The sequence below is a fragment of the Lygodium microphyllum genome, chromosome 4 (genome assembly GCF_053477565.2).
Source record: "Lygodium microphyllum isolate KBCC chromosome 4, Lygodium_microphyllum_v1.1.10, whole genome shotgun sequence".
In the NCBI taxonomy this organism is placed as follows: domain Eukaryota; kingdom Viridiplantae; phylum Streptophyta; class Polypodiopsida; order Schizaeales; family Lygodiaceae; genus Lygodium; species Lygodium microphyllum.
The window spans coordinates 10,306,099-10,378,187 of record NC_141138.1 but is presented as its reverse complement, the minus strand read 5'-3'; the positions used below and the strand labels follow the sequence as shown (position 1 = coordinate 10,378,187).

Genomic DNA, 72,089 nt, shown 5'->3' with positions numbered 1-72,089 from the left:
ACTGTCAAGTCGAGATTCAATGACAAGAAAGAGTTGAAAGAGCTAGATAGCAATCTGAAATCATTAGGAGGTATTCTCCTAAGCGTAGTAGTCCAGTGTCCTTAGAAAAGAGAGGTCTTGTTGACCCAATGTATATCCCAGTTAGTCCGTCAAGGAGAGGAGGAAGCTCTAGCATTCCCCTTTCCCCAAAAAGTCAGTCTACTTCGAGTGGGAGTGTAAACCCACCGGTACAAATCCCTAGAGCAAACCCAATCACCATGATGGCACAACCCATTGCAATACCTACGGGAATGTCGGATTTGTCAGTCCTAGTAGGTTTCTCTCTATACATTTTTAATGGATTAGTAGAGGAAGATGCGGAGCTCCACATTAGTAAGTTCTAGAAATTCTCGAATTTAGGACGAATGACATCTCATGATGTTTTTCAATATGGATTTGAAAGAAAGAGCTACAATGTGATATCATGTCTTGGAAGTCAAAACCATAACCATGATCAACTTATTCTTTGCGGCCTTCCATAGAGAGTTTGCCCCTAAGAGAGGTTTTCAGTATTGGCTATATATTCTAAATGTGACACATTAAAAGCCCCATGAGAATGCTTGAGCTTATGCCAAAAATTGAACGAGGTGTTTCACAAATTGCAAACCTCTATTCTTATTCCACCTACTTCCCAATTGTAGTAACTTTTACATGGATTAGACTTCCATATCCAAGTGCAGTTAAGTAGTGTTTCTCTTACTGATATAGGCAGGCATTGCTATTACACTAGCAGAGGAGGTAGAGGTCTCCTAAATTCAAGTCTAGGTCCTAGAAATAATTTGGCAATGACCAATTCCAATAGAAGAGGAAGCATAATGCAAAATGTATTCATGTTGTCGGCTCCTCTTAATGTTGCTATGCCAATGGCAAGCCAAATAGCTCCACTAAATAATGAAAGCCAAATGACAAACCTTAATGTCATGCCAATTAATCAATGGTTGATCCCTAATTAGGTGGTTAGGCCAGTTGAACAGCAAGCAGATGATCACAATTATGAGTCCAATGTGTCAAATGTTATTGGCAATATCGAGGACATGATGAAGCATTATACCGATATGAAAACAAAACAATATAAACAAATAGCTATAGATGTTAATTTCTTAAAGAAGCAACAAAACTTGATAGGAAGTTGACATCTTTAAGAGGGTGGTCCATCAAGATTTAGCTGTAAGTGGTGTAAGTGGTGTGGTGGTCAGCACTTTCTGAGAAATTGCCCTAATGTTAAATGCAACATATGTGGGAAGTCTAGTCTTCTACCTAGTACTTGATGGAGTAATATTAGCTCTCTTCAACAAGGGAGTAAGCAACTAGGTCTAGTTAATCATCAAGCACAAAAGAATAATCTTCAGCAAGATGAGGGACCAAAGCAAATATTACAAAGAGGAAAAGCTATGGTAGAAGAGCTACCTAGTGGTAGTGGTGTCTACCTTATCGATGTTATGTGTACCAACACCGTGGAGCCTTCCAATTTACAAGCCATTACAAGAGGGCAAAAGGTTAAAGAAGGTGATAGAGATAATATAAAACCTCTTGATGCAAACCCTAGATAGGATTAAAAGGGGACACAAGTCCTTAATCTTGATGTGGAAGCCGGTCCTCAAAAGTGGCTAGTGGCAAAGTTGACTCCAATAAGGAGCTGCCAAAGAAGAAGGTAAAAGCCAAGAAAGAGGCACCTAAGCCTATTCAGCGATCAACCAAGAGAAAGAATGGTTTGGTGGGAGAAGAGAACTATTGCTAATTATCTTGAATTTGACTTAGCTAATTCTCTTTGTGAGGTAAAGCATGATGTGAACCTCTTGCAATGGCTGATCAAGTTATCTCTAGGAGTACGTAAAGAGTTAAGAAGATTATTTGCACTAGGTATATTGTCAAACCCTTGGAAATAGCTAGTGTGGGAGATGATTGGTTTGAACATATTGAAAAGTATTGCCCAAGGGTGGAAGCATATGTTGATGGCATATTAGTGGATTATGCCATTGTGGATATGGGATCCTCGGTCAACATTATGAGTTTAGAATTGATAGAAAGGCTAGTCCTAGAAATCCAAAAGGATGCCTCCACAATTCTGCCACATGGCTGTTACTAATGTGAAATGCATTTTCAGCTTTAGGGTTATTAGGTTTGCAAGGCAACAAAGCTATCAAGTATTATTAGGAAGACCATGGATCTTGCAATCTGACTATCAAATTGATATACATGGCTGGTCATCCAATTTTTGGCAGAGGTTCCAGACGTGTAATTGTGGATGTATATCTTGAATCTCCTCAAAGCACCCTTATCTTTGACAAAATTATATGCATTAAAGGATCCTTCTAGCAATGAAACTTCGTCAAGTGATGAATCAAGAGAGGGGTACACTACAGAAGATGTCTACTAGGTGACTCTGATTGAGCCGATAGAAGTTCAAGACAAAATCAGAGATGCAGATGTGATCGAGCTAGATCTCGGTACATTGGATGATCCACAACATATTAAATTAGGATCTATGGTTATTCTGGAAGAGAGGAAGGACTACATGTCCTTGATCCAAGAATTCCATGTTAATTTTTGCATGGAGCTATGATGAGCTGAGGGGTATTTCTCCTTGGTTGTGTATACTAGTTCTCTAAAGGAAGGTAGCCATCTTGTTTGACAAAAAGTTGTAAAATATTACACGGCGCAGCGAATAGAATCTGAGAAAGAGATAGAGAGTACACAATAGATAAGAGGAGAATCAGTAAATTCTTTAACTTCAAACAACTGATACAAAGATGGCTCTGTCCACCCGTGCGCTTCCACTGTGTGAAGCTTAGATGGCGATCTAGACAGAAGATAGGTGAAGAGCTTAAGGCTAGCTGGAACAACAACTCTGACTGGGTGAAAGATGAGTGAGAGATGGCTGCGAAGGGGTTTAGCTTTTATAGCCCGCGAAGGTCGTTAGGTCGACCTGCTGACCGACCTACCATGTGAGCCTCCACTAGTCGGCCAGGGAATATTCCCTTTACCATCGGGCCGGGGGCGCTGCCCCCAGACCCCTGCCAGGGGGGCCGCCGGCCCCCCTGGGACCCCCCAGCTAGGGGCCGCTTCCGCGGCCCCCGGACCCCACAATAGGGGCCCCTTTTAACTCCCTTACACCGCAACTCGATGCAATGCGCCTCGAGTTGCTACCAGCTTAACCACTCTATCTAACCCAAAGATTAGACCCACAATGGTCACCTTTTTGCCATCCGGTCACATAGACCTCATCTGATATACAAGTCAGGACTCCACCAATGTCCGGGCTCACACTTGGCTTCTCCTCATAATGGGGGCCTTACAACTTTGAGTACCATGGATCATTGGTAGCACCTAATGAGGGTGGGGCATTGATCATATCTAACAAAAGTGAGGCACATGCCTTTTGAGCTAAAGGAGGGACTATTTGAGGAGCTACAAAAATTGCATAAGACTGGTCATGTGATTTTTCTTGTATAACACACGAATTGGTGTTCATCAGTAGTTTAACACAAAAAAGAAAAATAATCAAACTCGGCTTTAAGTAGATTTTAGGGAGCTCAATAAACAAACAGTTGAATATTATTGTCTACTACCATTTATTGATCAGATTCTAGATCAATTAGCACGTAGGGATATTTATTTGTTTATGGATTATTTTGCTAGTTATAAACCAAATGGCTATTATAGAGGAAGATAAATTGAAAATGACGTTTATCACTATATTTGGTACCTTTATGTATCATGTTATGGCTTTTGGACTATAAGGGTCTTGGCAACTTACTATTGATAAAACTTTTGGTGATATTTTCCTAGAGGAGCTAGAAGTCTTTATTGATGACCTAGGGGTAGCCACCACAAGAGAGAGATAACTGATTATTCTAATAAAATGATTCGAGCGGTGTAGGCAATTCTGAACTACTCTCAATCTAAGGAAATGTGTCCTTGGAGTGCCCTACGGATTGCAGCTGGGCCATGTGGTTGGCTCAGCTAGTATTGCGAACCGATCTTGAAAAGATAAAGGTTATCATTGCCATGAGTCTGCCACGTACTCCTAAAGAAGTGCATGGTTTGTTGTCATCAATTGAATATTATGGGATGATGTATTAATACACTAACTAAGAGAACATTGCCAAAATGATGAATTTATTATCCTTGAATTGTATGTTTGTTTGGAGTGATCCATGTCAAGTGTCCTTTAAAGATGTGAAGTAGGAATTAGCAACAACACGAGTCTTGAAAGAACCTAAAAGAGGATGAGATCTTTTATATATTTTCAGTAGCTCTACAATATATAGTATTAGCTATTGTTTAGCCCAGATTTGGAAGGAAAAGTGATATCATCCAATTGCGTTTGCTAGTCACAAATTGGGGGTATTCGAGATTAATTATATCTATATGGAGAAATTGTGCCTTGGGATGGTCTTTGCAATGAAGAAATTTAGGTACTACATCTTGTATGAAAAGATAGTATTTTATATAAGGGCAGAGGTGTTGAGGTTATTGTTGAATAAGTTGCAACCACCTGACCACCTAGTGAAGTGGCTAATCACTTTGTAGGAGTTTGACTATGAAATTAAGAGTAAGTTGCCAAATTTGCAAGGCATCATTGAATGTAATGTGGATTTCGAGAAGTCAAAGGAAGTCTTGGTTGAAGGAAGTGACCTCAAGGTCTATTCAAAATTGATGCGACCTCCATTCCATCCTAATATGCTACTATAACACACTACCTATCCACAAGAGAGGTTGGAGCTACTTTATCAAAGGTTGAAAAGAGGAAAATTAGGCAGCAATCCTTGAAATTTGCCTTGATTGTAGGAATACTATATCAACAAGGGATCGATGATGTTTATCACTGATGTGTCATGCCAAATGAGGTTCCATTTATCTTGGAAGAGTTTCATGACTCCGCTTGTGGAGGGCACTTTGTTGGATGGTTGACTACATAGAAAGCTTTAGGAGTCGGATATTGGTGGCTGTCCATTTTCCAAGATGCATTTGTATATGTCAAGAGATGTGATACATGTCAGAGACATGATAAGATGTAGAATAGAAAGTGTCCACTGACTCTCATCATGGCTATACTACCATTTGAGAAGCGGGTTATTGATTTCATTGGACTTATACATCCAACATCAACTACGTAGAAGCAATGTATCATTGTGGTGATGGACTATTTCACGAAGTGATCTATCCATCTACTCCAAACATTGAAGACTCTATGCCAATCCAATCTTACTCTCTCATTTTAATCCACTTGCTGAGCTCCATCCTTTTTATTAGAGAGATTACAATTGCATATGTCCTCTTAGTTGAATCTTTCATTGTATGCATATTACCCACCTCAAATCAATGACCCATTTGTCTTCCAATGCATCATGATTAACTCTCCATCATTTGTTCTTGCTAAAATTAACTCTTATCTGGTCATGTATTGTTGAGATAGCAAGCTCAATGCGTGCGAACCTTGATGATGGACTGCCTGGTTACATGGGTCTGCATGTCTATACTTAGTATGTTAATGGTCATTATGATCCTCACATGGCCCCACTAACTTATCACTTATTATATTTAGTTTGTTTCACCTAACTATAATTGGTATAGTTATAGCACCAGTCGATTAGTATAATTAGTTATGCACTATTTGACTTAGTAGATCACTTTCCTTTATATTGTATCTCATCTATACTTTGTGTACATTGTATTGTGTGTGGAAGGAAAAGAAGAAACAAGTGAAAAAATGTTTTGGTCTCCATCTCTTCTTGTGTTCTTGAATGAGCTTCCTCTTGTGTGTATGGTGTATGTTTGGTGCAGCAGCTCAAGCAAGTCTCTCCACCACGTGATTCTTGACATGGTATTAGAGTGGAAACACTGAGAGAGGCTAGTTTTGAAGACTGAAGTGAAAAAGAAGAAGCATGGATTCAAGCAAGCAAGCAACGGTAAGAAGCTCTCCCATTCTTCCACTCTTTCTCTTAGATAGTCCTTGTGAAGGTAGCAGAAGCAGGGCGGCAGAGTGAAATTTCGAGCCCTATTTTACATAGCAATTTTGAATGTGTCCGTCAAAAGTGGGTGCACATGCTATATATTTCAAATTTGTAATTCCGAGGTGTTCTGTAGATTACATGTACTATTAAGCAATCATCAATGAAAAGGGTTGCTTTGTGTATTACTGTGCACTTGTTGTGAAAGGTTATAGAAGACTTGCTTATTTTTTTGTATCAATTTTGTGATAATGGTAGAGAAAAGTAAAATCCCATCATTGAGAAGCTGGACAAGAATAACTACCCATCATGGAAGTTTCATGTGATGAACCATAGCACTCCTGCTGTAGCCCTGTGACTGCATAAAGGCATCAAACTTATGATACCACTCCCTAGGTGCATGTTTCAAGCCATAAAGACTTTTCTTCAATTTGCACACTAGGTGCTCCCTGCCAGGTTCTGCAAAGCCCTTAGGCTGCTCCATATAAATCTCATCATGCAAGTCCCCATGTAAGAAAGCCGTCTTGACATCCATGTGGTATAAATCCAAGTCAAGCTGAGCAACCAAAGCCAAAACTAAGCGTAGGGTGGTCATCTTAACCACAGAAGAAAAGACCTCATCAAAATCCACACCATGCTCTTGCTTAAAACCCTTTGCTACTAGTCTAGCCTTGTATGCCGGCTTGGGGTATCGAGGGGTACTTTTCAGCTTGTACACCTACTTGCATGGCAAAGCCTTCTTGCCCTCAGGCAAGAAAACTAAATCCCAAGTCTCATTCTTATGCAAGGAGTCTATCTCAGACTACATAGCCCTCTCCCAGGAGTGACTTTCACCCCTACGCATAGCCTCATCATAGGTGAAAGGCTCTCCTACATCTGTAACCAATAAATAATGCATCGAGGGCTGAAATCTATCACTTGGATGTCTGTCTCTAGTAGACCGTCTCATGGCAAGCTCTGCTGCCTGCCTAGCTGCCTGTCCAACACCCTGACCATGAGCATCTGCTGCAGTTGTAGGCTGTCCAACTAGTTGTGCGGGAGCTCTAGGCTCCTCCTGAAATATGACCCTGTGGATCTCAACAACTCTCTCAAGCTGTCGATGCATCTTGTCTTCATGGAAGACTACATCATGACTGCGGATGACTTTTCACACCTGTGGATCCTAGAGACGGTAACCCATCTCGCCTGCATCCCCATAACCAAGAAAAATGCATTTGACACTCGTAGGATCCAGCTTACTTCTCTTGTCCCTAGGCACATGGCAAAATGCCTCACATCTAAAGACACGGAGATGCGCATAAGAGGGAGGTTTTTCAGTCCATACCTCCTCTGCAACCTGAAAATCCAAACCAGTAGAAGGTGATCTGTTTTTATGACATGCACAGCTATACTAACTGCCTCAGCCCAAAAGCTTTGTGGTAGGCCTGTGTGGCTAAGCATACTACGTACACGCTCCTGGATGGTTCTATTCATCTGCTCAGACAAACCATTCTAGGGGGGATGTAGAGGGCGGTCAACTAATGCTTAATACCCCTCTCATCACATAACTGCTCAAAAGCACGTGAGACATACTCACCCCCATTATCTGTCCTTAGGAATTTTAGCCTATACCCAGACTGGTTATCAACCAATGCAAGCCATCTCTAAAACACAGCCAAGACATCGGATTTCAACTTAATGGGATAAGCCCAAATTTTTCGTGAAAAATCATCTATGAACATAACAAAATACTTTGCACCACCCATAGACTGACAAGGCATGGGCCCACAGACATCCAAAGGTACCAATGCCAAGGGCTCACTCATGTGTGGCCTACCAGACTTCTTATGCGTAGACCTAGTCTGCCTGCCATAAAGACAATGCTCACATGAATCAAAACATGCATAATCAAGGGGCAGTAAGTACTGCAAACCAAAAAGCATTTTCATTCCCTTCAAAGACATATGGCCTAAACGGGCATGCCAAAGAGATACATGGGGGATAGAACCCATAGACAAAACATGATCAAGGGAAATAGCGGATACAATCAAGGGATAGAGGCTGCTAGCCTTGGCACCTCTCGCAATCACAAGTCTAACACGAGTGATCTTCCATGCAGAGTCTCCAAAAGATACATGATAACCTGCATCATCAAGCTATCCAGCTGACAGGTGGTTGCATGTCAAAGCAGGTACATGACGTACATCCTGCATAACAAAACTGCTGCCAAAAGGAAACTGCAGCCTAACATCACCAATGCCCACAATATCAAGAGAGATGTCATCACCCAAGCACACAAAACCCGAAACAGTACGATATGAATGAAACCACTCTCGGCAAGGTGTCACATGAAAGGATGCACCTAAGTCCAAGAGCCAACACTGTGCATACATAGAGTGTATCTCTGTCATCTGCGAAGCACTAGAAGAAGCTGCAAGGATATAATCATCATCAACATCCTCAGGCTGCATAACATTGATCTCTTCAATTTTAACATTGGACTTTGCAGACACTATGCTACAATCAGAAGACTTATCATGCACTTTTTCTTTCCCCTTATATTTGCGCCTTTCATTGCGCAGTTCATGGCATTGTGGCCTAATATGGCCCTTTTTCCCACAATGGTGATAAGTAACATCTGCATTCCTGCCACGGGATTTGCTATGTGACTTTCCACGAGACTTGGATCGAGATTTTTGAGAATCCCATCCACGGCCACTACCACTGCCATGCTTTCCATATCCGTCATTCTTGCCTCTAACTATCATAGCATGCGATACACGAGAGACATCCAAATTCTTACGGTTAACCTCTTCTTGCAAAAGAGCACTCTCAACATCAGATAATTTCAAGGTAGTAGTGGAGGGACATAATGCAGTGCGGAATATATCCCATGACTCATTAAGAGTACCAAGTAAGAAAAGAGGAGTGATATCCTCTACAAAAGTGATGTCTTGCGAAGTCAAGTTCTTGAGTATAGCATGGAACTGGCTCAAGTGAGCAAACATAGTCACATTCTCCTTCATGCGGCGCAAATCCATAAGCTGCTTCAGCCAATACATCTGACTCGCTGGACTTTTCTTGTCATAGAGATTCTTGATTTTATCCCACAACTACCATGCACTCTGTTCTTCCTCAAATACATTGTAATGAACGTGTTCTGTGAGAGATAATACAATAGTGAACTTGCATAACTCATCAAGCTCAAGCCATTCCTCATCTAGCATAGTTGCAAGGCGGATGCCCGGCTCTTCCAATAAGAGTAATTCATACCATCAAGCTTAGTGATGTTGAAATAGTATGATCAATGGATGAACTCACCATAGTGCAGGCTGGAAGACTGTAGACAGTTCAAAATTGCTTGTTGTTTACTGCAAAAAATGATCAAAAAATCACCAAAATCGAGAGAAAATGGCGAGAAAAGTGTAACCAAAGCTATTGCCCACCAAGTACTAGTGAAAGTACATCATTTTAGAATATTTTAGCATGAAAAATCCATGTCAGTCTGGAGTTATATGCTTGCTGTAATAAATGATAGCAGGGTACTATGAGAGTCAATTTCTGACCAAATCACTACACCAAGTCAATAAATGACAACCAAGATATGACCATCCATAAATGGGTATCTATCAGCACCAAACATTCATCAAGACCCTAAGAAAACACTCAAACATGTCACCAAAGCATCCATCAATGAGTAGGCATACCCCCTGGACAATAGGGCAAAGTATACGTAACACTGGCAAGACTTGACACCAGTAGATGTATGTTCACAAGAGTGCAAAGTCCAAGCTCAGCTCAAAAGAAACTCTAGGATATAAGTGCATGGACCATGCATCATTTAAGTGTAAGAGATCCCAAAGTCTCAAGTATCTACAAAATGCTTAAAATAGCATAAACCTCTTGCTCAATGTCGGTCAAACATACAAGATGCTCCCACTGGCACAAGAGGCAGATAAATGAGCTCAACAACTCAATCAAACCAAGTCAAAGTACCAAAGATAGGTAACCAAGACAATGCCTCAATAGCATCCCAAGAGCATGACGGCTACAAAGCAACTATAGGTAGCATCCATGAGCAAGACATACATCCCAATAAATATCTCTGACAACCAAAGTGACATCCAATACAAAATTCCGGAATAGCAAATGAGAATCCAAGCCAAGTCTTCAGAGAGCACTGAAGCTCAACAAGTACATGGTACATTGTGCCAAGACAAATGCATCAAGCCGTAGGCGTCGGGTAAGCATGTACCCAAAGAGCATGTAACTATCAAAGCACTGACCATTGTCAAGCATAAACCAATGTCAATAAGTGCGGGCTGAAATAAGCTCAAGCTTCCAAAAGCATCTGGATCCAATGACAAGCTCAAAGTCATCCGTCGATGATCAATACATCATAGCATAACCCAAGATATACATCCGGAACCAATAGGCATATGTCAAAGCATGAAAGATAGCTGAGTATTTCCAGCCCTATAATCAGGCCAAAATCATAGCATTACATGTAGCTTCAATCCCCCAATCAATCGACATCAGTAGAAGCATCACATAAGCCATAGGCATACAAATACATGTTGTCTCAGACCTGAAATCTGTTGCAGAATATTCTATCATCAGAATTTGGCAAATCCGAAATCGCCATCACGTCCGGAGCATGCCAAAACCCCAACTTAGACTCTAACCTTGCCGAATCGGGTTCCGAATGCCCGAGATATGACAAAAAGAGTGATTTTTGGGCCAGATTTTGAAACAGATGCAAAAAAAATGTGAGCTGGCTGGGGGGTCTGCTGTCCCACGTGTCAACAATGGGGCTTAAAGGGGGCACAAATGGGGGCCAAATAATGCCTACACCAAGCCTCAGCAAGCCTTGATAGGCTGGAAGCAAGATCCAGGTGAAGGAAGCTCCAAGAGGTGTGAGCTATGGCTGCCCACAACCTGTGAAAACCCTGTTTACCTAGACCTGTGGACTGAGATAAATCTCTGAAATAATGAAGCAATACCTCAATGTCAATGCCCTGATGGTGCCTCAATAGGCCAGGAAGAAGCTCGAGAAGCCGAGGAGTGACAGGAGCTCAAGAGAATGAGCTATGGCTGTCGGGAAGGAGACCCAATGTGGGTGGGGAGTCAATGGGAATATGAGAATGCCACGAGCCAAGCTCAAGATTCAGGAAGACGTGCTCTGATACTGGTTGAAAGGTGAGAAGGATCGAAGCTTGCACTCAAGAGCTATGGCGGGAGAGCAAGAGCAAGAAAGAGAGAGACAAGAAATGGAAACTCCAACAATCACAATGTGTGACCGGGCCTTCCTTTATTCAAACTGTCACTAAAAGAATAAAGAATAAAGTGACGATGATGGGCGCTCGCCACATGCAGTGTGCAGTGGCGGTGACTGTCAGTGTAGTAATACAATACATGGGCAGCTACGTGGAGGCGCCTTTACTCCCAACAGCATAGAGGTTGTATAGTTATAGGAGCATGCTGCCATTTCTTTGATAGTCACAAGCTCATAGATAACGAGATGGCTATGAATGTGTATGACCAAGAGATGTTGGTTGTACTGCATGCAATCAAGAAGTGGTATCAATACTTGTATGGTAGCCAACAATTCATGGTAAAGAGCAATCACAAGGTCCTTAGATACTTCCTTACTTAGTCAAATCTCACTCTTAAGCAGCATAGGTGAGTGTCTACACTGCAAAACCATGATTTTGGCATCATTCATACATGGGACAAGGATAGCATAGTGGTTGATTCACTTTTTAGAATATGGGTATGTAAAGTTTCAATCATAGCTTCATCTCATGACTGGGTTGAAGGGCTATAGGAAGCTTACCTTTTGGATAAGGAGCTTAGCCGTATATTTTTAAAATTAAAACAAGGATTAATGGAGGAAAACTCACATTTTCAACTTTAAAATGGTCTCATTTGGCTTAATAGTAGGATTATTATTCCCTCTTCTTCTCAATTCAAGCTGAAAATTATAAAGGAGATGCATTCTTTGCCTACAACTATACACTTAGGTGTGTTTAAGACCTATGATAAGTTCTCCAAGAGTTTTCACTGAAATGGATTATGAACAGACGTAAAATATTATGTTATGAAGTGCATTCCATGTCAATAGAATAAGGAAAGCACTCATAAGCCAGGCGGTTTGTTGCAGCCATTGCCCATTCCTAAAGCAAAGTGGACACATATAACCATGGGTTTTACTACTGGCTTTCCTATGACTAAAAAGGGATGGAACAACATCTATGTGGTGGTGGATAGACTCACCAAGGAAATCCATTTTATTCTCACAAGGATGCAGCTTATTGCATCACATGTGGCTAGGCAATTCATGGAGCATACCTTTAAGTTATATGGATTACCATAGGTGATTGTGCATGATAGTGACTCTAAATTCATGACTAACTTTTGGCAAGTGGTATTCAGCTCCATGGGTACTAAGTTGGCTCCATCTACAACCTATCATTCATAGGTTGATAGCCAAATAGAAAGGGTCAACAAGTGACTAAAGACCTATCTTAGATATTTCTATCATGATATGCAACATGTGTAAGACTCTTGGTTATACTTGGATGAGTTTACTTATAATAATTCTACCCATGATATATTGGAGTTTCTCCCTTTGAAGCCTTGTATGTCTATAAAGTTCCCCTTCCCACAATACTTTTTAGTGTGAGAAGATAAACCCTCATGGAAAAGAGGAGTTAGAGAGGATGCAAACCCTTCTTCAGTAGTGTAAAGTGAATCTTAGGAAAGCCTAAGAGAAAATGAGGATGTATACTGATGAGAGGAGGTGTCCTATGGTGTTCCAAGAAAAGGAGAGTTAATTTTGCTATAAGTACCCAAGTCTCAGTGTTCTAATTTGGAAGATGGCTCTAGTAATAAGCTTGGTCTCACAAGCTTTATGGACCATACAATATTCTAAATCATATAGGGGACTTGGCATACAAATTGGAACTACCTTCTTCTACTAAGATTCACAATGTATTCCATGTCAATCAACTCAAGCCATTTTATGGCACCCATGTTGATATAGTAGAAGAGTTGTCTCCCAATGATGAAGAAGGTCTCATACAGTATATCCCTTAGGAGATCATAGGACAGCATGAAAAGAAGCTTCGATTATTGAGTACTTGATTAATTGGAGAGGATTACTACTTGAAAAAGCTTATAGGAGGCTTGATTATATTTTAGATGAGTTTCCTTGTCTTTGGGATGCTTTAGTGGTTTGTAATATTTTCACATAATTAAAGGTTAGTTGAGGTTACTAACTAAAGACTAACTAAGGTAAAAACTAACTAACATTAATAACTAACCATTTTTATTTCATTAAAAATATTTTATTTAAAAAATCAAGAGTCATAAATATGATATTTTTCTCCGATTAACAAGGACGATAGCCACCCTTCATGGAAGTTACAATGTGAACAAGAGTTATGAGCTATATTAATCACTAGTGTTAATATGTATAGTATGGATGGTCCAAAAATATTAGATTTTGGACAAAACTAGCATATTCTAGATATTTTAGATATTATCCTAAAAAGATATGGAGATTTCTAGAATTGGATGTCATTTAAAAGAAAAGACAAAGTGATGTTTTAGTTAAGTTTTAAAGATTTCATAAAAAGAAAAAAATAAAGAGAGTGATTTGCGAAATCGCACATGCCACAATCGCAGTCTATAGGCAGTAGACAGCACTTCAAACAGGGAGAGAAAGAAGGAGTGATCTAAAAGATTTCTAACCAAGTGTCTTGTGGCATCTTGGAGTTTTACCCCCCTTTTGAGTCAATGGAACCATTAGACTTATGATCTAAGCATCAGATCACTAATTCTTCCAAGATCCCTCGACCAAGAACTCTTGTTCTTAGCCACATCCCCTCTTCTCTAATTCATAATAAATATGAGGCATGGGGAGGCACAAGGCAACATAAGGAGACCCCGAGAGGCTGCGAGAGAGAGGTAGAGAGAATGATACCCCTCCAAGAGATTGTGAGAGAAAGCTTGAGAGAGAGAGAGAGAGAGAGAGAGAGAGAGAGAGAAGAGTTTCCCCGAGAGGCTGCAAGGGAGAGAGTTAGCTCAATTCCCTCTATCTCGATCCTCAACTTAGCCCTCTTCTCTTATGCTCTCCCATCTCGAATCTATCCCACCTTCTTAATCTGTCAATCTAGCTGCGGTTCTGATCGTAAGTAATGTATTTCTAAATTGATAGATGCTTACTTTGATTCTCACATGAGATACATTAGGCTCCATACTATGATGTACGAGAATAAGTCATGGGAAGGGATAGGCCTCTTCTCACATATTCGAAAGATGGAGTTTGCAAAATGCATGTATCAAGGGAAGTTAATTGCACTTATTTGTGTATGGCTGATTCGTTGATAGAGAAATCGATCAGGGGTTATGAATAGCATAATCATAAAAAGAATGACATTAAGAATTGTGAGTATTAAGTAAATTTTGCATAGAATTGCTCTTTGATCCCAAGGGGGAGAGCGAATATGCAATGGAATTATTATCGCGTCTATTCTTGTATTGTTTGGAAAAAATACAATTAGTTTTGTTGGGTGATTGAACAACACCCTAAATGTTTTTCTGTCAACCAATTGATTGTTGCATTGTGATTTGGATAAATATTCCAAGTGCTTGTGTTTGATGGTAAATGCATGACATGGGTCTATAATGACAAGTTTCCATGGGAATAAATGAATGTTTTCTTGGAAGATGATATTAGGGTTGATTGCCTTGATTATGCTTGATTCTTAATTGGATTAATTAAGGAAGGATATTTTGCACGGGTGGATCATCTCCAAGATCGCACCGCAGATAACCCCGAGAGGGCACTACTCGATTCACGAGCTGAAGGTCGAGTGGTGAAAAGGCCAACCATGGAAGTTGTGTCTCACTCCTAGGTCGCTTGGGGTCAGTGGAGCTCTGGACACCCCTTACCGGACCGAAACAGAATTGTAGACTGCCGAGCCCAACGTTTAGGGCATTGGAAGATCCTATTCTAGATAAAGGATGGAAATTATGGTGCCATGTGATTTGGACTGGACTTCTATTGAACAGAAGGGATACATAATTTCTCTTGCATGGGGAGGAGACAAAGATTAACTTGAAGATAAGTTAAGGAACTTGTTTGTCAAAAGGATTGCTTGCTCTATTTTCGTGTCAGTGCTATAAGTTACGCAAACAAACCCTATTCTATAAAAGGCTTAATTAAGGAAGCTGATTTTAAATGTCACACATAAATGTGATAGGACCTAATTAGATAACTAAAGAACACCTATTGAGGGAAGCGGGTGGGTGGAACCCCCAACGGGTCTATCCTACGGCAAGGTGGTCCTAGAGAACTGGAAGGCTTCTCACAAGGTTTTATCACCGTTCGACTTTAGGTATTGTTAAGTTAGAACCCGATTCATGCCATTTTAGGGGATCGGAATGGGACTATGCCCTATGGGCAGAGAGGTTGAGAGGTGCATCCCTCTCGTTTCCCATTCTCCTTGAACCAAGTGTGGCATGGATTTGCTTCATCGGATTGGGTATCTTTGCGTAAAGTAGGATATCCATGACCCGACGCTAGAATGCCATCATGAGACCTTGACCACTAGGAACCTAGATTTCAAGTCAATCCTAGTGGGTTCGGTCGTAAACGTTCCGTTGCAAGGTGGACTCGGGAAACCCTAGACAACAAACCCCAGAACATTCCATGGGAGTGCCGAGCGGCAATGTCTAGATTCATTTCTCAATGGACCACTAAAACATGCTTGGACAGGGTGATAGGTGAGCACGTTACATGGTTGGTTGAAGCATAGTTCTAGCTAAGCCAGATTGGTTGCATTGACAACACCTAAACAGTAGTCTATTTTAGAATATATTTTATTTTATCTTATTTTTAGAAAAGTTTCACTTATATACAGCCAAAGTACTCTTTGAGAGCTTTGTATTGATGTGTGGCATGCCCAATTTGGACTACTTCTTGAGGAGCCATGGTAGTTTTCATCCAGTAGGGTTTGTTACAACAAGTTATCTACTAATTCTAGGGACCTTTTATTGAAGATTTAAAGGCTCAAACTCTTTCTTGAAGACATCCCGATGATGTACATTTTAGTGACTTCTATTTGTCTTCATCTCAATCAAAGACTTGATTTTTCTCATTCATTTCCTACCATTTATGTGGCTATAGAACAAAGTAATACTCTATTATGTTCATATTCTCAACCATTATACTAACTTTTCGATTTTGTTTTTGTGGGCAAAAACCTCAAGGCAAGGATGGAATGTAAGAAACTAAAAAGAGACATTATTTTTAAAGAGTCTGATTAATACTACCATGTCACATTAGGTATAGATATATAAAGTATTGAGACTTGTAATTTTTTACAATTACATTAATACAAGATTATAGTCTCTTCATATTACCTTCTTCTTATAGCTTTCATGGCTTCTCTCACCTCTCACCTCTCTCCTATCTTTCTAGTCTTTCTCTCTCCTTGTCACTCTTTGTCTCTCCTCTTTTCTCTCTCTCTTGCACTCTTCTCTCTCATCTCTAGTCCTCTTCTTGGCATTACCAATTTTTTCGATTTATCAATCATTATTCTTAATTTTCTAAGAAAATTTACAACTTTTTTAATACCATAAATATCCTTGAAATATTTTAGATGTAATTTTAACTTTTAGTTCATATAATACTCACTTTTTCAAAAAAAAAATTAAATTCTTTTTACTAAGAAAAAATATGTGTGCATATTATGTTTATATATAAAAGAAAAAAACAAAAGGAAAAAAAGAGATTTAATCAAGCTTAAGGGGAGCTAAGGGATGAGAGGGAACCCCCCTCCTCCCAAAAAAAAAAAGAACTTGGGGGGGCTCTTAAGAAAAAAAAGTTGCATTATCCTTAGAGATGTTTTATTCTTTCTAAACCTTAATATAAAAACAAAAGTTCCCCCTTAAGTAACAAAGAAAAAAACCCATTTTATTAATCAAACAAATAAAAACAACCCCTCCCCCACCCCCTTTTGAAAAGTTATTTTAAGGAGGCTAATCTCTTCACAATTCATCTCATTGTTGAGAGGAGGCTACTATTGAGCAAGTGAGAACAAGAGTGAGAATGAGAGTACAAGAGTGAGAAAAAAAGAGAGGTGAGGTAATTTACATGATAAGGAAACAAAGGTTGTTTGCATGTCAACACCTTACATATGAATTAAAGTAATTTACATTATAAGGAAATAGCAATTGTTCACGCGGTAACACCCTACTTACGAATCTCTTCTTCCCATAACCCTGTGCAAGCAAATTGATGTAGCTGAATCTTCATCCACCCAAACTGCCAAAACTATGATTGTTGATATGGTGCAATTTTACTATTTTATTTTGAAAAATTCTCAAATAATTTATTTTATTTAAAAACAGTCATAAAAATTATTATAAGTTCAAAATGAGACTTACCTTCTCTTACATAATTTTTTATTATCATTATACTTATTAATTTTTTAGATTATAATAAAAATATATTAAAATTATCTTTAATATTATTAATTTAAAATAGAAAATAAAACTTAACTTACATAATAAAAATAAAATTATAATAAATTAATTAAACTTTTAAAAAGAGAAATACATAAGTAGCATGAGTTATACATAAATTTAGATTAGTAATTAAAAACACAATTTTTGTAAGAATGTTGTTGAATTAGTAAAAAATATCTAAAAACATAATAAAATTTTTGGGGTTTAGCCCATAAGTTATTTGAACATTTTATGGAAATTTATTTTTGAAATGATTAGATCCTTAGATAAGTTTTTTTAACCACGATACCATTAAATGGTTTAGGAAAACTAATATTTGTATTACTATAGCCTAGAAAATCATGTTGAAAAAGGTGCTGCCAATGAGACCCATTGGAAATGTCAGTTGAAGAGGCCTACTTCATTTGGTCTTTTACACCGAAATGTTGGGACCCTCAAGTGTGCACATTGTGGAATGTCACTTAAATGTGTGAAGGCTTGTGATGCATATGTATACTATTATATTCTATTTGATAGATTAAATACTACAAGGTGTGCTACTCATATTGGTTTCCATGGTCACTCTATGTGAGATGTTTGATCTCGACAAAAGCAAAGCTGATAGAAGACATGGAGTAGTCTTGTGCCCAAATAAATCCTTTTGTGTCATGTAAAAGCATTAAAGTGTTTGTTGGTCAAGATCTTGTGATGGAGATGTTGTTGTCAAAAGATTATTGCTCAAAAAAATTCAATGAAGCTAGGTTGCACGAGGTACTGGAGAACCTTACTCCATTGTCTCAAAGAAGAGGAATACAAAGGTCAATTAACGTTACTAGAAGAGACATGCAACATGCTAATGGTGGACTTGATGCACTTTTGTTTCCACAATAGCTTGGAGACAATAGCACTCCATACATATTCAAGATGTCTATCATTGGACCTATCTCAAGAGTTGACCTTGTTAATAGACTACGGCCTAGTGGATCTCAAGAGTTGACCTTGTTAATAGACTACGGCCTAGTCCATAGGGTGAAAGGCTCAAATACAATAGAGGCTCATGTTTATGATCCCCATGTTCGAGAAATAATGACAATTGCAACTTGTGAGTTCAAGGTGGAGGATGAGCATACACATGTATCATTTTGGAAAATGCTAAATGATGTTATGATAAAAAATGACCTTTAATCCCAAAAATTTGAGGATTTATGGCAGATGCAACACAAGCCAATTGCCCAACAATTAGAATAGTCTACAATGGTGAATGGAACAGCATCATGGATGGTAGAGAAGGGACTTGCTCATTTCAGTGGTAAATGAGTGTGGTCACGCATGTAAAGAGATGTATCAAAGCCCCTTATTTGAACAACACAAAATCGTTTGTGGAAAATGGAAGGCTACAAGAACAGAGCAGGAAGCTGATCAATGTAAAGATGCACTCTTGAAGTTCTAATCTCTTTAGCATGTGAAGGATGGAGAGCTCCCTAGGCTAATGACTTGGTTCCATTGGTGGGATGTAAAGGTTTCCAAGTGGGGGGGGGAATGTTTATGTAGCAATATGAAAATGTAGGGTTTGTGCCAACAAATTTATCGGAATGTAAGCACTTGAACATGCGAGTAGCTCATGGACACTTTAAGTACACCTCACCATCTCTACAAGACATGTAGTGTAGATTTAGAATTGGATGTGCTATAGAGTGAACATTATAAAGTATTTATGGAAGAAAGGCGCCTTGGTAGTGGACAAACCTTGCAAAGATTAAAAGAAAAGTTTTTATGTGGAGAAGCATGTGGCTCTAGTTGAAACTTTGATTGATCTACACATGCAATGCTCTTAGAGACATGTGTAATCACTAGAGATGTTCAAACCAGAACAAGAGGCAAAAAGTGTTAGATGGAAAAGGAGTAATGTAGATCCAAGAGTGATTTTGCAAATAGATAGCCATATGCCTAAATATTCAATAGTGACTACTAGCAAAACAATGAGGTGTAGAGGAGGTGGAGGAGAGCAAAATTTACAAATAGAATGAGAAACATCCTTGAAGATATGTAAAGAGAGTGGGGCCCATCCAATGCATTGGGCCATCCAAATTACAAAGGTGGGTAGTGTTGTGGCTTGTTTTGGCTTCTTAGAGGCCACAACAGCTAGATGTGAGAAACTTATTAACCCACTTGGTAATAATGCAATTGTAGATGTGATTGCGCATGCTTCAAAGGAAGGAGACGTTATTGTTTTGATGGTATAATAGGATAGTTTATATGGTTTTGTGGAAGTGATATTGTCCACTAAAGCAAGGTGGATAGCTAAATGATGGGAGCACCAAGTGATGCTCCAACAACATGGTAGATTGCTCCTTTTTACATTTCTTGTGATAAATCATTTGTTCCTTCTCTCTTGATGGTGCTACTTTTGATTAGGAGCAACATAGATCCATCAAACATTACCCTTCTTCAATCGAATAATATAGTCCTTCTCGAGAGCACAAGATCTCAAGTTGAAAAGCAAAGGAATGTCTTTCTCTTAGATAGGATGGGGCAAGTATATAGGCTTGGAAAGAGGGGGGAGGTATTTGAAATTGTAAGGATATGATGATGCAATGTTTTAAAGATGGAAATCGCCATCCACTATAAGGATCGTCATCATCATCCCCGCTCTCTCGCAATTCCTTTTTCTAATCCTTACCATCTCATCTCCGATCTAGAGGCGTCCATTGTCGACCAAGGCAAACAAGGGTATGAGGCAAATCCATCACCAAATTCGCGAGGATTGCTGTGACGAGTTTGGCTGACCGATTATCCCTCGCTCAACAGCATCACAAGTCTCTTGAAAGTCCAGAGTCCAGACCCACCCGGGAAATCTCAAGTAAGTGTTTTTACTTGCTTTTTCTATTATAAATTGCACACTCCTTAAATTTTTCAAGTCTATAAATTTTTCACCCCACACTAAAGCCTGTTTTTTTAACTCTACATGATTTCTGATATTTACTGGTTATTGTTTGAATTTTCTAAAAATTTAAATGTGTACAAAAACTATTAAAATTGCAAAATTCACTTTGTAAATCTTTATAAAACAATATAATGTGTGTATTATATAATTTTTTTTACTAAAAAATATACTTTGAGCAATTTGTGCCATGGTTTTTATTTTTTAAAGAAGTCTTACTATATTTAAATATTCAAAAACTACTCATTTTTGTTAAGAATAGCAGTTTTTATTAATGGAAATTATTTCAAACCCTCAAAAAATGTGAAAATATATTCATTATCATGCTAGGTGGAAAACTTTCGAGTAAATATTTAGATAGACATAATTTTATTTATTTATGCAAAAGAAATCTGGAAAGATTTATGTTAGCAAATCAAGATATTTTAAAAAAAATTAATGATCTCTATGTTTACACCAATACAATGTCATCGGGATATGCCCCAACATTGATGGGGTGGATCTTTTAAATTTAATACATGTCTCTTAAGAGCAAAAAAGAAAGCTGGTTTGTCATGTTTTCCATTTAGTGAACTGAAAGGAGAAAGGAAGGATGTCATTCATTGAGTCTTAAACATAAATTAGTTATTTAACAACTTAAAGAGCAGCAAACCATAACATTCTATAAAGTGGGTTTCGTATTTCAAGAGGGATTAAAATTATAGGATTTCATTGGGCATTGGGCTATATGATTTGAATGCTTTATCCTCAAACTTTGCAAAATGAGTTAATATATATTTAAGGTGGAAAAATCATAAAAGAAATTTAAACAGAGTAAAACTATAGATCAAGTTGGGCGAAAGCAAAATTCTCAAAAGTTCAATATGAAACTTCTTGGATAAGCCGTTGCAAAGTGACATGAACAACTTATGAGGAGTTGTCCCCCCCCCCCCTGAAAGATGGGGAGAATCCATAGCAATCTTAGGTCTAGACTCCTAGTTCCCATTTTGAGACCCAGGTATTCTTGGCTAGTGAAAGTAGAGCTTTGATATTGCCATGTCAGTTGAACCGTAAAGGTTTGGCTAGTAAGGTGGAGTTAGTGTGTGTATTCTTGTTGGACTATTGTAGTAGTTTATAACAAAAGCTTGGAAGGTTAGTCAAAGTGAGTGGTTCTTGCGTTAAATCCCACCTATCTAATGCAACAACTCACATGAGTTGGCTTGAAAATGTGGCTTGTTTGGCCTTTGGCTAAAGTCACATATTTGCACTCAACATATAAGCTTTGCTTGTAGAAATGTACCACTCCCTTTATGTGTGTTTATCTATTATATCTTTTTAGTCAACTTCTTGTAAAACATAGGACACTTTTGTGATGTCAACTTGTTTTGTCCATTAGCAAATTGTAGTTAGGTATTCACCTATATTTCAAGATCAAACTACTTTCTTATCACCTTGTTTGTGAGATAAAATGGATTAAAAAATTTTGTACCATTAATTGGTTCATCTGTGTCAACATGCGCTTATGTCTAGTTCTCTTTGTTGACCATAATGTAGCTCAAAATGAGTAATTTTATGTGTGCTATAGACATGTATGAAAATTACAAATGCATTGGATTTTTATATGCAATCATTATAATTCATAATTGTTTTCTTTGTTTTTGAGTGATGATTTAGGGTGAGTGTGTTGGAAGGAAGCTAATTGCTCATCTTTATATGCTCGTTTTTCTAACTTCACTCGATTTTTGTCACTCACCTTTTTTTTTTCCTCAGCAAAAGGGTTTCAAATTAACATTTGCTACCAAGAAAGATATCTTCTCATCATCACCTCAACCTTCCACCATATTGACCATCTCAATGGTCTTGGTGGGATAGTTAGCTGATCTCAATCCCGATTATGAATGTGGCACAACCAGGGCCATCCCAACAAGAGGTAATGATCTTCTCCTACTTGTACCATATGCAAGTCCACTAGATAGACCAAGAAGGAAATTCTCATCTCTTCGACGAGGATTGAGCAAAGAATTCCAAGTGGCCACTCTTTGATTGATTCACCATTCAAACTAGAAATGGGACTGGGTTCTAGTCCATTAGCCCAAAATCCTTATAAGTTTCCATAGTGATAATATTCACTACTGATCCACAATCTGGAAGGACATCATTGATTACCTAGCCTTGGCATTTGATAAAAATTACCAAAATGCTCAAATCAGAGAAAGGACCTGGTGGAATCGACTCCCATTGCACTTTCTAACCTCCCTTAGAGATCACTTTTATAGTCATGGCTACTACCTCTTACACAAATTGCATAGAGCAATCTAGTTGAACTATCTTGAGAAGATGATCTTTGAATGTTAGGACCAGATTTAAAAGATGATCGAAAGGAATTGTAATTGAGAACGGTAGATATTTAAACTCTATCGATGGTAATACTAGACTAGTGTTGTGGACTATGGGATCATCGAATTTCGTAACATTGGTATCCCGAATCTCATGGTAGGGGACTTACTTGAGCTGTTGTGTCAAACAGACATCATACACACACAAGAGAAAACTCACTCAAGAACACAAGAAGAGAAATGGAGGCCAAAACATTTTCTTGTTGGTTTCTTCTTCTTCTTTTATACACTTTTCAATATACATAAATATAGATAAGGTATAACATAAAGGAACGTGGTGTATTAAGTCAAACAATGCATGATAGATGTAACAGACCAAATATAATAAGTCTATAGCCTTGTAAGAGTCATAATGACCACGAATGTGCTAGTTGTAGTTGTGCAGACCCATCTAACCAAGTAGTCCATCATCAATATCCGCATGTGTTGAGCTTACTATCTCAACACTCCCCCTCAAGCTCAAGTGTATCTCTACAACTCTAAGTAAGATTTGAAACTTTTGAAGCTTCTCTCCACCCAATGTCTTCATGTGAAAATGTCAACTTTTTGATCTTGTGTGCTAACACATACCATGTTGATCTAGCCTACAAGCACCTTCTCTCTCACAAAGTGGTAATGTGCTTCAATATGTTCTGTTTTAGCATGAAATACAAGGTTTCTAGCCAATTGTATGCTACTCATGTTCTCATCACAATGAATGACAACTAGACTATCTACTTACACATACAAATCACCCAATAACTTTTGTAGTTATATCACCTCACATGTTTCCATAGCAGCACCTTTGTATTCAACCTTTGTACTTTATAAAGCAATTGTAGATTACTTTTCTTACTCCATGTAATTTTTGCACTACCATCAAGGAAAAACATAAATCCGCCTATTAAATATGTGCTACCAATCCAATATGTATCTGTGTATCCAAACACCTATTTATCCTTACCTGCCTCATAAAAATTTCTATAATGCAAAGTGAACTTCACATTCCTCAATATGCAACTAATTGTATCTAAATAAGGCTTTCTAAGCATCTACATAAATTAACAACACAGCTCAAGTTTGGTCTTGTGATAGTCATGTACATCAAACTCCCTACTATCCTCCTAAATATAGTAGAGTCTTCTATCTCATCCCTAACATCAGTACTCAACTTCACATTTTTCTCGTATGGCACTAAAAGAGGTTTACATGCTGTTATGCAATACTTTGACAACATATCCAAGCCATACTGCCTTTGCCACAACCATATACCTACATCACATCTGATCACCTCAATACTAAGAAAATATATTAGCTCACCCAAATCCATCATCTCAAACTTCTTCTTCAAAAGTTCCTTGATTTCAGCAATCCCATTGCCACTGTCACTTGTAATAATCAAGTCATCTATATAGATTACTACAATGACCAAACTTTCATCTCTCTTTCTCACATAAAGTGAGTGATCAGCCTTAGAAACATAAGAGACAATGTTCTAAGTCATTATATGTGGGATACTCTAAATCCTCATAACCTACTAGTTGCTACGTATACACCTCTTCTTGCAATTCACCATACAAGAAGGTATTCTTTACATCCATTTGCTACAAAGTCTACCCCTAGATTGTGTTACTAAAGCAATCACACATCTAACAATTGTCATTCTAGTAAGTAGACTGAACATTTCTTCATAATCTATACCATATGTTTGAGCATATCCTTTTGTAACTAGCCTAGCTTCATACCTATCAACATAACCATTTATATTATACTTAATTTTATAGACCCACTTACATCCAATAGCTTTCTTGCCCTTAGGAAATGGTATTAAATCCCAAGTCTTGTTGGCCTCTAATGCAGCCACCTTCTCATTCATTGTTGCATCCCAATGAGCATGACCAATAAACCATCCTCAAAATAAGTGGGCTCAACATCCTCAACCATCTTTACCATATAAGCATAATGATAATCTACAAAATTTTCGAAACCAAATCTTTTAATAGGATATTTAACCTTGCTAGACCTATATATCATTAGACCACTCAATGGAGCCTTAACATTACAATGTGCTCTCTGTACACTTGGTGTTATGACTAAAGGAATACCCAACTCATCGTCCAAACTCTCTGAACCATTGGTATCTTCTTGTCCCAAAATCGTATTTTTACTATTTTTCCTTATTTTCTTTATGTAAAATGCTTTATTTTTTATTTTTCTAATTCAAAAAATTAAGTCACTCCAATCCATCATCACATTTGATTTTATCCCATACAAACATGATTCAATCATCCAAAACCAAGAAAAACATCATTTTTCCTTTTAAAACACGTATTTTAGGTTTTTTTTAAATTAGTAACTCACACACAGACACAGGTTTTGTATTTTGTGCTTCATAGCCCTCAAAGACATCACAACCAAGATTCAAACAAATATTTATTGCATATGAACGAGATTTGCACCATAAAATGTCAAAAAGCTCAAGAATTGATTTTTTTGGACAGCAACCAAACCCACCATTGATCTCTAAACAGTGCTGGACATCACTCCACCATCGGTATAACCCCACGTCAATCCGAGCAATCAATCTTCATCCCAATCTTCTTTAAATAATTTTTGCATGAATTGCCCCTAAGAGGAGAGAGAGAGAGAGGAGAGAGAAATATTGATTTTGCATCTTTCTATTTAGGCCATCAATCATAGAGCTGAAACTAGCAATAGAAGGTGAAAATTTTGAGCATCATCCTAATGTAATCAAATCATAGGCTTGTTCTTCTTCATCACCATACCCCCCCTCTCCATCAAATCATCTTATTGTTTGCAATGGCACTCTTTTTTTTCCTCCATGGAACCCCCCCTAGTGTGAAACTTTGGGAGTTGGGGGGCCCTAAGGGTCACACCCCTTCCCCCACAAGTCATCTTCACACTTCATGTTTGACCCTCCATGTCTGGTCCCTTTGGCAATTCTGACTTTCGATATTCGATTTAAAGTCCAAAAAATTCTTATTGACTATCTCGGAATCTCGCACTGCCTGGAACTTGCTTCACTTCATTTTGGCACTTGGAAAAATTATTAAAAATTTGTGACCACTAGAAGATTCGCCTTTAGATGTGATTTTAAATCTCGCCCTCCCTGACTGCTTAAATTTGTTGGAATCCCCATTCACCACTTCCAGCAAGCTTCAATTTTTGCCTCAAATTAACAAAATTTGGCATATTTTTTGCTTCTTTTTTGTCATAAAATCCCACTTTCAACACTAAACATAGTGGGTGCCCATCATTATCACTTCATTCTCTATTCTTTTAGTGACATTTGAATAAAGGGAAGGTAAATCACACATGGTGACTGTTGGAGTTCCCATATTGTGTGTGTCTCTCTTTCTTGCTCTTGCTCCTTCCACCATAGCTCTTGCTTCCGCTCTATGCTCCCACTTTAGGGCTTACTCCCTTCAACTCGTATCAAATCCATTGCACTGACATTGAGAAGCTCAACCCACAGCTTGTGGAGAAAAGCTTCAATTCACAATTTTAATGGCAATCATGGCTCAGCTTTGGAGCTATGATTTAGTGCTCTTCTCCTTCCTAGTGATGATAAAAGACTTGTTGAGACTTGCTTCGAGGCTTCTATAGCACCAGTAATCATTGCCTTGGGCTCCATTGTGGGCAATGGTAGCTATAGCAAGAGAGGTTGCAGGCAGTGTGTTTGCGCTTACTATCCCTACCCCTCTTCCTATCTCATTTGGCACTTCTCCTACCTCATGCTTAGTCTCTACTCCTTGGCTAACCCTTGGGCATTCACCCTTTGGCACCCCGGCATTGGTTAGTAGCTCTTGAAGTTGGATTTGAGCCTTCCTATTTTAGTTCTTGATTGTGTATTCACAATGGTCTGTTGTATATTGCTTGTGGACAGCAAGTATTGAGCTTATCTATACATATTTAATGCTCTCACGTCTTGATATGGATGGCCTTATATTAGTTTAATGCTTGGGATACTTCTTGGGCTTCTATTGAGCTCATTTGGATTAGTTTATAGAGGTTTCATTGCTAGAATAGCATGACAACATACTATTTTATCAGAGATCTTGTATGCCTACTACTCTTGGATGCTTCCCGAGCATTTTTGATGCTACGCTAGGGTATACCATTGAACTTACATGCTTGGTTATGCTTTCAGATTGCTTTTGAGCTAAGATTGGAGCTTTGAATCTTGACAATGTCTATCATTCACTATTATGTATGGCTATTTGATACTCCAATAAAAGCTTTCCAAGTTACTTGGGCCGGATACTCTTGGATATATGCTACTTGGATTTTGGATGTATGGATGCCTTCCACATGATGTTTTGAGCTTTGTTTGCTAATCTGGAATTCGACTTTTGTTCCAGTGGAAGCCACTACTTGACACTTGGATATTACATTGAGAATTTGGTTACATAGCTTAGCTTGAGGCTGTCCTAGTGAGACTGTGGGACTTGGTGATATGTACATGCTCTTGTCATGCTTTATGTATGTAGTTGATGCTTAGTGGGATGATCTGACATTCCTCTTGGACTGACACCTATCTTTGTCAACACAATGTTGTTAGTGATGTATGTATCTTGAGTGGTTATGTATTGAGCTTTTGTTACATTGCTTTGTCCATTGTGCCTTTAGTTGGTCTCTTCTGTTACCCATGAGACCCACTCTATGCATGATGCTTATGCCTATGGGATGTATCTCTTACATACTGATTCTTTGATAGTTCTTGATACCAATCACATAGTCAATCTCACTGCTAGTTGAAACTATACCCTGGAAATTGTAGTTTGTCTTATATCAATGATTGCCCATCCTTGGCATTGATTACTTACTATTATACTTCATTTCAACATGTTCTGATTGCAGTTTACTACACTATTTATGTAAGTAGTTACCTCCATTTGACAGTTCTTTGCATTCCGTTTATGGGTAGTTCATTACTTGGTTAATACCCTTGTTTTCATCTTGAGTTAACAGTGATTTTAGGGCTATTTGTAGTAATTACAGTAGACTGCTTTGACAGTTTGTGCACTTGTCTGCCTTCACTATGGCTCATGGCTCAAGTGATAGTGCTATCTTTAATATTGACAAGATGTAAGTCAACCATCATATTGTCCCTCTCAAAGCAGGTGTTCTATAATGTTTTCTTTGATGGGTAGTCCACAGGGACTTATGGGAAAATATTTGCAATGTTTATGACTAGTAGAGCCATGCTTCTAAGATGTATTGTGACTGAAGCAACTCATGGAGCTTCGTATGAAGGAGTGCACTTCTATATCAACTCACTTAAATAAGCTTCATTCCATTATTAATCATTTGTCTTCATAGAGGACTGAATTCAAGGGTACTATTCTTTCCTTGTTACTCTTAGTTACACCGCTTGAATCATAGGATACATTTCGTACTACTATGTGTGCCAACATGCCTATTGATAAGGTATAGTTGCAAGATGTAATGTGTTCACTCTTGATGATGACTAAAGAAGTTAACATAAAAAATATCGATGCTTTTGGTGACTCCTCATGGAAGATTATCCATAGAAATCTTGTCATTGCACATGGTGCTAAGCCCAATACTCTCTACCTCTTTCTTATATCTGGTTAGTTAATCATATTTTGAAAGTAAATGCAATTCTATATGTATCTCTGTGGCATCGTCACCTTTGGGCATATGCCCTTAAAAGGAATGAAAATGCTTACCCATTTGCAGTATCTTCTGTCCCTTGATTATAAATATTTTAAGTCTTGTAATCATTGTTTATATGGCAGGTAGACATGAAATATGCATAAAAAGTTTGGTATGATACGCATGGGTGAGCCTTTGGCTCTTGTTCATTTGGATGTATGTGGTCCCATGCCCTACGAGTCGTTAGGTGCCGTGAAATATTTGGCTGAGCGCATGAATATGACAATTCAAGATCAAGATTGCAGTATGCTTAGCCAATAGGCTTACCACAACATTTTTGGACTGAAGCAGGTACTACTATCATACACTTAATAAATTAGTCTCCATGTAGTGCCCTTGACTATCAGTTTATAGAGGAAGTATGGTTTGGAAAACCTCTCATATTCTCATTTATATGTCTTTGGTTGTGATACTTTCTGCCATGTTCCCAAGGACAAGGTCAATGAGTTATATCCTAAGTCTAAGAAATGCATATGCTTGGCTATGGGGATGTAAGTGAGATGGGTTATCACCTATGTGATCCACATGCTTGAAAGGTGATCCATAGCCATGATGTTGTCTTCCATGAAGAGAAAATGCATAAGCAACCTGAGCATATTCTTTCGGTATGCATGGTGATATTTCAGGAGAAGCCTCATGCTATTGTACAGCCTCCAATAATGGTTGATGCTCGAGTGGCCTAGGTTCTTGATGCTCCAGAGGTGGTACAAGAACCACAACTTGTGCACTGTCTGCTAGAGATAGGTGATAGCTTGAACAGTTTGAGCCCTCTATGAATTATGTTATAGTGACAAATGTTGGTGAGCCTCTTACCTATGATGAGGCTATGTGCAAAGGTGATAGTCACTCTTGGGAGAGGGCCATGCAGTTAGATTATTTCTCACTATAAAAAAATCATATGTAGAATTTGGGTTCCTTTTCCTAGTGGTAAGTGTGCTTTGCTATGCAAGTGGGTATACAAGTTGAAAAGTACCCTTAGATACCCCGAGCTAGTATACAAGGCTAGATTGATTACTAAGGGCTTTAAGTAGGAACATCTTGTGGACTTTGATGAAGTCTTTTCTCCTGTTGTGAAGATAACTATCCTATGATTTGGTACTGGCTTTGGTTGCTTAGCTTGACTTGGATCTTTATCAAATAAATACAAATATGGTTTTCTTCATGGAGTCTTGCATGATGAGATTTACATGGAGTAGGCTAAGGGCTTTACAAAACCTAGCAAAAAGAAACACCTAGTGTGCAAATTGAAGAAGAGCCTCTATGGCCTTAAGTAGGCACCTAAGGAATGGTGCAACAAGTTTGATGTCTTCATGTATTCACAAGGATATTCCCACAATGACATGGATCCATGTTTATACATAAAGAAGGCTTGTGATGGTAGCCTTATAATTTTGATCCTCTATGTTGATTGATGGGAGCACTCATGATGAGTTGGATGCGTTGAAAGGTCAGCTCAAGAAGAGCTTTGAGATGAAGGATGTGGGACATGCCTCACATATTCTTGGGATGCGCATTACACACGATTGCTCTAAGGGACTCCTCTACTTGTCACAAAAGAAGTACATCCAGAAGGCCCTTGAGCGATTTCATTTGCAGGATGTTAAGCCTATTGGCTATCCTTTACCTTCTCACATGAAGGTTAGTCAAGTTGATTGTATGTAGTCTAATGAGCAGAAGGTCAAGATGGCCAAGATTCCTTATGCATCTACAATGGGCAGTTTGATGTATACCATGATAGCCACTCGTCCTAACATAGCATTTGCAATGGGAGCTGTGGCATACTATATGGATGTCAAAAACACATATCTAGAGCATGGCAGCTATGGCGGGTGGAAGATGAAGACAAGACTCATGATGAAGAGACTAACTATTACACAAGTGAATTAGGTTCCAAGATAGAAGCTTGTACTCATAAACACAATCTTGTCTAAGAGACTAACAATGACAATAACAATAATTGAAAGTAAAAAATATCATGATATATTGCATTCAACCTCATGAAAGTGATAGTCAACTACAATGCTTTATAGTAGGTGGATAGTAGCATTCTCCACCACTTTGCTTAGGGGACTCCTTGCTCATTGCTCCATACAAAGAGGCATACAAGTGGGCATGATTGCCAAACTCTCAACACCCCTCCTCAATCACAACCAAAGAGGCACAAAGTGTGTAGAGGCTTTAGTGAGTCACCACCTGCAAAGTGTGGGCACACCACAAACATGGTAATCATCCAGACACACAACAAACGAAGCTAAGTGTGGGTACCAAGAATATGGTGGACATCCATAGACTATAATAGGGGCTTCACAAAGTGTATAGAGGTTGTAGTGCCAAGTTATATGAGTTTTTCATAGCTTATGAAAGGAGCATTAGAGGCAAGTACATACAAAAGAAAGGTCTAGTAAAGTTTTGGCTTCACAAAGTGTATAGAGGTTGTAGTGCCAAGTTACATGAGTTTTTCATGGCTTACGAAAGGAGCATTAGAGGCAAGTACATACAAAAGAAAGGTCTAGTAAAATTTTGGGTCAAGAACTGGCAGGTCCTTATGCTTTTTTTTTTCATTTTTAGATATATCATTGTAAGAATTTCTTTTAGCATAGATCTTCTTCTCTTTGATCTTATTTTCTTTTGCTTGTCCTTCACTTTGTTTGCAACTTTAGTGTCTTCATGGTTGATCTTCTCCTTCTTCTCCACCACTTTGCTTGCATTGATTTTTTGGTCCTCTTTTTCATGGGTCCTTCTGATCTTTTTCTTCATTGATTTTGCTTTATTCAAAAGATAATTGAAGATAAGTCCATTGAGCTTGTTAAGATCTCAATTGACCAAAATCCTACAAATCCACCAAAAGTCTCTCAACAGAGCATTTTGCCTTCCTTAGGAAGTTGATGGGTGTTGGATGAGATGATGTCTTTCCTCATCCTATTGTACTTATGTACATTTGTACTTTGTCACTTTTTCTTGTTCTCTCCTCATAAGGGACACATTTTCCTTTAAGTGGAAGGTTGTTGGGGATAAAGGCACATATGCCTAGCCACCCATATATTAGTTATATTGACAATACCTACATATCCACACACATGTATACTGCAGGTGGTAGCACCCATCACTGTCACTTCATTCTTTATTCTTTCACTGATATTTGAATAAAGGGAAGGCCGGTCATACATTGTGACTATTGGATTTTTCACATTATCTCTCTCTCTTAGTCTTGCTCCTTCCACCATAGCTCTTACTTCCACTTGTGCTTTCACTTCAAGGATCACTCCCTTCAATATTGAAAGTACTTGAACCTTGTTGCCATATAAATCCTCAAATGGTGACATGCCTATACTCATGTGATATGCGTTGTTGTAACAAAACTCTACAATATGAATCCAATGATCCAATGCATTTTGTGTGTCATGACAAAAGTATCACAAATAGACTTCCAATCACTTATTGACTCTTTCAGTTTAACCATTTGTTTATGGGTGATAAGTTGTGCTAGGAGTTAATTTTGTTTCTATGAAAATAAAAATGATTTTTCAAAAATTTTCCATGAATTTTATATCTCTGTCAAAACAAAATTTCATAGGTAAACCATGAAGTCAAAAGCTCCTTCCATGAATTGATCTGCCACTTGTTTGGCTAAATATGAGACTTTAGCGTGTATAAAATGGGTTGATTTGGTAAAATAATCAACTACAAAAAAAATACTATTTTAACCATGCTTAGTGATAGGTAATCTTGTAATAAATTCCATGTTGATATAAGTCCATTTATGGGTAAGGGTTGAAGTAGACCACTAGGCAACAAATTGGAATCTTTATTCTATTGGCATGGTAAACATTGTATCACATATTCTTTGACATCTTTCTAAATTCCTTTTCAATAAAAGCATGTATGGATATTATCAAAGATCTAAATAAACCAATATGCTATGCCAAAGGAGAAAAATGCATCACTATAAGATCCTCTGCTTAAAAGATATCTGAGGAGTCAAACATACTCTACCTTTGAACCAAAGAAGTCCATTTTTCCACTTGAAATTGGGAAATTCAGATTCATTGCCTTGCTATAAATTCTTCATGATGTTGGCTCTTTGCTCATCTAACAAATGCTCTTTCTATATGTCTTGGATCCAATATTTGTAAAGAGTAGAAATAGTAGAAATGGAGCATGCCTATATCTTAGATAATATATATGCCACTACATAATCCTTGCTTGCCATAAAAGAGATCTCAAAGGCATAGCCCTGTAATGTAGCTAACCACCTTCTTTGCTTAGGAGATAGGTTACACTATGAAAGAAAATACATCAGCACACTCGGTGATCACTCTTGACTTTGAAATGGCTGCTATAAATGTAGTGATGCCGCTTCTTAATGGCATGAAGTATGGCTAGCATTTCTTGCTCATAAACATGGATTTTCCTTTCTTTATCATCCAACTTCCTACTTTCATAATCAATAAGACCATGTTATTATCATAGAACAATGCCAATATACCATAACCACTAGCGTCAACATAAATGGTGAATTCTTTGAAAAAGTTTGGGCACACTAAAATAAGTGCTAAAATAAGGAGACTTTTCAACTTATCAAAGCTCTTCGTAGCTATAGCATCCCAGAAGAAAGCGTATTTCTTCAATCTATCAGTGAGAGGAGCTCTTATATGGGCATAATTCCTTATAGAAAGAGGATAGTCTGAGAAATCATGTCAATGAAGTAGAATTTTGTGGTATGGGCCAATCTTTGATGCATTGTAACTTTTTTGGATCCACACTAATCTCTTTCTCACACCCACAATATCACCCAAATATTTTACCTCATTGGACATAAAAGTACACTTTCTTTCCTATGAAAAATCTTATGTTGTCTCAATGTGAGAAGGACTCAACATACATGCTATAAATGATCCTCTCTATTCCTACTAAATATGAGAATATCATCAAAGAATACTAAGATAAATCTATACAAGAATGGCTATAGAATCTTATTCATAAGAGCCTAGAAAGTAGCAGGTGCATTGGAAAGACCAAATGGCATAACCAAGAAGTGGTGAAGACCCCTTACTATTCTAAAAGCCATCTTGTAATCATCACCTTCCTTTATCCTAATTTGGTGGTAGCATGACCTCAATTCAATCTTGGTAAACACGTTTGCATCCTTGAGTTCATCCACCAAATCATCATTGCAGGGGATTGGATACTTATTCTTTATAGTGCTCTTGTTGAGATTGTTGTAATTAATGTGCATCCTATAGGATCCATCTTTCTTCTTAATAAGTAGTATAGGAGAAGCAAAAGGTGACTAACTAGGCTAAATAAACCCCATTTCTAGCAAGTCTTTAACTTATTTCTCCACTTATTCTCTTTTGTACTTTGACAACATGTAAGGGAGTTTCTTGATAGGTTTAGTGTTAGGTGCCAAATCAATAGGATGGTCCACTTCTCTTGAGAGGTAATGATGTAGGAGGTTGAAATATGTCTTTAAACTCTTTCAAAAGTTTACATAGACATGGATCATGCACTTTACGTACAAAAGATTATTGATTTTTATCCACCTTTAAGAGAAAAAATGTGAAACTACAAGACATTTCATTGATTTCTCTCGACATCGTCATTCTGTTGATTACTTCCACTTGTTTTCTCTCTAAGCCATTAAGTGTTACTTGCTGCCCCTTCAATAAACTCCATAAATATCCAATTAAAATCCAAGGAAAATTTTCTAATCTTTTGAAGACAATCACACCCAATAATGATGTCTATAGGACCCATATCTAGGACAATCAAGTTTGTCATAATGGTGCAAGACTATGATAGCTCAATGGGTGTTTGTAGGCATATCTCCTTACTCAACTCTTGAGCTCCATTTGTAACTTGTACCTTTAGTGGGATGTCCATCTCTTGAGGTAATAACCTCAACTCAAATAATGATTTGGCATTGACAAAGCTATGTGTGATGCATGTATCAATAAGAATATGAGTAACCTTAGAATTGATAGTGCCTTTGAGTCGAAGTGTATTCTCGCCTTTACAACCCATCCAAGCATCTTTGAAAATAGAACATAGTATGGGTGAGCATGCAAGATTTGGATAATTATCCATTTGTAATCCACCTAGATCAAATGGAAACCTGTTGACTGGCTCTAAATCCTCCAATATAAATTGATAATCATGATCATGCAGTTCATCACAAGTGAAGCTGTGTTATCCTATATTAGACCTTCCTCATGGGCTTCATCTTAATTCAAATATTCTATGATCACCATATTAAACTTTGCATTGTTGGCTTTGTACTTTTTTTTATGATTAGGCGACCATTTTTCTCCATATTTAAAACATAGACTTTTAGCTTATTACTAGAGAAGCCTTATTCTCATGTCTATAAGCCTCTCTTTGTTGGTTGAACTACCACCAATCCTCATTGGCTGATTTGAATTATAAATGGCTCCTACTTTGGGCTAAAAAGAGCTCACTTCTCTTCTATATTTTTTTGTTATAGCGTTAAGCATACTATATAGCTTCATGTACATTTGCAAGCTGCTTTACTACCCTCATCTCTGTTGAAAAGTTCAAATCTAATCCAAATATATACTTATTCAACTTTGTTGAGTCAAAAATGCCCTCAACACACATGGAAAGTTTTAGGAACTGGCTAGAATACTCCCTAACTTAGAGCCTCATTATCTAAGATCATACCACTTCCTTTCCAACCTTTCCTTTTCTATAAGAGATACAAAAACCTACGTCATAGCTAATTCAAAGTCCTCCCATGTCTAAAAATCTTGCCCAAATTTCCTCATGTATCTCCACCATGTGTGTGCATAACCCTCTAGGTGTAAATTTGCGTCATAAATATTTGCCTCATCATGGCATGGGTAGAGGGTAAAACACATTTTCAATATGTTGATCCATTCTTCTAGCTCCATTGGTGAGGGATTATCTCGTTTAATTTGTAGTATGTTGATTTTCTCTTTGTACTCTCTATCATAGTGGTAATGATGTTCATTATTATTGGATAAACTACTTGATTACTATCTTGAAGAGAGATTATCAAATATTGGTTATCCATGGTTATTATTAAAGGATTGTTGACCATTTCTCTTGTTGCCAAAAGAGTAATGACCAAGTGAATTCGTTCCATGTGGCTGATGATTATGATTGGGCTGAATAGGTAACATCATCTCCTCAAGATCTTCATCATGCTGAACTTTATTCTCTCTTCTTGAGTCATTGTTAAGGTATTGATTTTGTCCATTCCTTGCATTAGGCATTGGAGAGTTTTGTGGATAAATTTGTTTATAGAAAGAGTCACACCCATGAATGCCTTTTTCTTTATCAACATGCTAAGTTTTCTCATGTTGTCCATGATCCTCTGAAGAGTTAAAATTTGGTCTTCCCCCATTTCATGAGTTAGAAGGAGGCTAAACTGCTTCCTTAACACTTGAAAGACCACCCTACTCAAAGGTTGAGTATATATACTGATTGGCTACCCTTGACTTCACATTATCATTTAGAATTGATGCCCCATTATCATTGAGAGGTTGATTGTTTTGCCTCTTATTGCCCAAATTGTTGAGAATGGTGATCATTTGATCAAACTTAGTGTCTAACAATTGATTATACTACCCAAAATTCTCAAAGTGATTGACCATTTGTCCAAACTTATCATCAATCATTTAGTTCAATTAAATGATACCCTCATCCATGCATTCAATCCTATGAGGAAGTTGTTGGAACTCATTTGAATCATGTGAGACATTCGCTTCAGACATATATACCATATCAATAGGGTCTCTTGGCCATTGTGATTCCTCATATATGTTGCCATAATTTCTATCATTTTTTCCATTGTTTTTTACTCTAATAGATGAATTTATCTCTACTTGATACTCAGTCAAGTCTTCATTTATACTCTCCAACAGTTGCTCTTTCTTCTTATTTCTAGCTTGGAATGGTTGCAGTAAAAGAAGACTATTTGTCAATAAATGGGCTATATCAAGAGTTGTACTGCTCCAATCTTAGTGTTTATGGGCTCAAAATAAAGCTCAATATATGTAGATAGGGTAGATCTACTAAAATTATAAGTTGCAATTGGGTAAAGAATAGGTATAGAAGTAGTAAAGACTACTTAGTAGGGCACATGGGCAAAGAGAATGTGGTTACAAGTAGTGGCCTATATAAAGGAAGGGAGGGAATCATTGTTATTGTAATTGTTTGAGCATATGCATAGCCTTGGAGATCAAGTATCAAAGGGTTTCCTTGCTTCACTACCATATCCTTTTTGAGTCCCTTCTGATAGTCTCTCTTGACTAGCATCTTAAGTGATCTCTATTAGTAGTGCCTATACAGTACCATCCACAGTCACTACATTCGGCACTAGTACTGCCTTGCTCTTGTAGCTTGCAGTCCTTATGATCCTACACTAGTTGTTCCTAAAGTCTTATATTGTGACTGTATCGATTTCTAATAGTTGTATTGTCCTTACTTTAGCAATATATTTGGATTGACCTTTGAATACATTTTTTGTTTGATCTCTTTGTGGTGATTATATCTCGCTCTACAACTCAAGTGTTGATTATCGAAAGCGATGTCAGTGTTTCTGAGTACGCCCATCCTTGGACACCAATTACACATGGTGACCACAATTACTGCTTCTCTATGCACTAAGCTATACATATGCATTTGCACGGTTCGCTTGAGGTAGTTCCAACTTTAGGCCCCACACATTAGTCTAAGTCTTGACAGTGTGCCAAACAATACCACCTTCTCAGGCTCTTTTGATCCTTAGCAAGGCTATATCTGAAGCAAAACAAGCTTCTTCATAATTTCAAATGTTAAAAACATTTTCCCCTAGGAATCCATCACTTCCTTTGTGAGAATTGTCATGTCTTCTTTTCTTAGAAACTAGCTTTGATCAATCCAGTAGATGTCCTAGCAATAGCCTCAACTCCACACTCACTTCTAATCTCCATGGTACACCAACCTAGCCTATCCCTCCCCAAGTTCTCTGGACCTTCCAATGAAGATCATGATACGTTTATCCGATGGTTTGATGTGGCATACATAGTCAACTACCTTGGCTAGGTGAATGAAGCCCACAAGGTCACTGTATTCAAATCCTCAATGCAAAAAGAGGTTGTAACTTGGCTAGTAGCAGCAGAACATGGCTGGCCGTCATAGAATGAAGCACTAAATGCCTTTCATATCTGATTCCAACCAAACTATGAATAGATACACATAAACTTGAAAGACTTTGCTACCTTAAATAGGGTTACAGATTTGTCCAGGAGTATATTGCCAAGTTCACAATACTCAACTATCACATTGATCCAATTCTTGGCTAAAATATAAATGTTGAATAGCCATTATGTTCAAGGTTTCAATAAACCTATCTAGAAGGCATTTGCTTCTGATGATCTATCAGGTAACAACATTGACTCATTTTATAAGAAAGTTGTCCCATTAGGTAGTTCCTGTTAAAAGAAAAGTCAAGAAAAGGAAAGAATCCGATAAGTCGACCCCAAAACATCAACATGATGACATCAGTGAATCTACTTTTGATTCTAAAAGAAAAGTCAAGAAAAGGAAAGAATCCGATAAGTCGACCCCAAAACATCAACATGATGACATCAGTGAATCTACTTTTGATTCTAAAACGTGGAAGCAAAATCCAATAGTGACAGAATTTGACTCTAAAGAGGAGAAAGAATAAAAGTAACTTAAGAGTAAGAACAAGGACAAAGGAAAGAAAAAAGTGAAAAACCCCAAGAAGCATGAGGTCAAAAACCTCTGATCCACACATTGCAACAATCTCAGGCATGTTCAAGCTAAATGCAGCCTAAACCAAAGATGGTGCAACATTTTAGGCCACTCCCAACTCTAAGTACTGTTGATACAATGGCATATACCAAATGGCTTTTCTCAAAGGATGGCAGGGGATCAGAGCAAATACTTTTGGCCAATGGAAAAACCTCTAGGCCAATCTAATTCCTACCCTGGCTATGGTGTATATCAATCAAGACTACCCATAATTTAGAAATGGCTGTGGTGGGCATGGTAGAGGTGGAAGAGGCTGAGGGAAATTTTTGCCATTTTCTAAACATTGAGTCTTGTATGCAAGAAGGACATGGCAATCGAAGTGTCCAAACACCCAAGCCTATGATGCTCAGAAAAGATAGGCATAAAGCCTGACACATATACTCAATGTAACAAAGTGGAGAGGAACACCCATGAGTACTTCCAATGGGAGAGGAAGCATGATTCAAAATGTGCCCATGTTGCCAGTTCCTCTGATAGCAACCCTCCCACGGTAGAAAATAAACATGAAACCAAGGTAGAAGCGTGCAAAATCTATGCACATGGCTGAGCCATTCATCTCAAAACTGAAAAGAAACCATAAATCTTCCACTTAATAATGAACCGATTCATTATCTTCATCATCTTCATCCATAGCTTCAACCATTATATAGAACAAAAGGGAAAAGAGGAATTTCTGCACAGAAGACAGAGGAGAGAGAAGAGAGAACAAATTTTTGCACCACCAAAAAGGAGAATATGCAATTGGACAAGAGAGGGAAGGGAAAGAGGCACATAACCACTCGTGCACTCCACCCCACCTCTTCCCCAAAAAGCACACCCCTTCGTATTTTTATTATTTCTTTGAAACTTTGATACATTTGATATTATAAGGCCTTTGGCCCTTAATTTTGAGTATTCCTACCCTTCACCAATGCATGCATGTAACACTTTTGTGTATACCATTTATTTATTATGGTGGATGTGGATGTGGATGTGGCCCCCTCATATCTCTATCTCTTTTGGTGATTTTGTAACAATGTACTTGTTATCTTTTTTACAAAAGATGAAATTGCGATATATGCATGGACATTTTTGTGCCTTGTTTTTATGCTTCTTTTGGTGTCATCATATTCCTCCCACACTGAAATGTGAAGCGTCCTCGCGAACCTTGTCAAAGAAGAACCACTGTCTAACACAAAACACTTCCAAAATTGTTAGTAAAACAACTTTGATCATAAGGCCTAGCCATGGTAGGGTATGGGACTCAAAATCATAACCACCAGAGTAAGGGAACTCCTGCCTCAAATACTCCCACACTGAAAATATTTACTAGTCTTCAAAGGATAGGGTTTTGTCTTCAACAAGGGATCACAAGCACAACTTTTCCATCCCAATAGGGGAAAAAAGGATGACTCCCTATTTATGTAGCTCAAAGGGTGAGGGAAGGAAGAGACTATTGTTGATAAATGAGTCTTCTTAGGTCCTCTCAAATTAGACCTTTGTCTCATCTTTTGAAGGCTAAGGGAAGCCATCAATAAGATAAGCAAGAGCATGGGAATATGTAGTGATGAAAATGATGTATTTTTAATGGACAAATTTTCAGTATTATGTGTCTTTCTTTAAAGGCTCACCTATGTTTTATTTTTGTGTGTGTTGGGGTGCTTGGAGGACTATGAGTATGTCCAATTGAGGAGGAGGTAAGGAGTTAGGTAGATGTACATAGGAGAGCAAGGGACATGCTTTTTAATTTCATAATATAATTACTTCATTTAACCTAGACTATTTTAAGGGTTTAAGTGCATCCATTGCTTTGTGGAGAATGAGAGAAATCGAGGGGATGTAAAGGGATAATGAAAAATGAGATTGGAAGAGGAAGGGAGGGAACGTTGAAAGGTAAGGTAAGGGTGGATGACAAAAGGGGAGAGGAAGACCACGGAGGAGACGAAGTTAAGAGGAGAAGAAGGCCGTTGTTGATGAAGGACGAAGAGGGAGGGTTGTCTCAACGAGGAAGAAGAGGCCACCCATGTCTACCTCTTCTTTTCTTATCCTTTAAAATATCCCTCCTTGGAATTCTCCTCTTCATCTTCCTCATTACGGTAACTGAAGGTCTTGAAGGGAGCTTCAAGCTTGATGAATTGATCTCTGCTGCTGCTCTACCTTAAAACACAGCTATTGGCTACTGTCAAACTGCTCATCCATCTTTTCTACAGCCATATGTTAGCTTTGTGCATTTCATAGGTTTCCATGTTGTATCTATGGAGTACCCTGTTAGGAAGCTAGGTGGCCATGTTGGCCAGCATGGGCAGCACATTTCTCTCAATGGGCAGACTATTTTAGACTGGCTGACCTGCCACTTTTAGGCACTTTTAGCTCTCTTTTTCCTGCATATAGAGTGCTCATTCTCCTCCTCTATTTTGTCATCTTCTGTATGCCAGCAACCTGTTGGAGAGAGGGAGACTGGGAGCACTCTAGTGGTCATCCACTGTGCATGTGCTTTGTGTTAGCATTTCATGTGATTTATGCTAGTCATCTCCTAGTTGTGAGGTCCATCAAAGTCAGCCCTTGCATTTCATTTTCCAGCCTGTAACTTTTTTTTCAAGTGTATTCACACTGTATAGCTAGCTAGCTTCACTGCATTTCAGTTTTTTAGCCTGCTGGGGTGGCAATTTCACCAAGTCAGCCAGTTTTGGGGCTGTTCTACTATTTATAGCAACCCCTATTATTGTTGTCTGCAATTCAGTCATTGCTGCTAGCACTCTCCCTCCTCATCCTACTTCATTCTCTTCCATCGCCCTGATTTGGTGCCCTCACTAATGCATATCAGCTACATGTAGGGACTGATCAGTCCAGCCTTGTTTTCAACATCCATTTTCATATCAATTCAGTATATTCCTTCTATTCTCTGTGTTCATTTCAATCTCTCTCCCTGTGTTCATGTATCTCTTCCATTGCACAGTCTCATACGGTATCATCACCAAGAAAGAGGACCCAGAGCTTCTTCAAAGAGGAGACCACACCCTGTTTGCTGTGTTGTTCACCAGAAACTTGTGTTTGCAGCCCTTGAAGGCTGTATGACTATTCAAATGGCCTGGAGACTGCTGCCACCAGCTGGGCGAAATCAAAACACACTCTCGTAACAAATCCACTGCTCTTGGCTGAGACAAGCCATCTACAGGCTGTATATTACAAAGCACAGCCTCTGTAGCTACAAAGTGCATTCAATAGCATCCTGCTACATGTCCTCGGTCATGTCCGCATTCTTGATGATAGCCTTTCTTTCAAGAGCACCTGTCCGCTCCACCACTTTCTCTACCATGTTTTCTGATTTTCCGAGAGAGAGAGAGAGAGAGAGAGAGAGAGAGAGAGGGAGGGAGAGGGAGAGGGAGAGAGCAACAGCCTATTGCCCGGATGCTTGGCTTTTCATTTGCGAGGCATGAACATAAGGATGCAGACGCCGACAATGGAGATGGTGGCACCGATCCAATCCCAGAGATCGGGCCGGTCGCCATCAAGGGCCCAGCCCCAGAAGAGGGAGAGTAGGATGAAGAAGTTGCCGTAGGCTACGTAGGTGCTCCCGAAGTTCTGCTTCGCCGTAGGTGACCAACACCAGCACCCCCAGCACGAAGAACACCCAGATGCCGTTCTCCCTCCACCATTTCCAAATCATCCAGCCCCCCACGATCTTGCAAATGTCGAGTCTCTGCAGGAAGGCCGAATACGACTGCTGAGAAAAGTCTCTTGCTTGAGGTCGATGCCATCCTTCCAAGAGGGGGAGCAATGGCCAATGGACTCTATGAGAAGTACCAATTGGAGCATTAATCAGTGGTGGATTGTGGGGCAATGCCTTCTACTGCATCGGCACACCCGGTGTGCTAAGCCTCAACTAATGGCGGCAAGGAAGAGAGAGGGACGGCCGCCTATGACGCCTGTTCTCCGCCTCGAGGCCAACAAGCGGCCATCAGTGACCTTGTTTTCTGTGTCTTTTGTTGTTTCCTCTCTCTCTCTCTCTTGCTCCTTGGATCTGTATCTCTCTCTCTCTCTCCAGAGCCATAGTCATGGCAGAGTTTCAATGCTGTCTTAGTGTGGCAAGCTACTTTGCCACCCCTAAACTGAACATTGGATGAGAGATTAGTGATCATTATGGTGGAAGGGATGGAAAGATTCAGGAGGAGGAGAAGAGGGACTGTCATCGAGAAGAAGATGAATGGCTGATCAACCGCGCTCCCTATTCTTCTTCCACTTCTTCTACCTTTGTCCATTTTTGTAATGGTATATGCATGCTTGGAGCAGGGGCTGGAGAAAATGTTGGATGGGAAAGCTATCCTTGTCTTCTTCTCCTTTTCCTTGGTCCTCCCCATTGCATTTGCATTTTCCATCACCAGATAATCTCCCCCCTATTGTAGTTATTGAGATCAGCTTCTTCCCCGGCTACGCACCAAAATGACAGTAACCCTCCCACGATAGAAAATAAACATGAAACCAAGGTAGAAGTGTCCAAAATCTATGCACATGGCTGAGCCATTCATCTCAAAACTGAAAAGAAACCATAAATCTTTCACTTAATAATGAACCGATTCGTTATCTTCATCATCTTCATCCATAGCTTCAACCATTATACAAGAACAAAAGAGAAAAGAGGAATTTTTGCACAGAAGACAGAGGAGAGAGAAGAGAGAACAAATTTTTGCACCACCAAAAAGGAGAATATGCAATTGGACAAGAGAGGGAAGGGAAAGAGGCACATAACCACTCATGCACTCCACCCCACCTCTTCCCCAAAAAGCACACCCCTTCATATTTTTATTATTTCTTTGAAACTTTGATACATTTGATATTATAAGGCCTTTGGCCCTTAATTTTGAGTATTCCTACCCTTCACCAATGCATACACATAACACTTTTGTGTATACCATTTATTTATTATGGTGGATGTGGATGTGGATGTGGCCCCCTCATATCTCTATCTCTTTTTGGTGATTTTGTAACAATGTACTTGTTATCTTTTTTACAAAAGATGAAATTGCGATATATGCATGGACATTTTTGTGCCTTGTTTTTATGCTTCTTTTGGTGTCATCATCCTCCGAGTGTGACCAGGCTTGTGGCTAGTCAAATGGCTCCACCAAGTGTTGGAGGCCAAACAATAAACCCTAATGTTGTTCCAAGGAATCAATCCAATCCCAATCAAGTGGTTAGGCCAATTGAATGATATGTAGATGATTGCAGCTATGAGTTAAGTGCCTCGAATGCCATTGGCGAAGTTAAGGATATGATGAAGCACTATACTGACATGATCACTGAACAATATAGGCAAATAGTTGTTCACGTCAATTTCCTTAAGAAGTTGCAAAATTTTATAGGGAGTCAATACCCTGAAGAGGGTGCCCCCTCAAGATTCAGTTGTAAGTGGTGTGGTGGCCAGCGTTTCCCTAGGAATTATCGAAATGTTAAATGTGACATATGTGGGAAGTCGGCAGGCCATTTAGCTAGTACATGTTGCAGCAGGATTAGTTCTCTCTAGCAAGGAAGTAAATAGCCAGGTCCAATCAACCATCGAGTGCAAGGGAATAATCTCTAGCAAGATGAGGGACTAAAACAAATATTGCAAAGAGGGAAAGCTATTGTAAAGGATTTGCCTAGTGGTAGTATGTTAAGAAATGTGCAATTACACCCACTATAGCCTCTTTGAAATGAATAGCAAGGCAAAGGATCACATTGCAAATAAAGCCTTAGGCTAGGTCATGTATGCATGGTTTATTAAAACCATAGTTGATGAATACCATGGTCCCTTTCCACCTTTTTTCACCTACCAATACCACCTATTGTAAGCCTATAAAAGGCACTCATCCCCACACTCATTTGATCTATCATTCTCATTCAATTGTACTTGCATTATGATTGAGTAATATCAGTTATTCTTCTTTATCATTACTTATGTCTCATTATGATTGTCTACTTTCTCATTAGTGATCCACCTTAGCATGCATCCTCAATATTTTAACATGGCATTAGAATATATTTCAAGCTAATGAGTCATTAGGCCACTAATTAGGTCATTTCAATTTGAATTTTTGGCTCCCTCCACTTTCCCATGAATCTCTCACCTACCTCCATAGCCACCCATCTTCATTGGAGGTCTTGAATCTCTCCTCCTAAGAATTATCAGCCTGTTCTCTCTTTTGGAAGACTGTTCCTTAACTCAAGGCACTCTTGCCTATCACTTTACAGTGTGACTTTGGTATCTCTCCTCTCCAACATTGTGTGTTTTCTCTGTAGCTATCCAGATTTGTGCCTTCTCTATTCGTACTATTCATTTGACCTACACTTGCAACGATACTGATACCATAGGGCTTTTAAAGATATATACCTAAGCTCTCTCCTAATCAGAGGGTTTCTCAAATGGCTACCTCTATGAGTAGCAATGAGCAAAATATCATTTGCATGTCAAAAACCATAAAGAGGGCAGCCATAGCCATTAATCTCCAAGCTCATACTTCACTCCATTTTCTCACTTCCTCTGGCTCAATGATGTCCCTAGCTCTCTAATATGCTACTACTCAGTCCTTAGAAAAGCTACCACTTCAAATCAGCAAGAAGAAGATTCAACATCAAGATCAACATGAAGTGCTTCAAGTGCATAGTATCTCTTGATACTATCTAGTGTTGGTTAACACTAATCTTCTTATGTCCTTTGACACACTCAAATTCAACTCTCTTGTTGGTCTATTCTCAATTAATTGCTACTGCTCCTGCCAACAAAATGGGCAAAGATTCACCCTCATGCCGATTCAATGGTATTGGGTTCTACATATAGAAAACTAGGATCAAACTGATCATGAGATGAAGAAAGGCTTGTGGTCAATCACAAGTGGTCAAGAGAAAAAACCAAGGGAAGCTGCACTCTCAGTCATATGGGATGAAAATGATGATAAGGCTTAAGGTATTATCAAGCTTGAACTTGATGATAGCTATATTCATCATGTTGATGATTGTGAAACCTCTCAAGCAACATGTTGATGATTGTGAAACCTCTCAAGCAACATGGGATCAGTTAGAAACCTTATTTGGAGGTCACTTAAAATCCTCCAAATATGGCTCACTAATTGAAATTTTTAGGCTTGACATGAAAATTAGTGCCTCACTTGCAACTCATTCGAATTATATGGAAAGCTTGTTGACACAACTTGCAGGAATCAACTTGAAGATGGATGAAGACATTTGCATTGGAGTACTTCTCAAAAGTCTTCCACTTAAGTATGATAATGTGTCTACCACATTAATCAACATGCCAAAGTTGAAGCTGGTGGATATCAAAGCTTCTCTCCTTTAAGAGAAAAAGAAGATTAAGAGTAAAGGAGAAGCAAGCACCCCAAGAGGAGACCAACAACTCCTCTATGTGAAGGACAAAGGGAAGAAGAGCATAGTTTGTGATTTTTGCAAAAAAACAAGGCATATTGAGAATTTTTGTCATGCTAGGAAAATATCTCAAAGGGCATATCTTGTAACAGTCCAAAGAAGATGGAGACAACAATGGAGAAGAAGAAGAAGAAGACACCCAAGAACGAAAGGATAGGACTCACCAGTCCCTCCTTTGTAGCTCATTTTTTGATAGACTCTTTTTTAGGTCTTAAATGTGTACTTGACTAATATTCTTACCATAAGATCTTGTGCTCCTCATGTAACCTTTGCACACTACAACCTCTACACACTTAATGAGGCCTTGTGATAGCCTCTAGCTTTATATGGTTGTTTGTTTCCATATCTACACTTAGCAAGGTTCTACTCATGACAATCTCTGTATACTCAGTGTCTTTCTTGGTTGTGATTGAGGAGGGGTGTTGAGAAATGTGCAATCACACCCACTATAGCCTCTTTGAAATGAATAGCAAGGCAAAGGATCACATTGCAAATAAAGCCTTAGACTAGGCCATGTATGCATGGTTTATTAAAACCACAGTTGATGAATACCATGGTCCCTTTCCACCTTTTTCCACCTACCAATACCACCTACTATAAGCCTATAAAAGGAACTCATCCCCACACTCATTTGATCCATCATTCTCATTCACTTGTACTTGCATTATGATTGAGTAATATCATTTTTTCTTCTTTGTCATTACTTATGTCTCATTATGATTGTCTACTTTCTCATCGGTGATCCACCTTAGCATGCATCCTCAATATTTTAACACAATGGAGTCAACCTTATTGAAGCTATTTGTGTCAAAGGCACTGAAGCTTCTAATCTATGGGTTATTACAATAGGTAAAAAGGGTAAAGAAGCTAACAAAGACAAGTTAAAACATGTTGAGGGAAACCCTAAGCAAGATGATAAGGGGATGAAAGTCCTTAATCCCAACATGGAAGGTGGATCTCTAAAATCCGTTGATGGTAAAACTAACCCCAAGAAGAATAAGGAATTCCCAAAGAAGAAGGAAAAAGCCAAGAAAGAGACACCAAAGCCTATTCAAAGACCAAAGGAGAGAATGGTATGGTGGGAGAAGAGAGCTATTGCTAACTATCATGAATTTGATTTAGTGAGTTCTCTTTGTGAAGTTAAAACCTCCTACAATTAATTACATTGTCTCCAGTAGTGCATAAGAAATTTAAAAAGAGTCTGAACATGGGGTATATTGTGGAGCCCTTAGGCATAGCGCAGGTAGGAGATGATTGGTTTGAGCATGTTGAAAAGCATTGTCCAAGGGTAGCAGCATATGTTGATGGAATATTAGTGGATTATGCTATTGTAGACACAGGATTATCCTCTGTCAACATTATGAGTTTGAAATTGCAAAGAGGCTAGTGTTAGAAATCCAAAAAGATGCGACAACTTAAAGGGTGCATTACTAAAGTCCACATGATTGTTGCAATTGTGAAATGAATTCTGGACTTTAGGGTGATTAGGTTCGTAGGGCAGCCTAGGTATCAAGTATTACTAGATAGGCCATGGATCTTATAAGCGGACTATTAGGTGGATATACTCACTGGTCAGTTGATCTTTGGTAGAGGTGCTAGATGTGTAGTAGTAGATGTCTACCATGAATCTCCTCAAAATGAGAATGTTCCTTTATCCTCTAGAGAGATAGATACATTGGAGAATGCAACTACTAGTGAGATGTCATCAAGTGATGAATCCAACGAGAGGTCCACAGAGAGGATACATATCCACCAAGTAACTTTGAATGAGCAAACAGAGGCTCAAGATAGGATAAGAGACACGGATGTAATTGAGTTGGACTTGGGTACAGGACCTAGGTACATTGAATAATTTACGACCAATTAAATTAGGGTCCATGCTTAGTTTGGAAGTAAGGAAGGGCTATGTGTGCTTAATTCACAAATTCTATGACATCTTTGCTTGGAGTTATGATGAGTTGAGAGGTATTTCTCCTAGCCTAGCTATTCATACCACTCTCCTAAAGGAAGGTAGCCGCCCTATGCGAAAAAAAGTAAGGCATATGCATTTTGAATTAAGGGACAGGCTATTCGAAGAATTGACAAAACTACGAAAAGTTGGCCTGATATTTTCGGTAAAACACACAGAGTGGTATTCACCAATTGTTATCAGGAAGAATAATAATAATCAGATGCATCTTTGTGTAGGTTTCAAAGAGCTTAATAAGTAGACGAATAACGATTAATATATGTTGCCATTTATTGATCAAATCTGAGATCAATTAGTGGGTAGAAAAATCTATTCATTTATGGATTGCTTTGCTGGATACAATCAAATGACTATTGTGGAGAAAGATAAGCTGAAAATAACATTTATCACTATCTTCAATACCTTTGCATATCATGTGATGGCATTTGGATTATACAATGCACCTGGGTCTTAACAACATATAGCTTATAAGACTTTTGGTGACATCTCACTAGAGAAGTTAAAAGTCTTCGTTGATGATCTGGGAGCAGTCACCACAAGGAAAAAATAAATTATTATTTTAAGGAAATGTTTTGAGAGTTGCACATAAATTTGCATTGCTCTTAATCCACAAAAGTACATCTTTGGGGTGTCCTATGGGTTGGTACTAGGCCATGTGGTTAGTGTTAACCTTCAAACGAACAAGGTGAAAAATCTAGAAAATCTAAAGCAGAAGATAAGGCCAAGGAAAAAGTGAAATGGAAGACGAAGGCACACCAAGTAAAATATAGAGACGCAAGAAATGTAGAAAAGTCCTAAATCAAGGGAAAGGCATACAAGAAAAAGTGTAAGTCAATACTTTTGTAAAAGAGCGCAAGGCACATCATGGTTTATTTTAAGAGCGCCATGCAAATTTTAAAGTTAGATGGGCGGTAGAAAGGAGGCTAGAAAGATAAGAGGACAATGGGAAAAAAGGGCTGCCCATGTAAAAAAGGGGATAAGGGGATAACTACCCAAAAGGGATTTAGGGTTTTGTATATAAAGTTGAAAAGTGAATGAGAAGCTCATTCTTGTGTGTGGCCAAAAGTAGCTCTCTTCGTCTTCTTCTTCTTCTTCTTCTTCTTCTTCTTCTTTGCTTGTGCTTGTGCTTGAGAGAGGGAACGTGAGAGTGTGAGGAAGTGAGTGTGTGAGGGTGAGGGACCGTGGTGGGGAGAAGCTTTCCATCTTCTCCTCTCTTTTTCTCTTCTCTTCTCTTCTCTTGCTCGCAACAATGGAGCTTGATGCGTGGAGCTTGAGAATGAAGCTTGCACTTGGATCGTGGAGCTACTGGAGTGCTTGGGAGAGGAGGCACTCAATCGGGCATGAGGTAAGCTCACTACACTCATAGAGATAGTGTGTCGACTATGTGAGAGGTAGCCATTAGTGCTCGCTTAAAACGCTTGAAACAATAAGCGGTCAGTGAGTCTTGGCGGTTGAGCTTGAGCTCACCCCTTCATTTTGGTTCCATTCTGAGACCAACAGGTTCAAGCTTGAGTGCTTGCATGCTCTAAATCGAGCATTGAATTAGGGTTTTTTTCGAACCGGTGTTTGAGGTAGATAGGTACGAAGCGAGGGAGTTTGAAGAGGTATTTGATCTCCTTAGCAAGTAAGATTTTGGTTTTTGGGATATTAAAAAGTAGGTTGGAGTAGTGTAGGTGTTTTCTTTGTGATTTGGATGCATTAGGGTAGGGAAAAAACAAAGAAAAAAAGAAAAACATGCATTAGGGTTTTTACTGTCATAACAGGGCAAGAGGGTTTGATTTGTTTGTCGATTTGTATTTTGGAGTTTATTTGCTATTCTAGGTGTACTAGGGTATATTCTTACGTTCTAGAAGTTTGTGCGACCCCTCATAACCAAAATCATTAGAATCAAGTTGATTTCCATCCTCCCTGAAACTCATCCATAAGAATTGAACACCGTTACCAAAGTATGATTCCTAGAATCGAACGGTCCGATTTTCGAACTCAGACCAACCCATCATGTCTGATTAGACATACCCTATCTGATTTTGAAAATCAAACACCCCATAATCGGGCGTCCGATTCCCAAAAGAATTGGACTCCCAGGATCGAATGCACGAAAATCGAGCACACAAAAATTGGACATAAAAATCGGACATTCCATAATCAAACAAGAAAATCGGACCATCCATAATCGAACACGAAAATCAAACCATCCATAATCAGATGCCCAAAATCAGACCATCCGAAATCAGACACATGTCAAATTGGATGTTCGATTCCTAGAATCTGATGCACAAAAATCAGACCAACTCATAATTAGACCACTCGGAAAACTCGGATCGGTCGATCAAACCAACCCAAAATTAGACGTCAAATTTTGATAATCGAACTCCTAAGGATCGAACCTTTGAGAATCGAACAAAAACCTATCAAATAACAACCCTGCGAGCCGGGGGAGACTACCCCCCTGGACCCTCGCAGAGGGGACTCTAGCCCCTCCACACCTCCCCCAAGTAGGTCGGAGAGAAAAAGTGTGCCGTGACAAGTCCTCAAAATTAGATCCCAGTGTAGTAATGGCTCTGCACAAGTAGAGATTCTCACTTGCAAAACAGCAACCAAAAGCCCATAACCGCAAACAGAGACCCTAGAACCTCAATGGGCCAATCTAATCAACAAGGGCAACAAGGCCACACCACAAAAACACGTATGTGTTGCATTCAGACTGCATCTAGTCAAGGCAAAATGCAACAACATCAAGCTACAACTGTGAGGATAACTAGACATGATAGTATTGATGATATATGCACCTCAAGCAGCACTGCACAGATGACCCAAGACATCAGTGGAGAATCCACATCTAGTTGTGCAGTTGGGGACTCAAGGGCATGTATCAAAAGGCTTGAATTTATAAGCCAAGACCCGGAAGATGAAGACATAGTGCCACCTGCTTACCTTAGAGTCAAAGACACCGCAAAAAGAGAGCATAGTGTCAATGCTCTCATCAATGAAGGAGCTGATTTTAATATCTTGACCTATGAAGCATAGACCCTAAAAGATCTTAGAATGCATGACAATGTCTTGACAGGAGATAGACAACTACTCAAACCTCCCCCATATATACCTAACCTAACCCTGGGACTTCAAGCCTTGATTGCCAATCCCCCCCCAAAAAAAAGAATCTCCCACAAATATATAAACACATATAGCACAGAGAGAAAGTACTCAAAAATGAAAAATATCACCTAGACTGGGCCGTAAGAAGATTTTGTGCAGAGAGGCTCCCTCTAGGTTCTACTAAATTTGTCTAGCATAGCACTAAAACAAAACCATTAATAATTGCACCCGCACTAAACAGACACATGGCCCTCTTGGCCTAACAAAATAATTCACAAAATGACCATTTAGCAGCGTATTGTTGAAACAAGCCCTTGGTCCTAATGTAATTCTATTGAAGCACAAGACCAACCAAGCATAAGGGCTCCTCATGCCCTATACTAAATGCATTAGGTTATTGACTAACCCCTTGCATAAATAGCAAGGGGTGTTCGACGAATATGATGATAAACGATCCTATGCATCCATGATAGAATAGGAAGGTGCTCAATTGCTAGTTGACTCATAACCCAAACTAGCCATCAATGGCCAAAATAGGACATGTCAACAAGAAGACCCCAAAGTAGTCTTGGGCTAATGTTAGAAGGTAATTGTAAGGTTGCATGATGGTACATCCGTAGGATGGGATCCCGCACACTATAGGTCCCATTCAACTAGTTGATCACTAGCTGCAAGTCACCTTTCACCAATAACCAAAGAATACCACCACATCAGGATACATTCATCTCCATAATCAAGACCTTGTATTTTGCCACATTATTAGTAAAAGAGTGTCCTAAATATGCTCCCATTTTCATAACAACCCTACATCGAGGATCTTTAATGACCACACCAACACTCACATGTTTAGTGGGCTCTCTAGAAGCTTCGTCAAAATATAAAGTATAGACCCAGTCTTCATTGATAGGCCACACCATACTGATAAGCTCACTCGTACTTATGATAATCAAAGTCAAGCTGAGAGAGAGGATTTGCAACATGTATAATCTCCCCTTCCTTACTGAACTCGATAGGAATGCTCCTTAGAATTGGATGATAGTGGTGGCAGTAGATCTTAATATCCCATGTGAAGGATCTATCTTGCTACTCAATAACTTGATAACCTTTACTCCACCAGATCACTCGGCCTTGGTGGTAACATTGCTCTAAATATGGATGCTCAAGATAAGTAATGATTCTTCCCATCCGATCGTCTCGGTACTACCTATACTACAAGTTAAAGCTGAATCATGAAGGACTTGCATAGGCACCAAGTCTATCGACATCAGCCCTTACACATAGTAAGGCTTCGGCTTCAGCTTACTAAAGTTAAATTTATTTTTAAACTCTACCCCCTTGCAAGTCTGCTAAAAGGGATGTAGAGCCATTCTTTTCTATACGTACAATTTTGTACGGCCCATCCCATTTGGGTTCTAGTTTATTAGGAAATAGCTCATGATGAGCATCATAGTACATCACAAACTGACCCTTCACAAATTTATATTTCTTAGCTCGAAGGTTGTGAAGAGCTTTCATTCTCTTCTTCCCTACCTGTTGATGTAATATAGCCTGCAATCGTATTTCATCAAGATACGCAAGAGAAATAAATCTTTCCTACAAGGCTTCTACCTCACCCAATGAATGATTAAGAGAAAATTGCACAGTGGGCAGCTCTATTTCCAATTGTAAGACACACTCTTTCCTAATATCAACTTGAACGGGGTATGGCCTGTAGCTCTCTTGAATGCCATATTGTAAGCCCAAACCGCCACATACAATTTCTTATCCCAATCTCGCCTACTTTCAAACTCTATCCTGGATAAGATCCCTACAAGCTGTTTATTCATACTCTCAACTTGATCATTTTCTTACGAATTATATGGGGTACTTTTATTGTGTTTAATCTTCAGAACTTCCATCAAGGTTACTATTACCTTATTCAGGAAGTGTATCTCTTGATCGAACACTATCTCCTTAAGTGGACCAAAATGGCAAACAATCTTCTCCATAATAAAACTGGCCGTCTCTTTAGCATTATCCTTCATCATTGCTTGAGCTTGAGACCACTTTGTAAAGTAGTATATCACTACAATGATATAATGCTTTTGCGTGGTTGATGAAGGGTATATTGGTCCAACAAAATTGATATCCCATTTTTCAAAGGGTAACATAACTAAAATAGTGTTTAATGGCTGCTTATGATTCTCCTAAACATCACAGTGCTTAACACTATTTTTCTCAGATGCTTTTAGTTATGTTAAGCACTGTGATATCCCATTTTTCAAAGGGTAACATAACTAAAAGCATCCTAGAAAATTGATGGCTACCAATATCTAGCACATGGAGAGCTTTCTAGGTGGTAAGCCGTCTAGCAAAATGTCCCCCACATGTTAAATCATGGTATTCCTCAAGAATGAATGGTACCTCATAAGGTACTATACATTGTCAATAAATCTCATCCACGCCTTTTCGATGTGAGAAACTTGCTATAATCGAAAAATGTAGTGCTTGCTTCTTAATCTCTCTCTTCTTAGACTTTGATAGAGTAGCCTTAAATCCCCATGTGGGGATAGATAATGCACTATAGTTGCATACCAAGGAGGGATGGAAGATGTATCAATTTTGAATAGACCTTTGATGTCACTCTCTCTAGCTAGAATTTCCTTTGGCTCCCCAAAATCCACAAGACATTCCACAATACCCTGTAGCTTTGGTGGTTTACTTCAAATCTCATAATCAAACTCTTGCAAAGTGATCAACCACTTTGCTAAACGGTCAGGCAGTTGTAACTTGTTCATCAATAGTCTAAGTCCTTTCGCCTTTGTTAAAAATACCGCCTTCTTATAGAGAATATAGTGCCTAAATTTCTTTGTCATGAAAACCATTCCAAGGTACAATTTCTACATATAAGTACAGTTGAATTCAAATATGCCTAATTTATGGCTAGCAAAGGCTATTGGATGATGATACCATTTCTCTTCCCAAATTTGGCTAAACAATAGCTAATACTGTGCATTGTTGTTGCTGAAAATATATAAAAGGCCTAACCTCTTTTGGGTGCTTTTGCCAGTTCCTGCTTCACATCCTCAAAGGATACTTGACATACTTCACTCCAATTAAACATATAGTTGAAAGATAAAAATTTCGTCAATTGCAACGTTCTTTCTATCAACACATTGATAAATCTCCAATAATATCCCACTGATGACTAAAAGTTGTCTACCTCTTTTGGAGTGTGTGGCAGACTCATGGCAACTATAATCTTTATTTAGAGTCAGTCATGATACCGGCCAAGCTAATTGAAGGGGCGAGCTCAAGCTCACAACCACCAAGACCCACGGACCGCTTATCATTTCAATTGTTTCAAGCGAGCACTAATGGCTACCTCTCACATAGCCGATGCGCTATCTCTCTCTACGAGTGTAGTGAGCTTACCTCCATGCCCAATTGAGTTGCCTTCTCTCCCGAGCACTCCGGTAGCTCCATGATCCAAGTGTAAGCTTCAAGAAGCTCGATCCTCAAGCTCCACGCTCCAAGCTCAATTGCCGCAAGCAAGAGAAGAGAAGAGAAGAGAAGAGAAGAGAAGAGAAGAAGAGAGAAGAAGATGGAGAGCTTCTCCCCACCACGATCCCTCACCCTCACAGACTCACTCCCTCACACTCACACTTCCTCTCTCAAGCAAACAAGAAGAAGAAGAAGAAGAAGAGAGCTACTTTTGGCCACACACAAGATAAGCTTCTCATTCACTTTTCAACTTTATATACAAAACCCTAAATCCCTTTTGGGCAATCATCCCCTTATCCCCTTTTTTACATGGGTGGCCATGCCCTAGGCCCTTTTTCCCATTGTCCTCCTATCTTCCTAGTTTCCTTCTACTACCCATCTAGCTTTACAATTTGCACGGCGCTCTTAACATAAATCATGATGCGCCTTGCCCTCTTTTACAAAAGTATTGACTTGCACTTTTTCTTATGTGCCTTTCCCTTGATTTAGGACTTTTTTGCATTTCTTGTGTCTCCATATTTTTCTTGGTACACCTTTGTCTTCCGTTTCACTTTTGCCTTGACCTTGTCTTCTACTTTAGATTTTTCAGATCTTTCACCTTGTTCGTCTGAGGGTTAACATTAGCCCCCTCCTAGATGAGTGCCAATGCCATGGCACTCACCATCATAGGTAGCAAGCTTTGGCATGCACCAGAGACGTGGATTGAAGGGACTGCTGTGGTTTGCTATGCATGAGTTTTGGTGGTGGTGCGGATGAACATTGTTAAGGGCACTTTGTTGGCATGATTGCTTGGTGATAAGGTTGTTGAAGTTGGTGATAGGGTTGGTTTTTTTTGGGAGTTGCACTCAAGGGTTGGCACGGGTGTTGATGTTCTGGGGATTTTGTAGGTGATGATTCTTTGGTGGGCTTGTAGGATGATAAATGATAAGAATTTAGTGTTGATTGTTGATGAAGAGTTGCGATACTTTTGTTTGAATCTTCAATACTTGCAATTGAAAAACCTCTCATATGTGGTCTCTCCCTGGAGGTAGTGCTAGTCTTCTTATTTTGCACAAGACATAGTCTAATTAGTGAGACACATCGAAGCCGAGAGTATTGTTATGCACTTGAGAACTCAAACTATGTATAGATTGTGGTGCAAATATTATGTGACTGCACGTGCATACTTTAATATTACGTAGTTAGAAGACTGTTAGAGTCTAGTTCCTTGTAGCAATGTGTGGATGAAGCGAGGGCTCAATGGGGTGGAAAAAATTATCGATGTTGAGGAGAAGTACACTTGAAGGCTTCTTGAGATATCATTTATGATTTTGACAATACAATGAAGCATAATTGAGCTCATTGATGCCTAAGATTTTGGTAGTTGGTGGCTACCTGTAGTGTCTGAAGAGTACGGTGTACTTTCCATGGCCTTTCGTGCCTTGCTTACCACTATTGATTTGCAATGGTACTACTGAGATGGAGTACAGAAAAGAATTGTGCAAATGGTTTAGGGTGACAAATCTAGCCATAGGCGAGGCAAGCTCCCTAGGTATGTCATGCCCTGGATGTGCCCTGAACAATTGTGGGGGATGTGTAAAGGGCTAGGGGACTAGGGATGGAGCCAACCAACCAAGGTCACTAGATGTACCTAATTTGAGGACCCCTAGGTGTTGTGCCATGGTCATGAGCGTTTTCTTTTCTTTTCTTTTCTTTTTGTTTCCTCTCCTTTTTTTTTCTTTTTTTCTCTGATTTTTTCCTTTTTTTGGGATAAAATGAATACAAACAATGCAATATATTGAGGCTATAAGCCTTTCATTTGGATTGATAAACGTCGAGATCCAAAGGCTGTGAAAAATGGATATTACAAAGATGATTGTGTTACTAGCCTCGATGCTAGAGGAATAGTTGTTGAGATGGAGAGATACATTTGAGATTTTGCAAACCTCTTTGTAACATGTGAGACATTGGTACAATTGAGGTAGCAACAATAGTGAGTCGAATGTAGAGTTTGGCCAAGAAAGAGAGGTAGCAACTAGGTTTATAGATTTTAATGTCACGAAGCCAACCATTGAACCAGACGGATCTCAAATCTGAGAGTGTTTGCCCCTTCGAAAGTGAAAAAACCACTTGGTCAAAGTGTGAAACCTCCAAGTTGAACTAGTTTTTTGGGGGGTTAAAGTTAAAGCTTGTTTAAGCTTGTAGATAGAAAAAGACATGACTTATCAAAACATGGGGGGGGGGGGGGGGGGACAGAGGGGGCATCATTTTTTTCGGTGCCCCTTAAGTTGATTAAAAAATGGAATTTTGGCTGTGCAACATCAGAGGGAATCATCAAGGCAATAAACTCCATCAATTCTTCACCAGCTATCGCTTTAGAAATGATCAAATTTGATGCATTCTACAACAAGATCTCATTTTAGTCTTTCTCTCTCCTCTCTCCTCTTGTGGTTTATTCTCATGGATCAATGTGAAAGAGAGGGGGATGGGCTAAGATGAACGTTTTTGGTCAAATGATGATGCAAGAGAGGAAAGAGGATTGAATCAAGGTTGGACAGATTGTCAACGGCCATGGAAGAGCGTCAATGGGCCTCCAAGTTCGAAAAACGTGCATTATAATGAGCAATTTCATGAGAAAAATGTAGATTTTATTGTTTTATGATCAATTGTTGTTTGAAATGGTTAGTAATGATTGTATTTGATTGTCCATATTATGTTTGATCAGTCATGTTGAAAGAATTTAGAAAATTAGCCATATAATAATTTCATGCAAAGCATGCAAAACCCGAGACTAGGCGGTTTAAGGAAAAATATGTGATTTTTTGGTTTTTTGTGTGCATTTGTTGTTCCCATGGAATGAAACATGTAAAAATAATATTTTTTTCATCAAAGTAATCAGTTTAAATTGAAAAATCATTAATTATATGTACTTTTATATATATATATATAAATAATAAAAATGGAGAAAATTAGATTTTTCACATCATAAAAGTAAGATTTATGTGTGTGGACATATGATAGAGCTGAAGCATGAGGTTTAGCCTCAATTCAGTCCTATCTTTTTGTTAGAGTGAGTTTTTATTGCTTTCAATAAAGAAAATTACATAAAAAACTATGCCTTACACCTATCAACACATGTAAAATTTTAAACCATAGGGACTAGGGGGTTGTTGAGTGAAGGACATTAAATTTTGAAGCTGGAACCATAATTGCAATTGACTTTTCTTTGCGACCTTTTGAAGGGAATTTTCTCCTGAAAGGGGAGGTCAGTATTGGCTATGTGTCCTCAATGTAACACATCAAGAACCTCACGATAATGTTCATAGGTATGCCAAGAAACTGAAGGAAGTATTCCGTAAGTTGCAAACCTATATTCCTATTCTAGCTGCTGCTCAAGAGCAATACTTTTTTAATGGGCTAGACTTTAACATTCAAGTGCAGTTGAGTAGTGTTGCTCTTGCTGACATTGATATGGCTATTACAAGAGTAGAGGAGGTAGAATCGTGATTGCAAGTGGCTTATATCTCTAGGACAACCTGGAATCCAAGTCTAGGGTTTGGAAATACTTTGGCATTGATGAATGGTGATCAAGGGACACCCATGAGTCCTCCTAATGGGAGAGGAAGCATGATCCAAAATGTGCCTATGTTGCCACCTCCTCCCAGTGTGATTATGCATATAGCTAGTCAAATATTGGAAGCTAAATGGTAAATCGTACAGCCAACATTTCCCTAGGAATTGTCCAAATGTTAAATGTGGCATACGTGGAAAGTCCAGCCACTTAGCTAATACCTATTGGAGCAAGATTAGTTCTCTCCAACAAGAAAGTAAATAACCAAGTTTGGTTAATCATCAAGCACAAGGAAACAATCTCCAGCAAGATGAGGGATCAAAGGAAATACTGCAAAGAGGGAAAGCTATGGTAGAGGAGTTGCCTAGTGGCAGTGGAATTAGCCTTATAGAAGCTGTTTACATCAATGGCAATGAAACTTCTAACCTACGACTTATTACGAGAGGTCAAAAGGGTAAAGAAGCCGACAAAGACAAGGTAAAACTGGTCAAGGGAAACCCTAAGCAAGATGATAATGGGATGCAAGTCCTTAATCCTAATATGGAAGGTTGACCTCTCAAAGATGTAGATGGTAAAGCCGACCCCAAGAAGGATAGGGAGTTTCCAAAGAAGAGGAAAAACGGTAGGAAAGAGGCACCAAAGCTGGTTCAAAGACCAAAGGAGAGAATGGTCTAGCAAGAAAAGTGAGCTCTTGCTAGCTATTATGAATTTGATTTAGCGAGTTCTCTTTGCGAAGTTAAGCCAAATGTAAACCTCCTCTAGTTGATTAAGTTGTCTCCCGGAGTGCATAAAGAATTGAAGAAGAGTCTTTGCACTGGGTATATCATTGAGCCCTTGGGAATAGCACGAGTAGGAGATGATTGGTTTGAACATGCTGAGGAGCATTGTCCAAGGGTAGCGGCATATGTAGATGGAATATTAGTGGACCATGCCATTGTGGACACAAGATCCTATGCCAACATTATGAGTTCGGAATTGATGGAGAGGTTGGGCTTGAAAATCACTCAAAAATCAAGAAAGATGCCTACACTATTCTCTGAATGGCTGATGACAATTTAGGACAACTTAAAGGTTGCATTAATAAAGTCCATGTGACCATTGCCAATGTGGAATGTATTTTGGACTTTAGGGTCATTATTTTGTCGTCTGACGTAGTTATCAAGTATTGCTAGGTAAGCCATGGATCCTACAAGCAGACTATCAAGTTGATATACTCGCCGGTCGATTGATCTTTGGCAGAGGTGCTAGAAGTTGTGTAGTAGATGCATATCTTGAATCTCCTCAAAGTTAGAGAGTTCCTTTATCCTCGTCAGAGTTAAATACATTAGTTGCTCCATCTACTAGTGAGTCATCATCAAGTGATGAATCCAACCAGGAGTCCATTACAGAGGATATCTTCAAGTAACTTTGAATGAGCCAATAGAGGGTCAAAAGAGAATAAGGGATGCAAATGTAATTGAGTTAGACCTTGGCACAATGAATGATTCATGACCAATCAAATTAAGGTCCATGCTAAGTTTAGAAGAAAGAAAGGACTATATGTCCTTGATTCAGGAATTCTGCTATATCTTCGCTTGGAGTTATGATGAGCTGAGAGACATTCGTCCCAGCATGGCTATTCATACGATCTCCTTAAAGGAAGGTAGCTACTCTGTGCATCAAAAAGTAAGGCGTATGCCTTTCGAAATTATGGACAACCTATTCGAAGAATTAACAAAACTACGAAAAGATGGCTTGATATTTTTGATTCAACACACAGAATTGCATTCACCAATTATTATCAGAAAGAAGAAGAACAATTAAATTTAGCTTTGAGTAGATTTTAGAGAGCTTAATAAGAATACGATTAAAGGATTACTATCCATTACCATTTATTGACCAAATTTTGGATCAATTAGCAGGTAGAAAAATCTATTAGTTTATGGATTGCTTTGCTGGATACAACTAAATGGATATTAAGGAGGAATACAAATTGAAATTGGTGTTTATCACTATCTTTGGTACTTTTGTGTATCATGTGATGGCCTTTGGGTCATGCAATGTGCCTAGTTCTTGGCAACGAACAACTAACAAGACTTTTGGTGACATCTCCCCAGAGGAGTTAAAAGTCTTTATTGATGATCTGGGGGCAGCCACACAAGGTAAAGGCAATTGATCATTCTAAGGAAATGTTTGGAGCGTTGTAGACAGTTCTACATTGCTCTTAACCCATGGAAGTGCATCTTTGGGATGCCCTATGGGTTGTTATTGGGCCATGTATTTAGTTTAGATGGTATTGTGACTGACCCAAAAAAGATAAAGGTTATAGTTGCTATGAGCCCACAATGTACTCCAAAAGAGGTACACAACTTTCTGTCATCGATGGAATATTATCGAAGAATGGCAGAAAGTGTGTTGCCATTGACGAACCTCTTATATTTTAACTATCTCTTTGAGTGGAGTAAATCTTATCAAGTATCCTTTGAGGATGTGAAACAAAAATTAGGGAAATCATCAATCCTAAAAGCACCCACAAGAGGTAAAGTTTTTGTAATGAAAGAAGCTGAGAGGAGAGAGAAAAAGAGCTGAGGAGAGAGAAAGAAAGCAAGAAGAAGAAGGAAGAAGACTAGAAGGAGAGAGAGAAAGAGAGGAGGGAGGAGAGAAGAGTGGAGGAAGCCATGGAAGCTGGAGATGAAGGTGAAGAGTATGATCTTGATAATAATTGGTTGCCCTAATCCCCGATTAGTGTGACTGGGTTTCTAAACCCTAGTGTGTATCCCACTTGTTACAATCCATCCCCACCCTAAAGGTTTTTGCCCTCAAAAACAAGGAGAAGTAGAGGGGAGTGATGGGTGGCTAAGGGAGGGTTTTAGAGTACTACTCTGAGCCCTTTGATAATGAAAATTGGGTGGGTAGAGACTAGGGACATCATCCTATCCAAGACCCGGCCTACTGAAGTAAATAGGTCATAACTTTTGATAGGCTGCTCCAAATAGGGCGTACCACATGTCAAAACGGAGCTTATGACGAGTACTTTTAGCCCATATAGGTGACACTTAATTGCCATTGATGAATAGTGTGTTGTCTGCAAGTTATCTACAGTGTAGACCAAGGCAAAGTTAGCTAATCCTCAGTCAAAATTGCACCCTTGAAGTAGGGGGAGGGCTGCACTGGTGAAATGCTAATCGAGGTAGGGCTTTTCCGAACCCATTCCTTCCCCAAGATCAAATGGATAACCTACATGATAAGCATCAAGAGCATAAGGGTCATCCATACAAGCATGGGTCATCATACTACCACCGGGATCAAAAGGATAATTGGGATCCAATGCATCTGATGTATCATAGAAGTAATTCATGGTGTCATCTTCAAGCACTGATGGTGGCACAAGATCCTTACTGACCCATATGGTAGCATGCATTGACTTGTCCATAAACTCATTGGAAACTACTATGCCATGTATAATTGGAGCATATGAGGTTGCAATCACTACAACATTCATTGCATCAATCCATAGGCATTTCATGTCCATAAGTCTCACATGCGTGGCTACTACTAGGCATTCAAAGTTAAGGGCAATGGGCTGATGGGGCACCTGCTCATGAGGCTGTAGTGAGATGCTCTCATCATGACATCGTTTGTGAGAAGCATCATGTTGCTCATAAGGATACACATGTTGCTCATAGTAATGATCAAGTGGCTGATGATATCGATCACTCTGTTTTGCTGATGATGATGTTTCTCCCCATGTACATACTCGTATACATTTGCATGATGTTGCCTAGATACGTAATGTTGTCTAGATGGTTGTCCATGTATGTGACTAGAATGTAGCTCATAAGGGTATACATAGTCATCAGATGCATGCTGCTGCTCAAAATATGCACAATCATTATATACATGTTGACCATAAGTAGGCACATGATGCTGCCTTTGCACATCCAAACCATGCCAGTGGTCAAGGTACCCATAATGTCCATGAGAATGCCCATGATGTTGCTCATAATCATGCTGATCTGTCCTTTTAATCATAGCCATTTGGGTAACTTGAGTCGTAACGGCTACAAGTTTGTCATTGATTGCCATGGTTTGCATGTTGGTGACTGAGATGGTTGAGATCACTCAATCCAACTTAGACATGAACTGACTATGTTGCTCAATCAATTGGTTGTGGCTCGCAGCTCGGAGAGCTTCTTCTTGTTGTAGAGCAGCATTTAGTGCATTCATTTGGGGATGCCAAGAGTGAGAAAAGGAACCAGAACTATGAGCCATGACTGATTTGTTTTTGCAGATACTATTGTCTCTTTGTTGATGCATTTTCTCCATCAAGTCCTCCACTTCCAACCTATGGGCAACAATTAAGTCCTCTTCTTCCTCAAGTATAGCAGTTATATGACCGTCATATTGTTAGATATGATCAATGCCCCACCCTCATTAGGTGCTACCAATGATCCATGGTGCTCAAAGTTGTAAGGCCCCCATTATGAGGAGAAGCCAAATGTGAGCCCGGACATTGGTTGAGTCCTGACTTGTATATCAGATGAGGTCTATGTGACCGGATGGCAAAAAGGTGACTATTGTGGGTCTAATCTTTGGGTTAGATGGAGTGGTTAAGCTGGTAGCAACTCGAGGCACATTGCATTGAGTTGCGTGGTAAGGGAGTTAAAAGGGGCCCCTATTGTGGGGTCCGGGGACAGCGCCCCCGGCCCGATGGTAAAGGGAATATTCCCTGGAATATTCCCTGGCCGACTAGTGGAGGCTCATATGGTAGGTCGGTCAGCAGGCTGACCTAATGACCTTCGCGGGCTATAAAAGCTAAACCCCTTCGCAGCCATCACTCACTCATCTTTCACCCAGTCAGAGTTGTTGTTCCAGCTAGCCTTAAGCTCTTCACCTATCTTCTGTCTAGATCGCCATCTAAGCTTCACACAGTGGAAGCGCACGGGTGGACAAAGCTATCTTTGTATCAGTTGTTTGGAGTTAAAGAATTTACTGATTCTCCTCTTATCTGTTGTGTACTCTCTATCTCTTTCTCAGATTCTGTTCGCTGCGCCGTGTAATATTTTACACATATCCATTTTGAGAAACCAGTATGTCTGGAGTATCCCTGGACTTGGAATTGGAAATGTTTTGAACAATGTCCTCCTTGTTTGAAACTTGTCTTGCTACTGCACCATTTTTATCAATTCTGCTTTCATCAGTCAAAATCCATGCATGTTTTTTTTCTGTCTTTTCACCCCTTACAATTTTGCGTCCAAGAGGAGAAACTCTCTCTTGGTCAACTCTGTCAGTCAAAGAATCACATTGGTAGTTGAAGCTGTTAGACATGCCATCCCTCAAAATGACTCGTCGATCTTTATCATTAGAGGACAATGTTGTTCTATTGTCTTCCTTGGTTATAGGACCCCGAGTAGATGCTAGTGCAGACCAACCATCGAAATCTCCTTGCCAGTTTGCTTGATCAATAGGTCTCTTACTAGTCTCAGCAGCCCTGCTATCCATGATTTGATCAGAACTTTCAGGTGATAGCAATGGAGGAGAACTAGTTGCCAGCTCCCTTTGACTTTGCACAACTATATTGGGGCTAGGATCCCTCTTTGAATTGTTGTTCTTCGATAAACCCTTCACCCTGTTTGCATATCTGAGTGTGTTAAGAGTGTGCTCACAAGAGCTAGTATTTGGAGAAATGCATGAGATCATGATAATTCGAGAGTCACCAACGAAAGAATCATGTAAAACTTCTGTCAATTTACTTTCCCTGAAAGGAATATGACCTTGCTCATGGTCCAGTGCCCAAATGCACTCTTTAAGAGCAAGTAAACTCTTGTTAATTTCAACACCCTCAATCCTTGTTTGGCGATTATTATCAGTTGTACCATCCCCACATTCACTACCAGCCAAGTCAATAAAAGAGAACTTTCCAACCAACTTTCCTCCCCTTTCTTCCTTCTTGTTGGAATGCTTTTTTATCACCAACTGCAGAATAGCATGTGATCTTGAAGACTCTTCATTGGCACCAATTGATCCTGTACTCCTACTCCTTGATGCATTACCTCTTTCAATATAATCTTTTACAATATCAACATCTGAGACATGGAATTCCCTCAAGCCCACAATACAAACTTGCTGGCGATCAGCCACCGTCTACCCCTTTCAACTATTTCTTACTTGTGAAGCTCAACTTGGCAATCTTTTGAATCTATCTCACTCGCTTTTGGCATACACTAACAAACTGGTTTCTATTGACCAAGGTTCAAAAATCACCACTCACTACGGCTCTCCTACACCTCAGGGATTGGCCCCCAGATGCATCATGAATATGGAAGACATTCGAAACAAACTCCACTCTTTCAATTAAATGATCCAAGAGATAATAAATAAACCTCACTAAATAATCCCCAAGGAACTAAATATCTAGTCCTACAATTGAGGATACCTCACACTCTCAACGTAGGTCATTGCTCATACAAACAAGTACTATGCATATCCGCAACATATCCGCATCAAGCATGGAGGTAAGATCACTATACTCGTAGGGGTGGGAGAGCACCTAGCTATGTGAGATACTACATGGTACATCAATGCAATTGTGTATGACCATTGTGCTCAAATAAATTTGTTCATTAAAAATGGGCAACGTAAAAGTGCAAAGACAATTCTTTTCATGCTTTTCTTCTACTACGATAGTGCTTCATTGCTTAGGGCTAGTACCAAGCTTTCTCGTGCTACTAGACCCTTTTAATTTGAAAATGACAAAACGAACCCTATATGATATGCATCATGAAACATCAGAATTCAACATACTTTAATCACTCAACAACCCCCTACTCCCTATCGATTAAGATTTTACCTATGTTGATAGGTTTAAGGCATCGTTTTTATGTTTTTTTTTAAAGCAGTAAAAACTCACTCTAGCAAAGAAATAGGATTGAATTGAGGGTAAATCTCATGCTTTAGTTCTATCATGTGTTCACAAACATAAATCTTATTTTTTCTTATCTTTTATGCGAAATATCTAAATTTTCTCATTTTTTCTAATTATTTATAAAAAATTAATGGTACTTACTAATTTTCTGGTTTAGATTGATTAATCTTATGGAAAATGATTTTGCTAGCATGTTTCAACCCATAGGAACAACAAATGCACACTAAAAACTAAAAAATTGCATATTTTTCCTTAAACCACATATTCTCGGGTTTTGTGTGTTAAACATAAAATTATTATAAGACTGATTTTTTGTGATTGCTTCACCACGATTGATCAAATAGAGTATGGGCAATCAAATCGAAGCATTTCTAACCATTTCAAACAACAATTGATCATAAAACGATGAAATCTACCTTTTTCTCATAAAATCACGCATTATGATGTACTCTTTTCGAACTTGGAGGCCTACAGACGCTCTCTTACGGCCCGCTGATGATTTGTCCAACCTCGATTCACATCTCTTTATGCTCCCACATCATTGCACAACCAAAAAGTCCACCCCCCTCTCTTTTACATTGATCCATGAGAACAAACCACAAGAGGAGAGAGGAGAGAGAAAGACTAAAATCAAATATTTCTATTGAATGTGTCATTTCTGATCATTTCTACAGCAATGGAGGGTGACGAATTGAAGGAATTTATTGCTCGGAGCATTCTCTGTATGGTGTTGTGATAAGCAAAAATAGAATTTTTTAATCGATCTGTGGGGCATCAAAAACACCCCCTCCCCCACGTTTTCAGAATTCATGAATCTTCAAATCCTAAACTACTAAACAAGCTTTAAGCTTTGATTTAAAAAAAAACCAATTCACAATTTTGTGTTCACACTCTCTACCAAGTGGTTTTTTCACTTTTAGTGGGGCAAACAAGCTCTGATTTAAGATTCGTCTAGATGGATGGCTTCGTGGTATCGAAATCTAAAAATCTAGCCTCTTCACGTACTTTTCATTTTTTGGATCACGTAGCTGCTTCATAATGCCAAACCTTGCGGGGATTAAATGGGGGGTCAAACAGACTTCGATCAACGAACCGAGACTTGCGTTGGCTTCATGGCATCAAACTATATCTAGAAAAACTCCAACTCATCGATCCGCAACCGTTTCATTTTGTATGAAATTTTGATCTTTTACGGCCTCTTAGCCTCTTTTCTACTTCAAAAATTACATTTATAATTCGCTCTTACTTATCTTCCTCTAGGGATGGCCTCTAGCTGGAAAAAGAATTACTAAGGAAGGTTGGAGCAAAAATAAAAGTGAGCAAAAGAGAAAAATTTTGAAGTGTTGTTCTAGGGTACCGAGTCAAGAGACCTAAGGCCGATGCCCTATTCCCCTTGGGTCACTACGCTCAGCTCCCGTCTTTTTGCATGCCCGAGTATAAACACGCAAAACTTACAAATTTGTGATTTTAAGGGAAATCATGAGTTTTTGGGGTTTTATCAAGTATATAGTATTCGCATACGATGGAATGTGATATAAAAATAATTCTCAGTAAGCTTAATCACTCTAAATCAATAAATCAAAAAATGTTGATATGTATCAATAAATAAATACAAAAAATAGAAAATTTTATATTTTTTACATCCAAATAATAGAAAATTTTTACATTTGCGTTTGTGAATGTATGATAAGGCTAAGACATGAGGATTAGCCTCAATTCAGCTCTATCTTTATGTTAAATTGGATATTTATTATTTTTTAAATGAAAAACACATTAAAAATGCTCTTTAAACCTACTATCGAATGCACAATCTTAAGTGGTAGGGAGAAGAGGGATGTTAAGGGCTGATAATATGCTAAATTTGGATGTTTTTATTATGCATGGCATATAAGACACGTGATTCTGAAAATTAAGAGGGTCTAGTAGCACAAGCATGCTCGGTGTTGGCCGCCCTAGGCAACATGGCAATCTTGTTTAGAGTAAAGGCATGAAAATAAATGTTTGTGTACTTTCACAATGCTAGTTGTCAATAAGGAAAAATGTTTGATCACTATAAACCATACACAATTGCATTGCATGCAACACATATGGTATCATCCTAGATGCACATCACTTATTTTTATGAATATTAACCTATATTGAGTGTGAGGTACCCTAAGCTGTAGGGTTAGTGGTTCATTTCTTTGGGGAGTATTTAGTGAGGAATATATTATATCTCCTAGATCGATCAATTAAAAGAGTGGAGCATATTTTATATATGTTTTCTGTATGTGTGGCATATCTTAGGTCCACTCCCCCTGAGGTGTAGGAGAGCCCTAGTAGGGCCACGGAATAAGCTGAGGGGCATTGACTCTATCCTATTGGCCGAATATTTGTACAGAGAATTAAAAAATTAGCTATCAGATTCATCGATAAGGCCTCCGAAAACCACAACCGCACCTTTCATGCCTTCCCTTTGTTTGTGCTTAGGTGGTGTATTATACTAATATGTGTAGGGACTCAGAACTAGCAACCTCGACATAGCTTCAATAGGGAAGAAAATCCATAGAAGAAGGAGAAAAAGGGCTAAGATGAAGATTATGCTTAAGACAGATACTACCACCACATTACCAAAGGGAAAGCAAGTCATGGATGTAGAAGCAAAGACATTTGCTCCTAAGAAAGCAAAAAAGGGAAGTGCCAAGATTAGAGAATATCCTAATCCAGGGCACCAATTAGAAGTGGTTGATAAGGTTAAGGAATGGGTGAGATAAGACCAAGTGCACCTAAAGGATGCGGAACCCATTATCAAATATGAGATCGATGAGCTCTTTAGCGTGAGCACACCAATCTTGCCTGCTCGATTAAGATCAAGAGATGCATTTGCACCCCACATAGCATCACATAAACAAAGCCTAGATGCCACATGTAGGCATATTGCCCAAGATCATTGGCAAAAGAGTGTGGAGCCTAATGAAAAGTAGGCAGTTGGCAACTTGCTCACAACATTGATATCAGTTCCCCTTGTGGCTTTGCCTTTAGGAGAACTACTTAGGCAAAATCCAACGTTATGGTAAGTGTTGAAGTAGTGGGTAGAAAGATCAAATGTGCTTGGAGCAATTGACTTACCTAACCATGACAACATAGCCATGCAGATACCTAGCTTGACCCTAAACTTAATGCCTAAGTCCTTACACATGAATGCTTTCTGGGAAGGCATGGAAATGCATGCAATCCTACCTATCATAGAATTAGGGGGGATGCCACAAGAAAGGGGATCGTAGAGACAGGAGCAAGAGTTAGTGTACTCAGTCATGAAATCCTATAGGCTTGGGGTAACCCACCTGTGGAGACCAAAAGTTTTAATGTCATGCTAGCCAATGGAATGAAAGTTAGGCCATTTGGGGTACTAAAAAGCTAGCCCTTGAAGATAGTGGGAGTCCAGTTCTCAGTGAACTTCATAGTCATAAAGGAAGTGGACTACAACATCCTGCTAGGCTGACCCTGGATGCAAAATGCATGAGTGATGGGAGATTGGGGAAACAATCTCATATTCTTAGACAATAGATTGGAGGCTATAAGAGTCAAGATGGATACTCAGAAGACCATGCCTGTTAACCTAGATGCCATCTCTGCTATCTTGAAAGGAGACTCACAAGTTAGGAATTCTTATGTGCCACTAATGAAGTATATCCCTTGCCCCAAGGACAAGCAAGATTGGATGCATGTGCTTGCCACTATCAACCTGCCATTCTCAAATGACAAGGAGGATTATAAGTAGGCTGCAAGGATAGCCAATGAGTCCCATAAAGCCACAACATCTCACTTGCTAAAGGATAAGACCCTACCATAAGTACCACTTTGCATGATGGCCAAGAGCTCTAGCAGACAACCAACATCTGTTGCTTTCCACATTTTGTCTAATAAACTCAAACTCCATGAAATCCTTGAATACTTGACAAGAGAGCTAGTAGATAACTCAACTACCAATTTTAAACCCCTCAAGGATCTCATGGATGGCGGGCTAAAGTAGTGGTGGACAAAAGTATACAACTTGAATCTAATATACAATGGGGCATTGATCACGGATGAGAAGAGGGTTGAGAATAGAAACCTAGGAGATGATGAGCTATCAGAAGGTAACGATTTGAGTGGACTTCAAGCCACAAAAAACCCATGTCTTTAGGATCTAAAGAGGAGACTTCAGAATGGAATGTGACTGTACTTGGTTGGACCACCTAGGAGAGTGATAGACTATGAGCAAGTTGGATTGGTTCAACCAAGTACCGCACCACTCCTTAGAACAGAATTGGCCTCAAAGTTGCAACCACCAAGGGAAACTCCTTTTTATAGTGAAGGTTGTGAGTTTAACTCCGAGTTGAAAGTGAGCTCTAAGAGCGACCCAAAAATATCCCAGCCACCTAAGACCAAATGCACCAAAGGAGACCTACTAGTCCACCTAAGGCATAAGCAATTGAAGGATGAAAAGAGAAAGAAACCAAAGGGGTCAAAAGCCAAAGAACAATAGAAACCCCAAGACCTATCTAAGTGCTTCATGAAGTTTAAAAAGGGGGACAAGGTAGTGACCTTGTTAGGAGCTAAGAGGCAAGGACAAGTAAATGAACCAATAGAAGGGCTTGCTAAGGTTAAGGAAGTCAACTTGGTCCATATTCATAGCTAATGACCTGACTGAGCAAGAGGATGCTGATCTCATCACTCTCCTACGAGAGGATATAGATGTATTTGTCAATAATCACGTGGTGGGGGGACTTGCTCGAGATGCTGCGTCGAACACACACAGAATGCCAGCTGTAAATAGGTGTAACAACCTGAATATAATAAGTAATGAGTCAGTGGCCATGTGAGAGTCATAATGACCACCGACATGCTAAGTGTAGATGTGTGGATCCATCTAACCAATGGTCCATCATCAATATCCGCATGTGTTGAGCTTGTCATCTCAACAGTATTTGCTTGATGAACTCAAAGGAGTCGATCTGAGGGTCATGACCCACAATATCCCGACGAATCCTAATGCAACACCAGTTAAACAGTGACCATACTTGATGAATCCAAAGCATGCACATCTGATCTGAAAGGGAAGTGGAACCCAAGAGGAAGAAGCTTGGCGGTGAGAGCTATGGCGGATGGAGAGCAAGAGCAAGAGTGAGAGTGAAACTCAAAGTGGAAACTCCAACAACCACAATGTGTGGCCGGGCTTTCCTTTATTCAAACTGTCACTAAAAGAATAAAGAATAAGTGACTGTGATGAGTGCTTGCCACCTGCAGCGTGCAGTGGCGGGTGCTTGTAGAGTTCCTTGCTACGAATTCCATTTATAAACACTATAGACACAGCCTTTTCGTTAGGTCGCTCATTGGCTGGGATCCTCTTGAAGAGGCTACGTTGTCAAAGAGTTTATTGTTCATAATATAAATCATGGGATTCTTATGAACACAGAAGCACTTCACTGGGATTTTTATGAGGAATTTGCATTGGTCGGGATCCTTTTGGAGAGCCTACGTTGTCAAAGAGTTTATTGTTCATAATATAAATCATGGGATTCTTATGAACACAGAAGCACTTCACTTGGATTTTTATGAGAAATTTGCATACAAAATTCAGTCATTGTTACCCAAGAACCAACTTAGTTACATAAGTTCTTTTGTATTTAGCATATAATTTTCAGTTGTACCATGTATATTGATAAAAAATAAGTCTATGGGAACCTACAACTTGGTCAGCTGGAAGTAATTGACAGTCTGCAGGATAAATCATATTGATTCAAGTGCAAAAATATGGTTAGAACTCAAGAAAAATGCCAAAAGTCCACTAGGTTCATGGGGGACCTGAAGTAATGGACTAATGTGACCAGCAAGTGACCTGAGTAGGTCAAAAAGTAGTGTGGGCCTGAGCAGGATGCACCTCACATTTTTCGGCGCAAAATGCAAGCCTGCACAACCTGACTGCAACTGGAGAGAGCTGGGAGCTATGGTGCATGCTTTAGAGCATGCAAACTGAAGATTAACAAGAGCTGAAGATGAAGATACAAACAAGGTGAGAGCTCCACTTATCCATCCATTTGGTTTGACGAAAATGCATGGTATGACAGTCTATAAAAGGGGGAAATCTGAGAGAAAAGTATTCAGCCTGCTCTTATGTACGTCTTCTCTCATTTTATCTACCTTATTCATGGTCCAATGAAGCCCGACTTGTACCCAAGTACTTGAGTGACTTTGGGGCAAGCAAAGGGTGAGGATTTTGAAGGAGTATGGGCTATTATGGGCTGAAAAAACCAGTCATAAACAGGGCAGCCCACTGTTCTTGTCCATTTTTATGAGCAAACAAGAGATTTATGTGGTTGTAATAGAAGAAAATGACCTCTTTTCATCAGGACTTTACTCATTAATGATTAGAGGAGCTTATTTATGATTTATGCACTCTTTTTGAGCTTGATTATGGGCTGGAATTTTCTGTTTTAAAACAAGGCTGAAGTTAAAATTATGCTCCTTCAATGCATTTCATGTACTAATGGCCCATGTCTTGAATGTATTTGAATCTACCATCATAATACTTGTTTCCTAGAGTTGTAATCCATCTATGTACATGAGATAAAAGCCATTTGAGCTTGCATTTGATATTTGCATTTGGATTAAAAATCTGAGAATATCCTTCATGTTATGGTTTATGTTTCCAAATGCATTTGATGTAATCAAGATACAGACATTTATTTCATTCATGTATGCTAAATACACAGAAAAGCTTGAAATCTTCTTCCTCATCTAAGTCATTTCTAAAACCCGAATCTTGTCAAACTCCATTCTTTTCCCCTTCTCTAAACCTTGAATCCCATATTCCTCTTCTGCACTAAGCCCTGGTGGTAGACCTTCAACCCTTAACGCGACGATAGTGGTGAACCCGACGTAAAGGTCCACTACGGAAGAAGAAGTACAATGGGAGAATCATCAAGTTCGGGAGGAGATGCCTTGCAACAGTTGGTTCGTCTGATGCAAGAAAGCCAACTACAACAATTGCAATTTCAACAGCAGTTGCAAATGCAACAACAACGGAGACAAGAAGAAGAGCGGAATGATGGTGCTGCCATTAAAGCTTTGGAAGCAGTTGGGCAAGAGCTCGGGCAAGAGCTCAAGCAATTTAATGGGCAAAATGTGTCCTCTTTTATCCGCCTCTATACTGACAAGATGGTCTTCTTTGGAGTTCCTCAACATGCTTGGAGCCTGTCAAGATTGTGGGAGAGAAGGAAGAAGTCTCACTTGTAGCTTTCTCACTTGCACAATGGGGAAATACACACACAGGTGGAGGCTGAAAACAGTTTTCCTCTTCTTAGTTGTGTAAGCCAAAAGAACTCACATACAAAGAAATAGAAGAACCCTATATATGGGTCTCAAACCAAACTCAACTAAGTA

At 39.0% G+C, this 72,089-nt stretch overlaps 1 pseudogene; it reads right to left on the bottom strand.

Annotated features, from left to right (window-relative positions):
- Positions 1 to 61,882: 61,882 nt before the first annotated feature.
- Positions 61,883 to 64,219, bottom strand: LOC148036790 (kinesin-like protein KIN-13A pseudogene; annotated as a pseudogene).
- Between the last annotated feature and the right edge of the window lie 7,870 nt (positions 64,220 to 72,089).